Source organism: Chenopodium quinoa, unplaced genomic scaffold, assembly GCF_001683475.1.
Source record: "Chenopodium quinoa cultivar QQ74 unplaced genomic scaffold, ASM168347v1, whole genome shotgun sequence".
NCBI classification, from domain to species: Eukaryota; Viridiplantae; Streptophyta; class Magnoliopsida; order Caryophyllales; family Amaranthaceae; genus Chenopodium; species Chenopodium quinoa.
In genome coordinates this window covers 3126684-3197743 of record NW_018744080.1, presented here as the reverse complement: position 1 = coordinate 3197743, position 71060 = coordinate 3126684, and the positions used below count along the sequence as shown (strand labels likewise).

At 35.8% G+C, this 71060-nt stretch overlaps 8 protein-coding genes and 1 long non-coding RNA gene across 11 annotated transcripts in view; 5 read left to right on the top strand and 4 right to left on the bottom strand.

Annotated features, from left to right (window-relative positions):
* LOC110691509 (villin-3-like) overlaps positions 1–137 on the bottom strand; it is a 20522-nt gene extending 20385 nt beyond the window's left edge. The window contains exon 1 of the mRNA XM_021868447.1: positions 1–137. This exon is cut by the window's left edge and continues 93 nt beyond it. The gene's annotated coding sequence lies outside the window, so the exon portion shown is untranslated.
* A 3199-nt stretch (positions 138–3336) lies between these two features.
* LOC110691508 (protein N-terminal glutamine amidohydrolase-like) lies at positions 3337–7553 on the bottom strand. Its single transcript, XM_021868446.1, has 6 exons — positions 7390–7553; positions 5608–5713; positions 5021–5098; positions 4709–4836; positions 4499–4623; positions 3337–4027 (listed from the first exon to the last, which is right to left on the bottom strand). The coding sequence occupies exons 1-6, from the start codon at positions 7443–7445 to the stop codon at positions 3870–3872; spliced, it is 651 nt and encodes a 216-aa protein (XP_021724138.1). The 5' UTR covers positions 7446–7553; the 3' UTR covers positions 3337–3869.
* A 3057-nt stretch (positions 7554–10610) lies between these two features.
* Positions 10611–14686, top strand: LOC110691507 (DTW domain-containing protein 2-like). Its single transcript, XM_021868445.1, has 3 exons — positions 10611–11033; positions 11964–12400; positions 14065–14686. The coding sequence occupies exons 1-2, from the start codon at positions 10679–10681 to the stop codon at positions 12359–12361; spliced, it is 753 nt and encodes a 250-aa protein (XP_021724137.1). The 5' UTR covers positions 10611–10678; the 3' UTR covers positions 12362–12400; positions 14065–14686.
* Positions 14687–14842: 156 nt separating this feature from the next.
* Positions 14843–18926, bottom strand: LOC110691506 (cytoplasmic tRNA 2-thiolation protein 2-like). The gene is made up of 7 exons (XM_021868444.1): positions 18495–18926; positions 17309–17657; positions 17145–17231; positions 16917–17038; positions 16695–16773; positions 16210–16610; positions 14843–15445 (listed from the first exon to the last, which is right to left on the bottom strand). Exons 1-7 carry the CDS (start codon positions 18806–18808, stop codon positions 15397–15399), a joined length of 1401 nt encoding a protein of 466 aa, XP_021724136.1. The 5' UTR covers positions 18809–18926; the 3' UTR covers positions 14843–15396.
* Positions 18927–20081: 1155 nt separating this feature from the next.
* LOC110691505 lies at positions 20082–23788 on the top strand. 2 transcript variants are annotated; one of them, XM_021868443.1, is made up of 5 exons: positions 20082–20271; positions 20377–20434; positions 20537–20609; positions 20693–20775; positions 21639–23788. In XM_021868443.1, exons 1-5 carry the CDS (start codon positions 20189–20191, stop codon positions 23625–23627), a joined length of 2286 nt encoding a protein of 761 aa, XP_021724135.1. In that variant the 5' UTR covers positions 20082–20188; the 3' UTR covers positions 23628–23788. The 2 variants fall into 2 exon arrangements, with proteins under 2 accessions (XP_021724135.1, XP_021724134.1); XM_021868442.1 differs by having other exon boundaries at positions 20690–20775.
* A 4177-nt stretch (positions 23789–27965) lies between these two features.
* On the top strand, positions 27966–29721 carry LOC110691373 (glutathione S-transferase T3-like). The gene is made up of 2 exons (XM_021868291.1): positions 27966–28039; positions 28740–29721. Exons 1-2 carry the CDS (start codon positions 27966–27968, stop codon positions 29719–29721), a joined length of 1056 nt encoding a protein of 351 aa, XP_021723983.1.
* Positions 29722–30672: 951 nt separating this feature from the next.
* Positions 30673–31475, top strand: LOC110691372. Its single transcript, XM_021868290.1, has 2 exons — positions 30673–30878; positions 30935–31475. Exons 1-2 carry the CDS (start codon positions 30673–30675, stop codon positions 31473–31475), a joined length of 747 nt encoding a protein of 248 aa, XP_021723982.1.
* Positions 31476–34655: 3180 nt separating this feature from the next.
* LOC110691504 lies at positions 34656–36240 on the top strand. 2 transcript variants are annotated; one of them, XR_002505309.1, is made up of 3 exons: positions 34656–35156; positions 35367–35451; positions 35714–36240. It is a non-coding gene; the product is annotated as an uncharacterized LOC110691504 (long non-coding RNA). The 2 variants fall into 2 exon arrangements; XR_002505308.1 differs by lacking the exon at positions 34656–35156 and having other exon boundaries at positions 35163–35451.
* Positions 36241–53889: 17649 nt separating this feature from the next.
* On the bottom strand, positions 53890–55743 carry LOC110691371 (peptidyl-prolyl cis-trans isomerase FKBP62-like). Its single transcript, XM_021868289.1, has 2 exons — positions 55669–55743; positions 53890–54402 (listed from the first exon to the last, which is right to left on the bottom strand). Exons 1-2 carry the CDS (start codon positions 55741–55743, stop codon positions 53890–53892), a joined length of 588 nt encoding a protein of 195 aa, XP_021723981.1.
* Between the last annotated feature and the right edge of the window lie 15317 nt (positions 55744–71060).

Below are 71060 nucleotides of genomic sequence, written 5' to 3'. Positions count from 1 at the left end.
GAAAAAGGGAGAAGAGGAGAGAGAAAATGTCCTTTGGAGCTGGCAATTTTTATGGAAAAATAGGTGGGGTTTGGGATATACCAAAAAAAAAAAGAAAAAAAAAAGGAGATTTGAATAATTGCTCCCTTTTTTTCTTTTTACTATTTTATTAAAAATAATTTTGATGGTTTTAAATTTAGAACTTTTGATGTTGAGATTTAATTTGCAGAGAGAGAAAGAAGAAGATTGATGATGAAAATGGAAAGAAAGAAAGATGGAGGGGTAATTTGGTAATAAAGTGGGAAAATGGGGGGTTAGTTGTTAAGACAGGCTGGTTGTCATAAAATTAAATGAGGGAAGACGAGGGGTGACTGTGACGGTGGGCCGGTGGTACCGGTTTTGTCGGGTTAGGCAATATTGGTGCCGGAATTTTGTATTCTTTGCTTTTCTTTGGAGGTTTGACTACTTTGGACTTGACTTGTAGGCGCAACAAAGGTTATACGGCCAAGACGGGTAGCACGAGTACTTGTTAATTGTTATTTTACGATTGTCATTTTGCCGCTGATTTGTCATGAGAGTCTATTATGTACACCCGGATATACATATATTTATAGTCATTTATTCATTCAATCAACAAGTGAGTAAAAATATTATTTGCTCATTTGTTGATTAAATGAGCAAATGACCCCGGATGTACGATACACTCGGGTGTGTTTAACAAATTCTAATTTTTCATGTGTTTCTTAATTAATTTCAAATGATGAAAGATAATACGAAGTAAATGTTAATTCTTAGCCCTAATGACAATATATATTATTATCCTATAATTATTTACTTGCGTATTTTCCTTTATACAATACCTACTTTTCAAATTCCAACTAGTGTTAGGCGCAGGCGATGCCCCAAGTTATTACATTATTTCCATGCCGCTATTACGTTGGAATTTAAATTTGAGGTTGTGGGTTTAAATCTTGCAAGAACCATATTTGTAGGCATGGAGTGAAAATCGAAATAAATGAGGAGAGCGTCACGTGACACCTAAATTTTTTAAGAACGCCTTTTAATATATAGTATAGATAGATATGCAATTATTCTTATTTCCCAAAATATTATATTCTCCCTAAACAACTAATCCGTATGAATGAGAAGGTTCGAACACTTGACCTTTTTAAAGAAAGGTTATTGTTCAACCATCTACACTAATTGTCAATTATGCTTTAACCTTGCACAATAAATAATATTATACTATAAAGTATTGAATACACATACTACATACACACTATTAGATGCTCTAAAAATTAGCAATTGCACAACTATAAAAGTAGTAATCCGGGACAACGCCCGGGATACTCACTAGTTAGGTTATTAATTGTAATTATATTTGTCCATATGACTTAATATACATAGGAAGGAAGGCAAAATTTAGTCAAATCAAACCATCAACTACTCCCTCTGTCCACAATTGTTTGCCCCAAACTATAAATCTACTTTATTAAAGCTTTGGGCAAAAAATGGTACACATGGGTTGACACAAATATCAATGAGGAGAGAGATAGAGAGAGTGCAAGTGGGAAAATATGTCAAAAGTAGTATGGGGCAATCTTCTGGGGACACCTTAAAAAAGAAAGTGGGGCAAATAATTAGGAACAGAGGGAGTACATAAAAAATACGAGTAAGTTTATATCATATTAAATGAAAATAAGGTGAACTAAATAATTACATCAATTACATTATTAATGCAAATTTAACTCTTACATAATGTTTTAATTACATTAATCACAAGGGAAGGTGGTCATAAATGATGTTTTATACTCAATATTTTACCCTTATTTTTGTTAATTGTAACTTTAACTCTTACATCAATTACATTAATGTAAATTTTTAAGCAATAACAGGTTTGATATTTTTACGTTACACATCAATAAAAAACAATTACTTCCTTCGTTTCTGAATAATTGCAACACTTACAAATTTAATAAGTTTATATCATGAATACTTACATTACTTTGGTCCTTAATATGCACTATTTTAGTACGAGATTTGTAACCATTATTTCGATATGAATAGAGAGCATTATTATTTGCTTCAAAAAAAAAAATAGAGAGCGTTATTATTATTATTCAAACAATTTTTAACAAAGAAAAATGCACGGTTGAAATGCGGCGAATCCGGCGAACTTACACCACAGGATCAGAAAGGGGAAAATAGAGAACATTCTGTTGAACCATTTAGCTGGACTTTCTAAAAGTAGGACTATTAAGAGGACCCAAAGCACCAACTTATACTTTGCTTGCCTGGACTGACCCCACCATTCCACCCAATCATCAACTTCCCTTTTGCTTCCCCCTTTGTTCAAGAGCTTTGCTACTCTAGTTATTAACCTCGTACATTATTAGGGATTTTACCATATTTTCACCCTTTGAATATTTCTGGTTGTTTTTATCCTCTAAACAAAATTTCAATTTATATACTTTTATTGTTATGAGTTAGATGCTAACTAATTTAATTGGCTAAAATTTTCGGGTAGGTATTGAAAATCTAGGATTGAATCTCATTAACATCATTGCTCTTGTGGCTCTCTATACACCATAGAGAACTTTGACGATAAACTTAATTGATAAACTACTAGTAATAATATTATTTAGCAGATTAATACTGCTAAAGAACCAAAATAAAGAAATAAGATAATACAAGTAGTCACATTCTTGACATTATTCCTTACATAATCAAAGTTTTATCATTACATATTTTTTTAAAACTTTCAATTCTACTATGACTAGTTTCATACTGGCATTACTCACTTGACCTATTTGCATTCTCCCAAAAATGATGAAATTCACATCAAAAATAATATAGCAAGCTTTCTCAAAATAATAATAATATAGCAAGTCACATTGAAAGAAACCCTTGCATCATTCAGGATAAACTAGTTGAATTTCAAACATATCAACTTCTTTTTTTAGTGAAGAAATAGTCATACATCCAACCTTAATTTTTTACAAATTATTCAATTTTTTAAAATAAGCACGCAATCAAACTGTGATAGGAAAAAAATCATTTTCATTCAAAAACTTGACAAGTAAGGCAATCAATTAACTAACACACCCCATGTCCTACTCCCTCATCTGATGATGTCCAAACAAACTATGATAAGAACATGTCAACATGTGATTACGCCAAAATTGTACACACAAAGCAACACAAAAGGGTACTCAACGAAAGCGCCTATGTACGAATATTCATCTTCATATTTATGTTCATCTGGAAGATGCCTTCTAATTTCTCACAGAACAGTAGGATAACCTCAGCACGATTTACGCACAGGCTTCGAACATAAATGAGAGGATACATGTAATATGTCCATGTGGAATTTCTCAAGTATCAACATCACAATAAATTTTTCGATTGCAAAAATACCCAACACATGCGCTACAAAGTGAAACATAGAGTTGATTAAACACATTACACAGTAAACTTTCAGTCACCTACAAGGTCAGAACTCAGAAATGGTTCTGTTCAGGCAAACTGATTCATCCCAGGATTTGTAACTACACTCCTCTTTGTGTACGTCACTCATCCGATGCTCCTCTTACAAAGATGAGTGCAAGTATAAATCTTGGGAGTCCCAAAAAGACACCAAATAATTCCACAACCAGTCCTCTCCTTTTCCCAAAAATGTAGCACTGTTAACACACTGTACTTCCAGAATTAATTGTCGGGTGTAGTTTGAACTAGCACGCGACAAGTCTGACAACTAAATCCGGACGGATGTAGGAATTAACAAGTCTAAATGTGAATGTTTCAAAGACTAGAAGTCTATCACGACAGACACGTACATCATAATAAATACCAAACAAGCTTCAGAAGGGAATGGGACATCATGTAATTGCTCATGTAGGAAGAGAAAAAAATTCTTCAATCTGTTTTTCATTTACCACCACGCCAAGCCGTTCGTTTTTAACAGCATTTACCAAATCAGCTTCTATATTAGGTACAGCATCAGCACTGCGAATTTCCACGTACTCATTCAGGTTATGCACTGTTCCATCTACAGGAATAGGACAAGAAAAATTGCATTATGGTCCAGTTAGTCATAAACCTAAGAATAAATGAACAAGTATTAAGAACTTTCAGGAGAACTTATGATTGCTTACTGCCTGATATACCATAGGGAGAACACCACCACACCAATCCTAAACGTACTTACCATAATCTCAGACAAACACTTAATAAGATAGAACATGCTGGGCTGTTCTGATGATTAATCATAAAACATTGGGTTAATTCATGCGTAGTACAGGGCAAGATAGAAGCCTCATGAGAGGCATTGGTTGATTGTAACATGATCTCTCTCAGCAATATATGAAGTTATAATTTCAGGAGGAAAGATTTGTGTTCACTTCAAATCCCATTTAAGCCAACAGACAATTGTAGCATTCTTAAACACTGAATACTGAAGTTTCAAGAACATATGGCAATGGCTCAATAATAAAAGTTAATCTGATGTGATTTATTGTACCTTCAGCAACTATTGGATCATATGGAGGCGGTTGGGAATTCCAATTCCCATCAGAATCCTTCATGTGTCTTCTATCAGAAGCAAAACATCGGAAAAACATGGGAGCATGTACAATTCGATAAAATCTGAAAAATGAGCATGTACAATCATTTAAATATAGAAATAAGTGGGAACAACTGAACAAGTCTTTTTAAGTGGAAATTGGCACACCTTCGAAACTCAGAAAAGAGCGGAAATGATGGACGAAAAGTTTCTGCAACATATGATGCTAGAGGAGAAGGAAATGGAAGAGTAGAATCCAGATCCCATACTAGCGGAGACTTTTCAGTTTCTTTTTTCTGCAATATGAGGTAAATATATTAGTTCAAAGTTAATCCTCAACATAGGGAGGTGAAGCAGTACACCTACATACAAAAATAAGAAATAAATATACAAAATTGTATATACTTCGTATAAAATAAATAAATAAATAACACTTCTCAAGCAGTAAATTTTAGAATCACCGTGAAAGAGAAATATCACCTGTATGCAGATTACATGGTAGTCCCAGAGGATAACCCCATCAGCCCTATGGCTGGCCTTCTGATGCCAAAGTGGAATCTACAGCGAACATCCAAATCAACACCTATCATTATAAACACTTCAAATATCCATTCATCTTCAGTAGGGTAGTACCTAATGATAACATGTTGAAACAGATACAACCTATGATGATACTTTGACTCAGATGAGAGTGTCACATGTAGGTGTGTTTGTGTGTGTAAGAGAGAGAGGGAGAGAGAGAGAGAGAGAGGCTCATTTTCAGCCAATATTGAAGTGTCTATAACTCCATACTCATTCAGAGTGTGAAGTATCTGACAAGGATAGTTGAACTGAGTCTAAAGTCTAAACATCAGGTTTCAGCAATAGTCTGATACTTAATAAATGATAATCTCAAAATCTATAAGCAACTAGAACAACTTATTAAGACAACTAAAATAAAAGTACTCAATAGCATGTCCATTATCCACATTACACAGAACGAGGAGATTATGTACTAAATAAAGACCAGTGCTAGTTTCAGAAACTGAAAAGGAGGGTGATGAACTAAGTAAAAATGTTAAACATACTTGTTTCTTATCATTAGATATAAAAACAACAAAAAGATCAGAAGCCTCTGTGTCTGCAACCCCAGTTGAACATAATTTCTTGCAAATCCTGTACACATTCTCCTCGCTACCAAAAACAAAATAAAGGATAAATAAATAATATGAGAGATAGAGAAAGATAAAGAGAGAAGCTGCGGATAAATAAATAATATGAGAGAGATAGAGAAAGATAAAGAGAGAAGCTGCTATATATTCTGATGATTCCAAGAAGTTCCATGCCAAATAAAAATTTGAGATCAATACTTCTATATAAATGTCATAAAGTTTATAAACTCTGTGTAACAAGAACAAAATATGACAATAAATTTTTTTGATATTCTTTACAGCCCATTTAACAGTGGTTATATGGTAATGGGAATGGAATTGTACGTGAATTTGTAAGAAAAATCATAGTTTATTCCCATGGCAATGCTAGTTCACCTCAAATTATATCTTTTTACCACACATGACCATTAGTGGGTGGCATTGGCTGGTGATGGACATTTATGAAGAAAAACACGCATTCAGGAATGAGATTTCATTACTATGGACGTTTTATGTTAGAATGTAATTTACACTTAAATTATTTATACAATCCCCATTAGCAGTTGGCAGTTCCCATTCAAGGTGGATTAAAAAAAGGAAAATAAGGCATATATAGGCATTTCATATTTACAATATATGAATTAACCTATACTTCCAACAGTTAAACTGAATAGAACAAGCATCTCAGTTGAGGTGGGAAATCCTATCTCCCCCCCCCCCTCTTTTTTTCAGGTTAGATGCAAGTTATTTTAAACAGATCTTCATTTTTCAAGTGAAATGCATGCTATTTGTAGTTCAGTGATTTAAAAAAAAAAAAAAGAGAGAGTTACTTGTATGTATTGTATAGTTCAGGAATTCAAGTCATTAGTGATTTTCATCAATTCCTCGTAAAATCTTACAAACAATTTTTCTAACTCGACATAGAATTGAATACATCTTGACTCTTGAGCACTTCTAATCAATGTTCGTGAGCTTGACTGTAAAATGATCATGCAATTTTATTAAATTTTACTTATAATAGAACATTTACATTTAAATTTGTCCTCTCTATGAAATTTCCTTTGTCAGCATTACATACATAATGTTCAAAACGATGTTTATGATATTTTAACAAATTTGTCCCTCCACCATTCAACCAAATAAAAATCCAAGTACAACATATTTAAAAAATATTTAGAACTCGAGAACATGCCCGATTTTGCTTAATATTACATAAACAAAGACAGTAGGAGCTCTAATTGACCTCAACTATGTTCAAGCCCGATAAAAATTGAAAAAAAAAAACGAACATAATTACATAAAAAGCCCAGAACTTACTTCTATAAGCACATTTACATCCCTAAATCCCTAATTCTGAGCATTCTACCAATTTCTTCACTAAATTGTCAAATTAACCGGGGAAAAAAACACACACACACACACACTATTGTGCATATATGAATAACATGATAGAGAACAACCATCAGACCAATAACAATGATACGTAACATAACAAATGCAAATAATCAAAGCAAAAATCAAATAAAGGGTCTTATTCTCAATATAATGAATCAATTAAGAAACTCATAAACCTAAAAAAAATCAATTAATATACTATTACATTTCAGAAAATTAGAAGAAATAAAGTACGTAAAATCAAGGTCAGATGATCAAATTATGCAATTAATTGACAGGGAACCGGATAGTTTGCAGAAATTGAAAAAGATAGAGATGAAATACCAGTAAAGCGGAGTGTGATCAAACTGGGGTGTCACTGTCTCCTGCTGCGAAGCCATTGAAATCTGGACTGAGTTCAACCAGGAATGTTCGGAAACTACAGCAGTTTTGTACTTTTGATTTCCGCAATTTACCTGTTCCGACCCAAACGTTTCGATATACGATTGGCCAATTCTATTCGGGAATTTAAAAGACATGTTTTGTGAAATTGGGCCTTGCTGAACTAGGTAAACGGGTCATTCGGGTCGGGTCATATTGGGTTGGGTTCGATTTATGTCGAGTCAGGTCAATACGACTTATGGGTATGTTTGGGATGGGTATTGCCTGAGTTCGCATCGGGTATGTTCAAATCAGGTCAATTTGGGGTCAAGTAGGTTCGGATTGGGTTATGTTCGAGTTGTTCATTTTTTGTCGATATTCATGTTCAAATCAATAATTTTATTCGATTTGTGAGTTCAATTACAGTTGGGATGAAACAATTTGAGTCATTCATGGCACCAGACATTTTTAGTTCAGGTGTTAGGTATTTATAGTTTGGGGCATTCAAGTATCAGGTTTGTTCAGGTTAAAATCAAACCGTGTTAACTTCGGGGCGACTCATTCAGTATCAGATTAAATTTGGGTTGATTCAAGATCAAGTTAGCTACACTTTTGGGTCAGGTGGGGTAGATTCGGGTTTTGGATTAGTTTTACGTCATTATTTTTCAGGTCAAGCTTCGGGTCACGAGTCCGGTCGTTCAGGTCAAATCAAAATTGCCACTTTGCTAGTTTTAGTTGAGAGTACAAACACTTACAATGAGAATAGTTGTTTTGTGGTAAATGGTGATATTTATTCCGTACTTTAGAAGTCGGTAAACATTTTGTAGATATATTGGTAAGTAGGAAGAACTGTGTTTGAAGTAGGTAAGTGTAAGGGTAAGTATGTAAAAGATGTTGGATTTAAATGTGAGAGGAGTATGAGATAGTACAAATGAGGTGACACTTTAAGAGAGGAGTATTTCAAAGTGGGTAATGAGAGTAGAACAACCCAAATACTCCATTTCACGAAGTGTTACCTCATTTGCCACATCATATCACATACTTGGTAACATGCCAATTAAGTGAGAAAAAATGAAAAATTATTTTTAATCAAAATCAAGTCGGTAAGAAATTGATAGAGAATGTCCATATAATATTCTCATCTTAGGTTTAGGATATATTTTGTATAAGATTATCTTTGATATCTATACATATCTTATGTTACCTAATATGATTAGGTTTCTCATTGTAACCCTATAAATATTGATCAATGAAAATCACTTTTGATATCTATAAAAAATATATCCTAAACCTAAGATGAGAATATTCTATGGATATTCTTATTCTATGGATATTCTCTATCAGAAATATTTCAAAAAAGTTCAATAAAGATAATAAAGAAAAATGTTACATTATTTTCCTTCGCAAATTGATTTAGCTAATGCATTGGCACTGATGCAATATTAGGGTTGAAGTTTGTTATGGTATTAAGCATAGTGTTTGTTGTAGTGTTGGGTTCCTTCGCCATTGCTAACAAAAAGGGAAGAAGGAAGGTTGAAGAAGACAAAAAAAGACGGAGCTAGCTCTTTATAGACGAAAGGAAGAAGGTGAGTTTGTTAGCAGCAAAAGAGCAGTAAAATATTGATAATTTTTTTAGTACCAGGGCGGCTAACGCGTGTGATGCGCGTTATAGCTAGTCATTTTTGGGGAGCTTTTAATTCGGTTTGACCTTATGTCACAAATTTAGTTATTGGCAACATTATCGATGAGGAAAAATATGTAAATAAATGTTTTAGGGTATAAATGCCCGTCGACTATTCTTAAGAGTTTAAAAAAAGAGGCAATTAACATTAATGAGGGAAAATTAGTAAATAAACAATTTAAAGGATATAATTGTCAAAATAATACTCCGTATTTGTAAAAGTTATTCTATACTTTTTATAAGGTATTATTTACCATTTTTGTGAATGAAACAAATTCAATTAGAGAAACTGAAACTCACTCCTATAAAAGAATGCATATAAATCTATCATCAAATTTCATTTGCATCATTTTAAAAATATCTGGAAAATAGTTTTAAAAATAAAAATTAGAATTTTTTGTAAATAAACACCCCAAAATATACCCTGTGTTAAACTGACCGGACTAAGTCGGAAAACTGGTTGAATTTGGAAAGGAGTGGTGAAATTTATTTGTTTTGACATTAATGGCTCATGACTCATGGATGATATTTTTTTGTTTTGTAAAAAGAGTGGTTAGTTCAATATAGGGTACATTTTCACTACAAGAAAAATCACTTTTCGTAGCGATTGTTCATTCGCTACAATATGCAAGTATGTTTGTGAAATAATTAAGGATGTCGTATCATTTTTACAATCGCCATGGTTTTCCCATATAAAATCGATATGGAAAGCATAATAATACATATCCACACTATTTTTACAAATTTATATAATTTTTGAGAAATCGTATCATTTATAATCGCCACTAAATCCTAAAAATCGATACGAAAAACCTTTTCAATACAAAATATGTCATAGCTTATTGGTGAAACATTTAATATAAGAGTTTAAGGTTGCATGTTCGAATCTTATAAAGATCATACACATGTTTTTTTTTTTTGAAGAAAATGAGTTGAACATTTATAGCGATACGGGAGATATTGTATCGAATGACCATTCGTTGGGAAAGCTTTTTGTTACAATACAATCAATACTAAAGGTTAAAATAATCGCCACGAAAAAGTTATTTTCTTGTAGTGCTTGAGGCTCTTATTCACCTAAGACAAACTTTTAAAAAAATCGGATGTACAATAAAATATTGAGTAACCCTAAAATGAGTTAAAGTTACCCATGAAATGAATAAAAGTTACCCCAATACAAATAAAAATTATCTATGTTTTATTAGTAAAAAATCACATTTTAAATGAATAAAAATCAATTATTAGTGATTGAATGTAATTAAATTGCCTTTATAAAACTTTTCTTGTTAGCTATTTATATAAAAAATGTATTATGTTTAAAGTTACACAAAAAAAGGCAAAAATTTCCCCTAAAATTAGCTAAAAGTTACTCTTATACTACTCGATGTACACTAATATTAGTGTAAACCGGGTGCATACAAAGGTTTTTCTTCACCTAAAATCCTAAAAATAAAGTGACATTTTTTTTAATAACAAAAACATTAAATGACATATGAGCACAGAACTTGGCCCAAAATTTGATTTCAAAACAAATGGGCTTATGAGTTATGACGACTCGACTCAACTCAACAGATGGAAGAAGAACAACTCCCATTCACAGCAACACCAACACCCACCGACGCCGGCGAAACACGCCGGAAAATATGCTCCGGTGGCTGCGAGCGTCCAGTGAACGTCTGCCTGTGCGATAAAATACCACAAAACCCAATTTCAACCAACACCCAAATAGTAATCCTACAACATCCTCACGAACAACGCCAAAGATTAGCAACAGTTCCCGTTCTCACAAAATGCCTCCAAAATTGCGAAATCATTGTTGGTCGGAAACTTCGGGAAGGTTCCTCAAAAACCCTTGATTCTCTCTACCATGGAATCAATGATTTAGCTCAATTTGACCCTATTCGTCGCGCAGTCTTTCTCTTTCCAGGTATAGATTTTTGCTTAATTTTTGAGTTAATATTTGGTGAGATAATGTATATTGTATAGTATGAAATTTGTGAATTTTGTAATTTGGAGTGTTTGGTACAATAATTTTTAATTTATTTGCACTATTACAATGTTTATAATTTTTTTTTTTAGAACTTTACCATGTTTATATAGTTATATGGCATTGAACTAGATAATTTAGTGCCCTAGTCTTACCAAACACGATTTTGTCTTGTATTAATTATTCAAAATAGGATCTTGCTAACGAATGCCCCGTAGATGCCCCATGCGTTATATAAGCATTTAAAATATCACCTAAAGTGGTAATAATTTGGGGAAGCAGGATAAAATCACGCGTCGATCGGTGTAATTAATGTTAATTTTTTATTTAATCTTGTGTACTTTTAGCTAGCTTATCCAACGCCCCCGGACGTTCGTTAGCATTTGCCTCCAAAATATAAGTTGTTTTAGTATTTTCCCTCGTTACGACATTGGTTTAATTGGGTTACATTTTCGTAATTTGAGGGAATGCCTCAATACTCAAACATGTTTATCAGAAGAATATATTATGCAAACAAAAGAACATGATGTAAGATATTGTTGTTAAATCGAAGCATGTCTTGTTTAATTGCATTAAACCAATATACCGATCAAAGTAAAGGAACATCAGTTTCAAATAAAAAGAGTGTACAAAGTATATACTTTTATGTTTTTTGTGCTTAGTTTTTGAGTTGATTTTTGTGACGAATGTATAATAGTATGGTTTATGCAAAGGTTTCAACAAATTTGTACATGGAGAGATATATCTATGAACCTATGATTATCGGCATTGCTATATCTTGGATCGAGTGGAGTGACTAAAGCTGTGGACTGCAATTTTTATTTACATAATCTTCAGTGTCAATTTATATTTTAAGTTTTGTTAATGTAGGCACGGATTTGATGCCTTCGATAGAAATAAATGAGTGGAGATCATCATGGAATAGTGTGTGCACAAATGGGATTGTTCTAATTGTTTTTGACGGTACTTGGAAACATGCTAAAGAGATGATGTTTGCGAGTCTCCCATTTATATCGAAATTTGCTACTCGTGTATGTTTTGATTGTGATTTTGAGGTTGGTGGTGGGACCATATATGATTCAGATCTCATTCTGAAGAAGGAACCTTTTAAAGGGTGTATGAGTACCATGGAAGCTGTTGCTCGAGCTTTGAGAGTTCTTGAGCCATCTGGGGTAGAAATAGAAGCAAACCTGGTTGAGGTTTTGAAGTCGATGGTTAGTCTACAGGCTTGCTACTTAAAGCCTGTGAAACCACGGCAAAAGTGTTAGAGAAGGGTGTGGTGCAGAAAAACAATATAGAAGCAACAGGTCAGTAAATATCAGTTATTGAATTTTTGTTCTTTGATAAATTACATTAAAATTAGGATATGTAAAAATCTACTCCAGTTACTAGTTTTTTTAGATTGCATCAGATCTGAATGTGAAGAATCTGTTCCTGTTTTAAGCAATTTTCAATATATGTATTTGCCTTGCCTCTCCTTTCTCGAAAATCAAGGGTAAGGAAATTTTGGGAGACGTCCATATTCTATCAACGTTTGTTTTTATAGAATATTTCTGTAAACCAGTAATTTTCAAGAAGTCTAGTTTCCTTTTGGTAAGAGAGAGGAGTGAGGATGTTGTAACATAAGATGTTAAGGAGATAACCATTAGTTAAGGGTTCGTTTGGCATTGTTGTGGTTTTCTGTTTTTTGGTTTTTTATTTTTTAAAAGTATATGATATATGCCCCATAATAAATAAAAAATTATTTAAACTTATTAAAATTATGATAATTTTGAAAACAAACAACAGAAAAGTGGAAACACCTTTTTCTTGTTTCCTGTTTTAGGTTTTTGGTTTTAAAAAAAACAGGAAACTGAAAACCAAAAATGATGCCAAACAAGCCCTAAGTTTTTTGAGTACCTCAGATTCAATTTTACAAAGAAATATAAATACTGATCAGGATTTGATTCATAGGATTAAGTGTGGCAGTTATTATGCGACCATAGCATGCCAATTGGTTAAAATTAAAGGAGAAAGTCTAAAGGATTACAAATTAACAATCAAACTGGTGGGCATTTAAAAAGATGAGTGTAACAACAATGCTTATAGTGAGACAGATGTGTGTGAACACCCTGAGGAATTGAATATTTAAGAATCTAGATATTCAAAAGAATGTTGGGAGTAATCGAGCTTAAGGTAAGGTGGAAGTTTGGGATTATGAAGATTTCGAAAGAGTTGAGGCTGACTAAAGCTGACTTGAATGCATGAAGTTAAAAATGTTGTTTCATGATTGCACTAGAACAAATGTTGCCTTTAGTTTTGGATTAAACATTATACTTTTAATCTTTCATCGTAGGCACCGTTAGTGGTAATAATTAACCTTGCATGCTACAACATGATACTTTTAACCTTCCATTGTAGGCACTTTTAGAGGTAATAATGAACCTAGCATGTTCCTTCATATAAAAAAAAAAAAAAAAGAAGAAAAACCTAGCATGCTTGCAAGCTACTCGAGCTTGCCTTGGTCAAAGCCTGGCAAAGGTAAGCTTGGCTCGTGACTTAATTGAGCTAAGCAGTTGTGAGCATATACACTTTTATGGAGTTAGTATAATATATGAGTAAATTTTACAAATGAGCAGAATACTTGATAACACTGCTAAATATTAGCTACAAGTTATTAGTAATTTGAAAGATTATTTTCTAAGTTGCAACCCGTGATGCAGGCTTGAGCTTAAGTTAAGCCTGAAATTTCCAAGCTCAAGTTTGAGCTGATTGGACTGGGATACCCCAGTCTTGACTCGTATCAGTTTATCACATCACATCACGCATCGCAATTTCTGTTTAAACCGCATTATATGTAAGCTACTTGTCAGCTTTACTTATTTGCCTATCTGCAGCTAATGAAATATGCTTTGTTCAAGTAACATATAGCTAGTTTAATGTCAGTAATATATGGTTTTATTAATTGACGCTTTTTGAACAATGTTTACAGATTGAAGCATGGTGAGAGGTTAGATAACAAAGAGGTTCTTAAGTGCGAGTGGCAAAACCTTGTGTCTCGGTCATTGCAGGAAATGTGTTTCATTTACTTGAAGGACAACCCTGAAAGATATCATTGTCGCAATTCAGAATAGTAATACTGATTAGAGATCCAATTTTTTCTCACGTGGAATGCAAGTCACATAGTCTTCAGAACGTAGAGAAGCTAGAAATTGTTGATACAACTACCATAGCACCTTTCTTTTCGTGCTAAATCACTTAAATTGACTTTCAGTAGCTGAATAGTGAAGGCACTACTTCATACTTGTACGCAGTTCACATGAGTGAATGGAGTAGAAAATGGCTGCACTCTTCCGCTCCGCTTTTTTCAGAGGTTAGGAAAGATGACAATATAAACTTGGATTGCTAAGGAATCTATGGAAAAAAAATTGAAGGAAAGAGTTGCTTGTTGTTGCAACATAAGATCTGGGAAGTGAGCTTTGATGCTGATTTATTATTATCTTGCACATCATAATATTTCTGGGCTATCATACTATTTGTACTCTGTCACAATAGTACTATATACTGATGATTTTTTTTTTCATTCTTTCAATATATTTTGCCACTTGTTTCTTCCTCTCCATAATTTCCTTCTACATTTTAATCAACACATTATTCCACTGATAAGAAGTGAAATAATTACGTAACTAATATTCTAGTTCAATACAGAATTATATTGAAGAAACAGAAACTTCAAGGAGAGTAATATGCTGAACAACTGAATGACGTTATTCTCACCTCAAAATACTTTCAAATAGGCTCATTTAAACTTCAAAAAATAGTCAGAAAAATTACAATTAATGCATCGACATTACCCATCTTGGAAGATTGATCTATTATACAAGAGTATCAAAATTGAGCAATAATCTAGAAAACTTCTAGTTTCCGCTAAACCATAGTCTAGAGAACAGAAATGAATCACAAAAGGATTGCAAATTTGAAATAAGTAAAATACAAGCTGCAGCAGAAACACCTACTTTTGGATACTGCAATGCTATTTTTGCTTCAAAACTGTCACTGTACTTTGAAGGTCTACCCTCTCCTCAGTGCTAGAGTTGAATCAACTCCATAACATTGAGCATAAAATTTTGATGCTGCCAAGCCAAGCAATATAGGGAGCTTGTCATTAGTAGCCATCACCTTGTTAGCCTTTGCACATCCTCCAGACTCCAGTCAACTAAACAGCAAGTTATAAGACGTGAGACCTGATCATACATCTAAATCGCATCACCAAAGGCTTTTACAAACAGTGCAGAGACAATTCATCCATCTCATTTGTCAAGCTTTAGCTTCCATCTTCACTATCTGAAAGTAGAAAATCCTGGATTTGCTCCCTGTATACAGATCATTGAGATCATCAACATTTAACATCAACAGGATAAATAGAAGAAGAGCTAAGTGTGCCTCTCCCCAAGGAACAATACTCAAAACAAGAGGCACTATTGAATTGTTCTCTAAACCTCTCCACTCATCCCCCTATCCCCAACATGGCACCACAGCATCCCCCGGAGCTAAAAAAAAACACAAAAAAAAAAAAAAAAAAAAAAAAAAACAACAACAACAAAAGAACCTGACAACTATGAATAAGATGGCAGGAACTTAGCTACAAGCAGAGATTCCCATATTATATTATTAAGTACTAACTACCATATTATTCTCATTTTGAAGGCATTTTCTATGTGGATCTCTCAGAATTATTTTCATGTGATTAAGGGAACACAGGTCTGAATCTTCTCAGACCTAAACAAAGAATCAATATGTTTTAATACTCATAAATTCGAACAGAGAGGAGTGTTCAATTTATACACTCGGAAAAACCCACTGGCCTGTCATCCATTGACCATTAGTTAAATAAGACGCATCCAACCCATGCCTATCGAAAAGGATTATAGTTCCTAAGATGAATGACTTTCCAGAAGAAGAAAAAAAGTCGATAAAGAAACCAAACAACATAACTAACTAATCCAACCAGCAATCACACTTCAGAACACAAAAAATGCACACAGTAGCTCATATGGCAAAGTATTAACCACTACTTCAATGGATTATTAGACTATGCAAGATTTAATGCACAAAAATGCAATTAGATGTTACTTGCCTTAGCAATGCATGGTTACTGGAGGCGTCACTTATTGCTGCTCTGGACATTATTGGCTGGGGTAAGAGTGCATAGAACTGGTCCATAGACAATGAGTCGTCAGGAAGTATTTGGTATCTGCAACTTGAGCAGCAAGTTGCTCCGAATGTCTCGGCACTCTGCTGCTCACCAGAAATAATGCCTAAGCTTGAGGAGTCAGAAGCATGAAGTGGGCTGTTGCACAGAGGACAGAACGATTCTGGTGGAGTATGCTCATCTGACTTGATATTAAATTTCTTTTGACGCCTTTGAGATGCTAGACGTGCCTTAGGGTCATCAACATCGGGTAGTCTATTAAAACTGAAAGGTGTAAGCTTTCCAGCAGTCCTCACAATTGTGCATTCCCGAGAAGGATTTTCTTCCTGAATGGGCAGAATATCTGTTAAAAAACTGATAGGATTCATGCTAATTGCACATGAAGTACTACAGATACCTAACTTTCTAACCTGTAAAAGTGAGACAAATGATGAAACCAATGCATTGATTCCAGATTGAGGACCATTTACTGTTGCTAGTGTCTTTAATCTGCCCTGTCAAAAATGGAACAGGAGAGTCATAAGCGTGAAAGAGAATGATATGGACCTAAGACATACAGGAGCTTCTACAAAATAACCACATAGAGGTCCTTAAGCAAAAGTAAGCACACTGAAGGAATATAGTTAACAAACCCATCAAGCTGACAAAGAGTATTGAGCTCTTGTGCAAGACAATCACGAAGTGGAAGCAACACAGGCACATGCCATCTTGCATCAACATACTGCATATCTGCTGGTAAGGAGTAGCCCTGGCCCTGCACCAAACAAAATAAATGTAGAAAAGAATAAAAAAAAATCCCATAAAATTAAGCTAAGATCCAAAAATGTGTTAGAGCTCTGATAAAAAAAACAAAGACCAACCTTAACAGTTGCCGAAAGTACATGACGAGCAATAGTCGATGTGCAAGACCCAAGTACCAACTGAGTGTACCCGTTGTCCAGAGCAACCTGCACAAGAGCCATCACGTAGCTTTAAAAAATTGCCATGATAAATCTTGCTGCAATGATAGCAAACAGCGTCTAACCTTTTGTAGACATAGCATACGAAGATGCGTCAAAAAATCTTCTTTACCAGTATTATCACTCATAGTTTCTAAAAGCATTCTCAGCCTCTCTCTACCATCAGCAGGATTCAAGTCATATATGCTTTCAAGAGGAGCAATGTGCAACGTTTTTTCTGGCGCGGCAAGATCACTGACAACAGCCTTGATATGTTGAATTGCTGCATCAGCTTCAGCAGTTGGGACACGCCGAGCTGAGCTTTCATCAATATAAACAACCCCCACCCCAAACACAGGAAGAGACCTATCCCTACTCTTTTCAAAGTTCTTTTGAGCTTTATCTTGCATCTCATGGACAAACTGTAAAGCCACCCTGGTACATAAGAATTCCTTCTTCAGAACAGGAAATAACACTAGCGATTATCTTCTATTACTACTTCCTTGACATATGCAAGGGGTTTAATAAATTGGCTAACCCATTCAGTCAGATGTTACTTTTCGCATTTAGTATCAACAAATAGGGTAAACAGATACAAAATCCTTATGACACTCAATTTAAAATCAGCACCAGAGCATTCGCTTAAAAGATACCTCCAAGGGTTCAACTACCACCCTGTTTTAAAAGCAAACTTATAACTCTAGTAGTCTAATTAATGATCCAGGACTTAACATGCTAAAAAACTAATATAATCAAAATCTTGAAGAGTTCAATGCATCTCTATTCATCATACTCGGTACATATCATGAGAGATACCTCCTATTCTCCTAACCACCAAACTAACAACGATTTAGAAGTTCAGGCTTATGTTAGACGGGCACGAATTACACGAGAATGACTAGATTTACATGCCAACATTTATACCCTAAGTCAGAGTCCAAGTACTCTAATTTGAGACAGAATGAAATTCCTGATTTCAATCATTCTATAGTGCATGATAAAATTAATTTCCCTAAAAAATTGCAAAGCAATATGTTCATTAGCAGCTTAAACTCGAATCAGCGAAATTGAACTTTAGATCACTATTAATCCACAACCAAATCCACACTTACATGATTTCAGTCTCAAATATAAAATCACAATACTTGCTACTCAACTCACCAACAATATCAAGCTTCTGTGATGCTAGCAAAAACACACAAACAATAGAATTCTACTAAAAAGTATAAACTGAGATTAAGCAATGAAAAAACAACTACAAGAGAAAATTACCGAGAACAAGTGCCGGCGGAAAAAGCGACGAGAACCTTATCAGAGGGAGAAATCATGCCAGTAGAAGTCACGGAAAACCTGAACTTTCCGAAGAGAGAACCACGGAAGCAGTCGGCGCAAAACCGGCCGTCATCTCCGCCGCCGGAACCACCGGCGACAGCGTCGTTGAGCTTACACTTGACGCATGTGTTAGGGTTTAAGGGGGGTTGGCGGCGGCCATTGGTAGTGACTGGAGGCTTGGTGGGAGAGAGAGGTTGTTCGTCGTCGTAGCTACTGCAGCCTCCTGATTGGCAGGTTGGCTTGCCGCAGGACATTGTGGTGTGCTCCCTTAGAGTCAATAGGGTAGAATTGGGAAGAGAGGCACAAAGGGTGATTTTAAGCCGATCTTAGTTTGTGAACGAATCCAGTTCTGTTTGACTGTAGTGTTTGGGACTGAAATGGTAAAGTCGGATAAAACTGCACTTTTTTCGCTAATTTAAGTAAGTAGCGATTATAACTGTAATTTTACAAATTTAACCCTTTAAAAAACAAATTTTGTTCCTCTTTTGGGAAACTAGTGCGACCTTCTTTTGGGAATTGGGATACATTGAGTGGAACAATGTCCCACTATTTTACGTCTAGATCATATTTTTTTAAAGGAAAAAGAGCCAACAATTATACGAAGTATTAAATTAAATCCAATTCCACCAAAGTTGTGACACTTTGAGGGAAAGGATCCAAACTTACATACTCCGAGTTTCCCTCGTATCTCGTCGTGCTATATGGTGAGCAACAGTGTTACAAGCTCTTTTTAACATGAGCGCACGAACAATAATCAAGCAAAGCCATATGAAATCTAACATCATCATAAATAACATTAATGGGAGACAATCCATATTCCTTCGCATTGATTGCCATGACGACATTGACGACATTCGATTCAACCCACAACCAGACGCACCAACATTCTTTGTTGCAGCCAAAATAAATGCACCATGAGAGTTCCTAAAGACCCCGCCAACACTAGCCATCTCCTCATCTGGGAGTCTAGATCATTTTATGTTGTTAGTTCAACTCTTGGCAACTCTACTTAGCATCTACCGAACATGATCCATAATAAATAATAATAATAATAATAATAATAATAATAAATAAATAAATAAAAATATTCACCCAATTTGACTAGATATATCCTAATTCGAAGTTGACTTGATTCAAGATTTAACCTACATAGGTGGGTTATGCACGATTGAATAAGTAACTAAACCCGATCCAACTAAACTTGACTCGATGACTTGAATCAACACATTTTCTAATTTTCTTAGTGTTTATAATTAGAGATTTAGAGGTGTCAAAACTACACCCGACCCAATTCGAAACCAACCCGAAAAATATCCGATTCAAATTTTGACTTGCTTAGACACAATAAAAATTGACATGACCTAAACCGACCTTACCAAACCCGATCCAAACATCCGAATTGACACCTTTACGTATAATAATCAAAATAATTGTGAGCCGGATTAGTCCTTTGTAGACATAGAGGCCCTTTTTGGTAATGAATTGCCAAAATCAAATTACATTTCAATCCAACCCGCTTAACATTATCAAATAGGCAAATAGAGAGGGAAAATTCAATTTCCTGAAAACCAATTGAAAAAAACATTAGTCAAATTACATAAACCCTAAAACCTCGAAAACTAGAAGAAGCAACCATGAATGCTTCAGAGTTTGATCTCGATTCACCTGCAATCAAAGCTTTAGGTTCTCTCTTCAAGCTTACCGAAGTATTCTTACTGTAATTTTCACTCTCTTTCTCCTCTGCTTCTCCAATTTGTTGTTGTTGTTGTTGGGTTTTTTTTTTTTTTAATCAGAATTTGACTGGGAATTTATGCTTATATAGGGATGATGGTTTTCCAATTGATGATAATCGACAAGTTTCCTCATGTCCCAAACACATCGTAAGATTTTCATTTCCAATTTTGTATTCAAAATTTGAGATTTTGTATGAGCAATTATTGAATTTTAATTTTTGCTTAATTGTTATGATTGTTGTTGAATAGAGATTCAAATATGATGATGATGATGATGATCATGGTGGGAAAATTAGCTCGAAATCGAGCATCGAAACATTGGGTTAGTGATTTCATTCTTTCAAGTGCATAAATTATGGTTAGTGAGTTGATTATTGATGATATGGTTTGTTTTGTGATCAGAAGAAAGTGTTGTAATGGAGGATGTTGATATCTCCTTAGAAATGAGTGCACTTGGGCTTCCACTCACTTTCCAAACTAGCAAACAAGTAAGTTTGAAACTTTATTTTTTCTTTTTTTTGGTACAAAGTTTAGAACTTTATTTGATTTGTGTATACTTTGCTGAATTTCTAGTCCACTGTTTATTTTCATGTTTGTATATTTGGCTAACCTTAGTTCCATTCAAAAGATATCCTTTACTGTTATTTGAAAATAGACTGTTCTTCCAGTACATTGAAATTGGAGTATAAGGAGTTGTATTTAAGTAGAAAGTTGGGACCATTTGCCTGTGCAGTGAACGAGAGGTTTGGTGGATGAAAAAAAAAAATCTACTGTATATCATATGGGTATATTCCTGGCAAGATTAAAACCAGGCAACGTAGGATAATCGTGAATATTAAATACCAGGTGACAAAATTTTGTGATGATATTACTATTATAGTTCGATTTTTATTCAGCTGTAAACACTTTCCATTGAAAACATGATCTTGGGCATAGCTGTAGCTCATGTAAGAGGTCATATTAAAATTAGGAATTTAGGAGATAGATTATATGGGATTGAGACATTGAAGGTTTGTACTAGCTGCACAGTGGAATGTAAAATATTTGACGAGAATTATCTTGTTGGTTTCATCGGGATTTGGAAGGGGGGAGGGGGGATTGGATCTGGGAGCTAATTGGAGTTAATAAGTGGTAGTTGCAGTATTTTTTGGTACCACTTGCTTTACTTATAAAGTACTTTCCTGTGAGGCTCAATCAATTATCTTATGCTATTTCATTAGGGGAACTTTTGTGATTCAATTTGTATTGTTTCTTTATCTTGTTCATGGAAATTGCTGTCACCACTGTATCAAAGATTATCTTTGTAATGTAAATAGTTATAACACATTCTGAAAATTTTTAATTTTTCCAGCCAAGCAGTGTGCAATCTAAGGGAAAACATAAATTAGCGCAACGTAAGGATCAAGATAGTCAGAATAGGCTCAAGGATCGAATTCTACTATCTTCCAATCCGAATGCAGAGAGCCAAACTTATGCAGAGTTTCAAGATACATCAAGCAATTCATCTTCCTTATCTATGCCAGATCAGGCTGAACTCTCTTGTTCTGGCATTGATGTCTGTGATGACACTGTTAGATTGTCTAATTCTAGTGATGGGGAACAGCCTGCTAATGTGGCTGATGTACCTAGAAATATGTCTTGTGAAGCTCTCATTGAAGACCTGTTGGAGACTGATCTCCAGATGGAAAACAAGATTTCTATAGCTGCTACATCAAATTTGTTGGAGAGGAACACAAGTTGTGGACGCAATATATTTGATGATTGTATTGTAGAGCATCCAAAAGAAATAGATAGAAAGGGGGATCAGTTGGGTAATGCTATGCAATTGGATGACTTTGGCTCCAGTATGTGTATTGAACAGACTAAGGTTGCTGGCATGACTTTAGACTCTGATATGGTTCTTGAAAATGATGCTAATAGCAACTTCAGTTCCAGTACAGTTTATGGTGAATGGAGTGCCTTCTGGGATTCTTTTTACATGAGATATTATTTTTATAACAGCAAAACCGAAGAGTCCACATGGTATCCACCCCCTGGGATGGAAAGCTTTGTTTATAGTGATGTCTCTAATATATGTGATGAATCAAATACAGAAGTGATTGGTGCTGTTGTTGATCACGCTGTTTCTCAAAATGAAGAACAGTTAGATATACATGAATTGGATTATATAACACTTTTTGATCAACGGACTGAAGACAAAGTGTTTGGTGTTCAAGCTTTCACCACTCAGGATTTATCATCTGGTTCTGTAAAGCTTTCTGATAAATCTTGTGCGGTAAAATTATATGATCACCGTGTGCTCGATGGAAATTATCAGACTGCGATTACACCTAGTTCTTCACTTTCTACCATCAATCCTTCTCAGAATCCAGAAAACGAAAGAGAGCTAGAGGGTTCTGGTGGCGTGTCCACTAGCATGTCTTGGTCAAATAACTATGACTCTGTTGACAGTCCTTGTGAGAATGCTAATGGAGACTGTAGTGGCAATCTAATAGCTCAATCGTCAAAGTCAAGCAGTTTGAGCAGCACGGATGAAGCAGCAGCATGTGATGATGATCTCATCAATCATGCACCAATAGGAAAGCTAGAGAAAGAGGCCAATGGATTCCACTTGCAAGATACACCCGCTTCTACAAAAAAAAAGACAAAAAGAAGAAATCGAAGAAGGAAGAAGTCGTTCAACAACAATGATGATCATGAATTTCAACCTGTTGAAGAATATTATGTAGATATAACCAAATATTGGTGTCAAAGGTATCTTTTATTTTCCAAATTTGATGTTGGTATACAAATGGATGAAGAAGGGTGGTTTTCTGTCACTCCTGAAGCAATAGCCAGACATCATGCTTCCCGTTCTGGTGGTGGCGTTGTAATTGATTGCTTTACCGGTGTTGGTGGGAATGCCATACAATTTGCAAAGACGAGTAAACATGTGATTGCTATTGATATTGATCCGAAGAAAATTGATTATGCCCATCATAATGCAGCCATCTATGGGGTTGAAGACAGAATTGATTTTATCAATGGAGATAGTTTTTCTGTGGCACCAACATTAAAGGCTGATACGGTATTTCTGTCACCTCCTTGGGGAGGGCCTGATTATCTCAAAGTGAAGTCTTATGACATAACCATGCTTCAGCCACATGATGGGCAATTTCTTTTTAACACTTTCAAGGCAACTGCCTCATTGATTATCATGTTCTTGCCTAGAAATGTTGATTTTCTCCAACTAGCAGAACTTTCTTTATCTTCTGATACTCCATGGTCACTCGAAGTGGAAAAAAATTACTTGAATGGTAAATTAAAGGCAGTTACAGCTTACTTCAGGAAGAGCAGTTGAGAATCAGGTGAATAGCGAATCATGAACAATGTTTATTCAACACCAGGTCTTGGATTGTTTATAAATTCTTTTATTTGTTGTTTCAAGCCTTCAATCTGATGTAAATTTTGTATTTGTAATGGCAATATTATGTGTAATTATAGTAAAAGCATTGCCTTCCTTACTACGTCGTATGTGGGTTAAGATGTTGCTGGTGGCTTAATTTTGGTCAATTTAGTTTCCATATGGTTGACTGCTGGAATGCTGGTAACAAACCTCCAGATTACTGATTCCTTTGGATTCAGAAATTTGCAACTCCTTTCTAGAGTAGTAGAGTCTTAACAGGTTAAGTCTCGGTGATCAATATAGTTTGAGTTGTTTGATTTCATCTGATAAGACACAGCAGTGACTCCGTACTGCATTTCAAGTGGATGATTCTTTCAGATGTCCTCTCCTGATGAAAGAATTGATTTAATTTTAGCCTATGAAAATCCGATTCCTGGATGCTATCAATGGAGGAGCTATAGCATGTAATGAAACTTCAGCTTTCTGAGCTTATGACAATATATGAGTTATATAATTTAATCATTTAAAAGTAGATCTGACGTACATAACGCCTTCATCTTTATCATTAATATAGGTTTTTTTTTTTTTTTTTTAAAAAAAAAAAATTTAATTATTTTTGCGTATCAAATCTGATTTGAATTTATTTTCTGTTATACTCCCTCCGTTTTTAAATACTTGCTCCACTTTCCTTTTTCGGCCGTTTTTAAATACTTGCTCCATTTCTTTATTTGGAAAGTTTATACAATATTTTATTCATTTATCTCACCTAGTGGACCCAACAAATATCATATTTTATTAATTTTATATTCTCTCTCCTCCAATTTCTCCACTACTTTTGCTTTTTACCATTTTTTATTCTTCCACCAATCCCACTATCTACATATTTTTTATTTTCTCTAATTTCTCCTAAAACTCCGCGCATGCAAAAATGGAGCAAGTATTTAAAAACGGAGGGAGTATGATCTAATTATTGTCTGATTTGACTAAATTTTGACCATTTATGTACGTTAATATATAAGGAGAAATGCATAAAATGGAGTCTTATTAGATTCGTAATAATGTGTATTATATTAATACATAATTTTTCATTATAATATTAAAGATATTATATATATATATATATATATATATATATATATATTAGGCAAAAAAACACATCATAATATAATAAAAATGTTTTTGTTTATTACAAAAGTAATATTTTTAGTGTAATTTATAACTAGATTAAAACCCATGCGATGCACGGTTTATATAAAACCTATTTTTAATTTGTACATTTTAAAAATAAATCACTATTGTACATGAATATAAATAAGAATTATGTACATTTTGTAATTTTAATTTTTTTTATTTTCATCAAAATTATGATATAGTGAATTAGTGATCAACGTTGTCTAATTCATAGTTCAATGTAGGAGATCATATATTAGTGTGCTATTCAAAATTGTTTAAATTTCCAACAATAAACCGATAGGTTTTAGTTGTAATGTAGAAGCTTTTAATATTTAAATTTCAAAAATGTAAAATATGATAGCAAAAGAAAAAAAAAAGAAAAAAAAAGAGATGATATCACCATTGCATTTAGGCGGGAGTTTTTTTATTGAGAGAGCGACACGTGTGCAATGATGACGTTAGCAACTTATGTTTTAGTTTAGGCGGGAGTTTTTTTATTGAGAGAGCGACACGTGTGCAATGATGACGTTAGCAACTTATGTTTTAGTAATAGTTAATAGATGCAACTTTGACATTTTTCGAGAGCATTTGGCGCGCCACATAAGCATTGATATTATTTCGACCAATTTAAAATTAGATTAGTATTTTATTTTAGAATTAAAAAACTCACACGTCATCTAAGCAAAAGTGGCGAATGAGATTTAATAATTTTGTCGCGTAGATAAAAACAATATTTTAGAATCTTAATTATTTAAAAAACTAAAGATTTTCTTTGTTTAAGATGTAAAGATTATCTTTAGATATTCAAATTTGAATATCAAAATTTACAAAAAAAAATGTATATGATAATTTTTTTAAAAAAAAATAATAAAAAATCGTATGATTATATGGGAAAGATTTTTATCGTGTAATTATAATTTAAAACATGGTAATTTTGAAAAAAACTTATATCATAATTTATAAAAAAAAATGTAATATAATATGATTATATCATAAATAATAGTATTATATTTAAATGATAAACTACCATTAAAGATAAATTTGATAATATTTATGATAAAAACTAAAAATTATTCATTAATCATAATTAAATTAAACTTTGTCATACCCATCATTATAAATTGACGCATCATATGACACCAACAAAAATTCGTATTAATACAAAACCACATAAAGAGAATTTTGTATAAGTAATTTTGTGTCGTTTTAGGTAATTCTTATTTTAATTTTAAAAATCCGTTTAAATTTACGTTTGTAATCACTACTTAAATTTTATTTTTGTTGGGATACTTAATGCTTATGTGCTTATGTTTTGATTACTGAATTTTGTTTTACATGCTGATGTAAGCAAAAATAATTGGAAAAATCAAAGTACGACGAATTTCTTGCCTGTTTGACATACTAAACTTCAGCCAAAAAAAAAAGTAGCTTAATAAGTTTGGATATAGTGCTACTGGACAAGGAGGTACTTTTATAGATGGTTCACATTTATTATAAAATTTTATAAGCCTCTTTATTTTTTAATTAATTTAATTTTTTTGGTTAAATTATAGTAGTGGTTGAGAATTTAAATCATTAACTAATCTTATGAATATATTAAAACAGAATTTTATAAAATATTATTAAAAAAATTTATCCTAAAGAAAATTAAAAAAATAATCTGAATCATGAATACAAATTTAAATTGAAAAAATAAAGATAAATTTAAAAGAAAATCACAATAAAAAAAGTATATATCTAAAGTACGTAAAGTTACAATTAGAAAAACATACTTCGTAATCTTATAGATTATTTATTTATTTTTTTTAAAGAAAATGAGATTAGATTATAAAAGAATGATAAATTTAGTTTAAAAAGATATGATTTTTTTTTAAAATAATTTAGTTTAAAAAGATATGATTTTTTAAAAAAATAATTTTCTAATTAAAGGTAGCTATTTATAAGATATATAGTAAAGTAAAATTAAAAAAAAAAAATAGAAATATACAAAAATATTAGATAAAAACCCGTGCATCGCACGGACTAACATCTAGTATAAGAATATAGAAGTATATTTTTTTAAGAATATTGATTCTTATCTTATAATCTTAGTTTTGTATAAATACTCTACCTATTTGTTATTTGTTGAATATAATCAAGTCATTCTATTTACTCTTTACCCTAATCAAATATAAATGCAAATGTGATTTAGGCCGTTAAGTGAAAATATTTTTACTTAACTAAATTATTTAGCCCCATTCAAAGAAAATCCCGAATCATAGGTGTCAGAGTTACCCCATAAGGCGGTGGGGGCAGAGTGCACCTATTTATTAGGCAAGCATATAGGAGGGCAATTTGTGGTTTATATTATACAAACATTTTTTGTGTAAAATTATGCATGTTTAATATACCATTAAAGTATAAATTGTCTTAACAATAATAATACTTTTTGCCTATTACTCCCTTCGTTTTTAAATACTTGCTCCACTTTCCTTTTCCGGCCGTTTTTAAATACTTGCTCCATTTCCTTATTTGGAAAGCTTTTACAATATTTAATTAATTTCTCCCAACAAGTGGACCCAACAATATTAATTCCATATTCTCTATCTTTTAATTTTCTCCACTACTTTTGGTTTTTTTAACAATTTTTTATTCTTCCACCAACGTCACTACCTCCATATTTTATTACTTTCTCCAATTTCTCCTAAAACTCCGTGCATGGAGAAATGGAGTAGTATTTAAAAACCGTGGGAGTATATATGTAGTGATACTTTTTGTCATCCTATAGATTGAATATTTCCCCCAAAATACCTATCATGTATCACCTATTATGTATGCAGTGATACCTTTTTCCATTCTATTTATTTGCTAACAAATAGCTGCTATGCGCTAAGGGTTAATCGAGGGTGCATGAAATAAGAAAACACATAAGATTCAAGGGTTGATACTATAAAATTAATACAATGTATCAATTTCTTTGAGCTGATTATTTATAGAATTCAACTCAATCTCATACTCCTTACGTTTTTAAATACTTGATCCACTTTCCTTTTCCGACTGTTTAAAAATTCTTGATTCATTGAAAGCTTTTCCAATGTTTAATTAAATTCTCTCACCTAGTGGACCCAACTATATTAGAGCATGGGCATTGGTGAGTCACAAGCCTACTCACAACACTATCTCTCTTCTTCTGAGCTACCTTACCATTGCATACGGTGACTCGTTACATACTCACAAAGAGGGGAAGCAACGTTTGCTGATGCTCTGATGAGTAACTGACATATGCATGGGCTTTGCTGACTCTTTTATAAAGGAATCTCATATTTATTTGTTGGTCCAATTACCACATGACAACTCATCCAAATTGCTGAACATTTGCATGAGATGTTGTTTTAGTCCAACAGCTCTCCAACGGCTCTATTATTTGGAGCACTTTCGTGTTGATATTATTACTCTAACGGTAATTTTTCACTTCATTTAAACATATTTCCAAAAAATAATTTCACCAACGGTATAATTATAATTTTTCACCCTTAAAATTTCACTCTTCTTTTTTTCATTATAAAAATATTTTGTGATTATGGATCTTAATAATCCTAATTACGGAAGTGGTTCCTCTCAAAATAATCCAAATAACCAATCTTCCAATTCTCCAAATTTTCAAAGTAATTTTCATTTTGATCCAAATAACCCTAATAATCCAAATGCTAAAAGGATGTTATTTTAAAAAATTCCTAACCAACCAACGCATCCAAACCAACAATTTGTACAACAATTCCCAAAGCAAAATTACACCCAACAATTCTCAAACCAATTTTTAAACCAAAATTTGCAACAAATTCCCCAAAATTATCCTTCTAGTTTTATGTTCCCAATGTCGTAACATTATGGTGTGAACCAAATAATTCAAAACAGTCCAGCAACTCCCGAGGGAGAAAGAAGTAGTAACTTAACCCCACCCGATGATCCAAGGGTTCCACAACAAGCCAATGATGATGCTGATGGTGTTGGTGATGATGATGTTGTTCAAGGTCCCCACGAGAGCAACACTAATGTTAGGGAAGAAAAATCGGGTGCAAAAGAAGATGATGCCCTAGTTTCGGCTTGGGTAGAATGTGCAGTTGAAGATCCAGAGACGGCAACTGATCAAAGTTTGGCCGTAATGTGGAGGAACATAAAATCCCTTTATGATCAAGCCAGAGAAGAAAATCCATCCACCATGCGCCCTAGAACTTTAAGATCTATTAAAAGTCGGTGGGAAAGAATAAATAAAGATGTGAGTATATGGGTTGGTTGCTATAGTGAAGCGAAAAAAAGGTATAGGAGTGGTACCAACACTCATGATGAAATGACTGAAACTCATGAAATATATAGAGGTACGTGTAATGGTTCACGCTTTGGTTTAATTGGTTGTTGGGAGATGTTGAGAGAGTTAGACAAATGGAAGCCAATGGACCTGGATTTACCTTCTAGTGATGGTGGCAATTCGAAAAGATCAGAACCAGATACTCCAACTGATGAAGGTCCAAAAACTCATACTCGTCGCCGTCGTCCTGACGGGGTGAAAGCATCTAAAAGAAAAGGTAAATCTGTTGTCAATTCTGGAATTCAAATTGGGGGTAGTTCTGAAATTAAAAATTTAGAGTCGTTTACTCAAGCCCTATCAGAGATGAATGTAATGAAAGGTCAACACAAAGATGTTGATGAAAGGCAAATTGATGTAGCAGAACGTATGCTAGAGTATCAGAAGGAGCGAGATGCCATCAAAGCTCGCAAGAAACAAGAAGAAAAAAGGTTCAAGCTATTTAGTGTCCTTCTTGCAAAACCAATTCTATCTGAAGAAGAAAAAGAAATATATCTAAAATTAAAGCAAGAATTTGCACATCTTCTAGGCTAGTTTAAATATCAATAATAATATAAAATTAGCTCATTAATGAGAAATGTTGTAAAATATGACCGACATGCAATGCTACATTGAAATGTCACATGTTGACAAGAAATCTGTAAGCAATAATATCAGAGGATCTCATCTTTTACTGTTTTTTGTACCCATACATTGAATTGTCATACAAAAGAAATCTACAAACCTTATCAGAAATGTAATCTTTTTGAGTTGTTTATCCATTCAATGAATTACCAATGTAAAAAATCTGTAAACCTTATCGAAAATCATATCTCATATACTTGTGTGCCCATATCATAATTGTTTCGGGGTTTTCTGATGTCCTGCGGGAGAGTTACAATTCTGAGACTGGAACCGGACGCCTGTACCTGCAAAACAAACGGATGCTCCGGACGATTGGAGATCCGCCTCCGACGGTCAAGTTAGTACTTGATTAAGGAGTAATTAATGCGGAAATAAAAGTAATTGGGTCTCTCTAGGTGAGAGTGTTAAATGTGCGTAATCTCCCTTAATGAGGATTAATGGGCATATTTATATCCTTGGGATGCGTGCCAGTACTAGGTTTAGGTTAAACCTAAGGCTGACTGGGCCTCCCACAATGATTGGGCCTTGTTGGCCGGTTTTCCCATTTGGCATGGGTGGACACGTGTCACATTTCAATTGGTCCAAGGAGGACGAATCTCTTGATGACACGTGGCAGGCTCCTATTGGCCTACATGAAGGACACGTGGCGAAACCTGGCTGGCCCACGTGTCGGATGCTGATTGGTGGATAAAAATCCCCTAATCAATAATAATTACCATCCATTTTTTTGAATAATTTTAGAAGTTATAAATAAGGGGGATACACTTCATATTTCAATACATAAATATAAGTATTATTTCTACAAAAAAAAAAAAAAAAAAAAAAAACTCTCTCTTCCTCTCTACCAAAAAATATTACAAAATGAACTCTGATTCAAATTCTTCTAGTTCATCTAGTTCTGGGTTATTTGATTACATGGTGAACGACTATGTAGAGTGGCATGAATCAATTACCCAAAGGCGAAAAGAAGATGAATTGATCGAGGAAGCGATCAATACAACTGTTGTTCCCTTTGTAACATCAACTTATCAGACCCCTTTCACTCTTGAACCTACGTACCAAAGGTGGTATGTACCAAGAGATCGAGAATATGCTGATATTAGTTATATAACGATTACTTTAGTCCCCAACCATTGTACCCTGCTAATATGTTTCGTCGACGGTTTCGCATGCGTAAGAATGTGTTCACACGCATTGTTAATCAACTAAGCGAAAGTGATGTTTACTTTCAACAAAGGCCGGATGCCACCGGAAGACTAGGTGCATCCCCCCTCCAAAAATGCACTGCAGCAATTCGAATGTTAGCATACGGTACATCTGCCGATGCAGTTGACGAGTATCTTAAAATCGCGTCAAGTACTGCAAGAGAAGGTTTGGCTCACTTTGTTGAAGGGGTCGTAGCTCAATTTGGACCAGAGTACTTGAGGAGGGCAAATACTATGGATACTGAACGGCTCCTCCGTGAAAGTTATGCTCGTGGATTTCCTGGTATGATGGGCAGCATTGATTGCATGCATTGGGAGTGGAAAAACTGTCCGCGTGCATGGAAAGGAATGTATCAAGGTAGAAGTAAAACAACAACGGTGATCTTGGAGGCTGTTGCTTCGCAAGACTTGTGGATATGGCACGCTTTTTTGGAACCTCGGGTTCTTGTAATGATATAAATTCCTCCAACGGTCTCCGGTGTTCTCTGATATATGTGAGGGAAAAGCTCCAGAGGTTACCTTCAATGTTAACGGAAATACATACAATATGGGTTATTATCTTACAGACGGTATCTATCCGAAATGGGTAACATTTATCCCAGCAATCAAACATTCACAAACTGGTAAGCACAAATTATTTACCAAGAAGCAAAAGAGTTATCGAAAGGACGTTGAACATGCCTTTGGAGTGTTACAAGCTCGATTTGCAATAATACGTCAACCAAGTCTAGCATGGTCGACCAAAATTTTATGGAAAATTGTAATGGCTTGTATTATCATGCAAAATATGATTGTTGAAGATGAGCGAGATGGATATTTGCATTATGATGCAACTGAATTTATCAATGATCAACCGCAAAATGTAGCTGAATCATCAACTAGTAACAACAACCAACCATTTACTGTGAGAAGTGGACGATTGGATAGGCTCAATCTAAATGGTTATATGGAAAATAGAAATAATGTTCGTGATAGGGAGACCCATATTTCACTAAAGAATGACTTGGTTGAACATATATGGGGACGTTTCGGCAACGAATGAAGAGATGACAAAAGTCGCTGTTAATGAATATTGTATTTTAAATTTTAATGGATGTTTTTGTTAAATAAACTATGTTATTAATATATTGTATTATTTTTGTACTTTTCATTTCAAAAATTAGAATTTTTTTTTATTAATATTGTACTATTTATAATGCTCTAATTAAAAAGAAAAAAAATTAAAAATGTCTAACTTTTTTTAATTAATTATGTAAGTTCAAAAATTACAAATAAATAATAGAGATTAATACATATTTTTAAAAATATAAAATAAAACAAGAGTGAGAAAGAGAAAATGATGGGGTAGTTAGGAGAGAGAATGGTGAGTAACCTCACCATTGTAGATAAATAAATAAGGTGACTCACACTAGTAGCTTAAGATAGTGGAAGGTGAGGTGGAAGATAATTTGGAAAAAAAATAAATAAAAAAGATAGTTGAAAGTGAGGTGGAGAATGGTGAGTAACCTCACCAATGCCCATGCTCTTAATTCCATATTCTATCTCCTTCAATTTTTCCCCCTACTTTTGGTTTTTTTTACAATATTTTATTTTTCCACCAACCCCACTACCTCCATATTTTATTACTTTCACCAATTTCTCCTAATATGCGCATGGAGAAATACAGCAAGTATTTAAAAACGAAGGGAGTAAAACTATGCCGAGTAAAGTGGTGCACACTTTAAAAAAAAATTGAGGGTTATTTTTCTTGCTTTAAATGTAGTTAAAATTAAATATGATAATTGTAGTTAAATAAAGATATCTTAATGAAAGTTATTTTTTTTACTACCTCCGGTCCAAATTACTCGCAACTTTGAAATATTTTACATCTCACAAATAATACCTTAAAGTTGCGAGTAATTTGGACCGGAGGTAGTATATAGTAATAATTCATACATAGTATTAAAGTTATCAAAATTGAGATTCCACTTTGAATTGTAAGGGAATTTGATATATATATGTGTTACAGATAATAGTAGTCATTATATTCAAACGTTTTTATTTCTCACATAAGAAGGTTTTTTCTTTTGTAAGCTTAGAATATTTTGATTATCCAATTTTATTTTAACAACAATTATTTTTACAATCTATATAGGAGAATTCGAGTGAAATGATTTTTAGTGATTGTGAGTTGTGACTATTCACCATAATTTTATTTGGTATATATGTAAACATATACAAAGTATGAATTTTCAATACTCGCATAATATCATATTAGGTATTTTACAGAAAAATTCACTTTATTATTCCCAGTTATTACTCACCTTATTATTTTAATCTCAATTATTAAATAATTGAAAATAATCCCAAGATTCCCAACTATAAGACTAGTCTTCTCAAAATAGTCTTAATTAGCTTTATATTTACAAGTTTAATAGGTAATTTGAGTGGCGTGTCAACTTCAAATTTATAAATTTTCTTTTTAATTTTGTGATCATCCTCCATCTTCCCAAATATTTCTAACTAACTCAGTAGCAACCATGTTTTTTTGCAACCATCACTTTTCACCATATTCACCTGCCAGCCAAGCTGCCACTAACTATGGCTGCCAAAGTCCACATACTCCCCAAAACAACCACCTTTCTTCACATCATCCTATTCTTCATGCCTTCTACCATTTTATATATCACAAAATTACAAGCGCTACAATAGTTTAGACACTAAACTATCCAAGACTCCGTTAAAAAAAAAAAAAGAACATCCAAGACCTTTTCCAATATCAAAATCAAATTAACCAAAGGAAAATTTGTTAGTTACTACCTTAAAAAGGGGCCTTTTGTGAATTACTATCCTAAAAAAATTGTTAATTACTACCCCTGAAATAGAGTAATTCAAGTAACTACTACCTTTTTTCTTAATGAAACTACTCTTTTTTTTTTTTTTTTTTTTTTTTTTTTTTTTTTTTTTTTTTTTTTTTTAAAAACCGCCGAACATTTAATTAATCAAGGGATAAAACATTCGATAGTACATAAGGATCAATCTCCATAGGGCAATGATTAATCTAAGTTTGTTCAACACCAAACGGGATTAATTTGCAAGATGATGCGCAACAAAGTTGCCCTCTCTCTTTACATGAGACCAAGCTAAACAATTCAAACTACTACTCAAAGAAAGGACATCATCTAGTACTCTATCAATATCTGAGAAGTAAACTGCAGCAGCGGACAATCTGTTGATGATGAGGGTCTGACAATCCGACTCCAAGATCACATCTTGGCAGCCATATATATTTCCTAGCAAGCCTTATCGCCATTAACATAGCCTTCCCTTCAGCAATCTCTGGTGGCCACCACGCACTAACTCTTCTCGTTGCAGCAAACAACACCGCTCCTTTGTCATCACGAGCAACAACCCCAAGTCCCACCCACCCTTCACTTGCTAAACTTGCATCAACATTAATTGTGACTATTCCTGCCTTCCTGGTGGTGGGGCAGACCACTTTGAGGGGTTCTTTTTAGCTCTAACAGGGCCTACTTGATAAATCACACTACTACAAAAATGAGGAAAGGGATCTATAACAAAAGACCCGTTAATTAATACAACGGGTCTCTTTAATATAAAAGATATGACACATAGTGATAACGAGTCTCTTATATATCATATGGCCCACCATTAATTTTGAAAAGATGGAGGGAAAAAATAAGAGACCCATGGTTTGACTTAACGAGTCTCTTATATATGTAAGGGCCCACCACTTTAGCAACTTTTTTTTTTCTTTGGGTTAACAGCAAAACCCTATCTCTTGTCATTTTCCATCACCACATCCCATATTCCCATTCACGCCGCTCTCTCCTCTTCTCTCCTCTCCTATCATCTTCTATTTCTCCTGGAGCAAAAACACGTTATTGCCATCTCCTTTTGAGCGTCGGTGTCGCTTCCTCCTCCTCCACAATGCCCGCGTCGTTTCCTCCTCCTCCTCGATGTCGGCGTTGCCTCCTCTTTCTACTTAACACCGCCGTCGTTGCTGCGCCTTATTTTATTTCATCACTGTCAATAAAGCCTAATTTAAGGCTTTCAAGATCAATTTTTACCATGAAATTTCAAATCTGGAGTTTTCTTGGTTAATTTGGCTAAATAACCAAAATTGAAGTGTTTAAAAAGGTAAAATTTCATTTCTATTTCATTTTAATAATTTTACAGGTTTTTTGCTGGGTGATTGAGTTTTATCTTAGTGATTTTGGGTTAAGGTTGAGTAGTTTTAAGATTTTTCCGTGGGTGGCTGGGTTCATTTACGGGTGGTGTTGGTGAATTTATATTTGAGATCTTTATACTTAGCTGAATTTGTTTATGTTTTTATTTTGAAATTTTTAGTTGTAGAATTTGACGAGATGTGGTGGAGCTTTGATTGAGTTGCCTCAATTTCATACTCCCAATGACTCCAAGCAGATGCTTTCAGGTTTTTTTTTTTTTTTTTATTATTTTCTTCTGATTTTTTTTTTACTTTCTTCAGAATTTTTTCATGTAAAAAAAATATAAATTCATTTTTTCATTAATTTCTGAGGGATTTTGGAGTTTTTGTGGTTTTTTTCACGAGTATTTAAGATGCGGCGATGAATTTAGTTTGAATTAATATAAAATTAAACTTATTGTATTGTTTATTAATTTGTATTTTTTTTATTTTAATTTTTTTTAGCTACTCGTATTTTTTTTTTTTGAAGGAAGGAAATTCATTTTGAGCTCTTATGAAGGATTAAATTTGGTCTTTTTCCTTAAAAAAAGGTAAGTTTCTTATGATGAATTTGGGTGAATTGTAGATGCAGTGTCGAGGTAAGAGGAAGCTTTGGAGATTAATCCTAAAAAATTGACACAGCGTGGTGTTTGGAAAATGCTCATACAACACATGCTTTTATGGTTCTTGACATTGATGAGGCTCGACCTTACTTTGAGAAGGCTGCTGACTTCTTTCAACAAGTTGTTGGTCTACTTGCAAAACACAAAACTCCCAAATACAGAGGTAGCAAATGGAGTACTGAAGTCGTCTTGAATTAATTGTAAATATGAATTTTAATAAATTCAACCAATTATTTGTTGGGATTTTATGTTCTAAGCTATGCCCCCAAGTTATTGAAAATCTAAGCTGTACCCATGTTTTTTCAAAGTTATAAGTTGTGCCCTCCACTTCACGGTATTTTATCAATAATACCCTTTGACAACCATATATGTTAACGAAAGCTAAGTTATTTTATGGACAATGGTGTCATGACGTTATTTATTTGACATGTGTTCTATTCTAATTGGTTTAACACTTTAAAAAAATTAAAAAATCAGAAAATAAAATAATAAAAAAGGTTATTGTTAACGTCAAAGGTTATTGTTAATAAAATTAATGAGGTTGTTTGAGATTCTTACTTGGGTTTCTTTCTCTTCTAAATTATCATGACACCATTGTCCATAAAACAACGGGTTGGGGTATGTTTGTGCTCCATTAATAATTTAGAAGAGAAAGAAACCCGTTGTTTGAGATATGGGGTATGTTTGTGCTCCATATACTCTTCCAAGAGTAGCTTATATTGTACCCCAAGTAAGAATCTAGAAAAGAACACTTAGGATAACATTTGACTTTCATCACCCTGCCAAGTAGTGAGTCCTCTCTATGCACTAATCTCCAAGATTGCTTCCCGAGGAGCGCATCATTGAAAACCTCCAAGTCACGAAAACCCATTCCCCCAAGGCACTTAGGTGTACACATGGTGTTCCAAGATTTCTAGTGTACCTTCTTTTTCGTTCTTTGTCACCCAACAAAAAAGAGCCATAGAGGACCCCATGAAATTTGTCACCGAGTGTGGGAACTTGTACACCCCTATTAAATAAGTCGGAATTGCTTGAATGACTAATTTAAGAAGAATCTCTTTCCCGGCTTGGGACAACAATCTTTCTTTCCAACCCTGCAATTTCTTCCATATTCTATCCATTATAGCACCAAAGACAACTTTTTTCGATCTCTCTGAATAGTAGGAATTCCTAAACACTTCTCACGTCTATCCACTTGACGCATGTTCAAAACACCCATCAGTTCGCTCCTTTGTCCGACACTCACTCCTTTACTAACGAAACCTTCGATTTTTAATAATTATTTTTTGACCAGATGCTACTTCATATTTGTTGAGTAAATCAACTATCACTTCGGTTCACCCTAGCAAAAAGAAAGCTATCATCTGCAAACAACATATGCGAAACTATAGGTGTAACACCCTCAAATCTCCCTCTACGGAAATACTAGTATAATACGTATAATTATACCGTAGAGATAGACTTAGGTGTATTACCGCCGCGTGATTACGCAAGGCTACTCAACTTACTAAAAATAACAATACTTTGCAGCGGAAATTTCAATAATCTTCTTTATTAATAATAACCATAATAGTAACCAATGTTATGAGTACTCAAAATAAATACAAGACCAAATTCCTATTTAGTGAAAACCAAATCCCGGGACTCCAATGCATCACTTTATTCACTTCACCTGAAACAACACTGCTTACCATTACGGTAAACAGGGCAAACCAAAACAAATAAGAAGCACGGGTTAGCAAATTAAAATATGCTAAGTACGGTAAGCGCAATATAATTAAACTCAATTTATTTGCAAACTTGCTTTTAAACCAATTTCCGAAAAAATTCCAAACTCATGGTTTAAAACCAATTCTCAATATTCCAATAACCAATAAAACCAATGCCAATTATTTAAAACCATTTCCTCATATTAAAACCAATTTCTCATAATAAACCAATAAAACCAGTAAAACCAATTCCTCTCCTAAGTGTGCACCCCCAAGCTATTCTCCTCATTTTACAAGGCTATTCTTAAGAAAAGACCCGGTCATGCAAAGTCCAAGGCCTTATCAATAAACCAAATCCGCATAGTGGGATTACTAACATGCTTATAAAGCATAATAATAAATCAATGATTTAATAAATCCTCTTTTAAATCCAATAATTCAACCTTTAATGAAAACAATCCAAACTCCTTTTCAATAAATCCAACTTGCTTTCAAAATCAATCCTTTTTAAACATGAATAATAAATTAATTAATCAAAACATGTTATAAAAATCAATACTCCAATTTAATTATTAAAACTAATCCTTTAAACATACTTTTAATTCATAAACCATAATTCAATTCAATCATAAAATCATTCAAACATGTTATTCAAATCGATCACTTTCAAGGTATCTAGCCACCTAACGTACCTTGATCTTCACTTAGCCAACAACACTTCAAAAGAACTCTCAAGTAGCTTGATCAAAAACACCCTACAAATAAATATAACCTTAATCAATATAAGGTTAACAAATAATCACAAATAATTAAATTAAACCCTCCCAACTATATGTACATGAACCTCTTAAATTAATTCAACATGAACATTATTAAAATCTGATTTTATATAATTAAAACTACTCATAATAATTTCATATTAATCTCCCATAATAATAATAATAATAATAATAATAATAATAATAATAATAATAATTGAATAAAAAAAAAGAGAAGAAAAGAATTGGATTTGCGTAGGAAATAATAGGCAGAACTTTCAGAGGCTATAACTCCTTTGATATAGCTCCGAATTGGGTGATTCTTGAGCCTAACCTCAATAATTTTTCAAGAGGAACAACTTTCTGTGAAATGTCACTACCCAAAAAACTAACCAGAAGTTCCCGAAAATTGGCTTCAAAGATGAACGGGATGATTTGTGTAAAATTGAGGAGAAGAAAAGAAGAGAATTGGTGTGAAGAATGTGAGAGGTATGAAGGGGTATTTATAGGCTAGTATGAGCATGAATTATGGTAGGAAAATGTAGGAAGAATTATGGTAATTAGGGTTTAAGAAATTACTTGGAGAAGTGAGTAAAGATGTAAGGAAAATTTTGATATTTGAAGGGATTGCGTATAATTGAATATGGAAGGTATGTATGTCATGAAAAATATTAAGGAAATTGAGATTGCTTGGGGAATAATTAAGAAGAATGAATGCCAAGAAAATATAATAATTGGATATAAAAAAGATGGAGAATTAGAATTATGGAAAGTAGGAGATTTTAGGGAGATAATTAAAAATATAAATTACCAAAATATTTTCCCAAAATCTTCATGGGATGGACGAAATTTTTGAGCTTTCCTAAGCTTATATTTTTGGCCCTCCTATTTAGTATTTAGGAATATATTTTGCTAGTTTTAAGGAATTAAAAATAATTGTGTAAATAATATTTATTGTAATAAATAATTAAATAATAAATACCAAATATTCACCAAATAATTTAACTAAATAAAAATCAGTTTTTCATAGGAAAATCCGAAATTATTAGCTAATTAATTGCGATTTTCGGACCTATTAAATAATAATAAAATATAACTTTTGCCTTAATTAAAATATTTGAAATATAAATAATCCGGTTTTTTAAATAGGATAAATGGATAATAAATTTTATCCAAAATAATGATTAGTTTTCAAAATACTTTTGGCGCCAAAATTCAAATATCATTTTGGCTCCAAGATTTAAATAGTAAGTTGAATTACTAAAATACCCTTTTTAGAAAATAATAATTAATTAGGAAAATACGTATGAAAATACGGGGTATTACAATAGGCCCACTCCTACTCGCCTTAGCTCCATGAATCTCTTTTCTCCTCGCTTTATTATGTTTCATGTTAGAGAAAGCATCCGCTACCAGAATAAACAAGTACGGGGATAAAGGGTCCCCCTGACGAAGCCCCCGTGAGGGGTTCACCGCACCACACACTCTCCCATTCACAATGAAGGAGTATGAGACAGTCGACACACATTCCATAATCAAATTCACCCAACGACCATCAAATCCCACAGTCAACAAAAGTTTTTGCAAAAAACCCCATTCCACCCGATCGTACGCTTTACTCATATCAAGCTTCAAGGGTATTGTTCCTTTTCTTCCTCGATTTCTCTTTTCAACGTATGAAAAATCTCAAGAGTAATAAGAGAATTATCAGTAATAAGTCATCCTGGTACAAAAGCACTTTGATTTTTCGTAACAACCCTAGGCAGAATATTTTTAAGTCTGATGATGATAGTCTTTGAAACCAATTTATATAATACATTACATAAGAGCAATGTTCGTCATGTTTACCCTGTTTGGAGACAAAGTACCATGAAGAATGTTACATACATAATTAGCAATATCGTCCCCAATGATGTGCCAAAATCTTTGATAAAATTTCGCATACATTCCATCCAGGCTCGGGGCCTTACATGGGTGCATTTGTTGGAGAGCTTGAAACACTTCGTCCTTTGAATATGACTCAAAAGTTCTGCATTATCTTTGTCAGAAATGCTCACACTAACATGTTCAAGATTCTCGTTCATACTCGAATGTTGATTATTAGAGGAAGTAAACATTGACGCATAGTAAACACTAACAATTTCGTCCAACTTTTCTTCATCCTCCTGCCATATCTAATTTTCATCAAAATCCCCTTTATTCTATTCTTCTTCTTCCTTTGTGATGCTTTATGGTGAAAGTAACTTGTATTTTGATCGCCGTCGCACACCTCTAAAACTCGAGATCTGAGATACCAATATGCTTCATGCTTATTGTGTAGGTCATCAAGGATTTTCTCCAACTCAGTACACTTGTCATAGCTTACTTGGGTAATCAATTTTAGATGCTCGATGCTCCTCCCTTAAGGCTAGCTCTGCCTTCTCAATTTGCTGCCCCAGATCATCAAATTTCTCTTTGCTCCAAGTCATCAACCTATTACCCATATATGATAGCTTCCCCACCACATCCAATCCTCCTGACATAGATCACGCATTTTTCACTTCGGCCTTACAATTCTCATCCAATAACCATGATGTCTCAAATTTAAAGCTCTTCCATTTTTTCTTTTTCTTCTTTGCTCTTTTAGTTGTTCGAACCACAATGGGGGTGTGATCCAAATTACATCTCAATAAATGCTCCACATGAGCCTTCGGGAATAAGTCACACAAGTCATAGAAGCAACAAATCGGTCTAACCTTTCCCTTACACACGAATTTACATCCTTCCCTTTCTCCTAAGTCTGCCATTGCCCTTCAAACCCCAAGTCCCGCAAAGCACAAGTGTCAAGCACTTCTCTGAAATTTGCAATTTCCCTTCTCTCTCTATCCACTCCCCCTGCCTTCTCTTCGTGTGATAATAATTCATTGAAATCACCCCAAAGATTATAGGAAGTGTTGTATCTTCACACAGGTGGTTTATAAGTGTCCAAGTTTTTTGCTTATTCTCGGACTCTGGCCACCCATAAATCCCCACGAATGTCCACTCCACGTCTCCGTTTGTCACATCCCCGCATATGTGGTTTTACAAGAACGAAACAGTTCCAACGTAGGAGACTCATTGGAGCTGACGGGGTTGGGTGTTCCCAACCTCCGTCAAATCATGCAAGTCATTGTTTTTTCTCCTCTTCTTCCTTTCATTATCCCCTTCCCCAAAGGATCACCTGCCATCCCCAATCTCCTCTTAGTCACATCCATCATCAAAGCCTCCCCTGCCTTCTTTCCCTCATTCCTTTCAACCCTCTTCCACCCTTAGCTTTCTTCCCACCCTTCTACCTTGTTGCACCAAAAAAGAAGATATTATTAGCTTGATTTAGGTTCTGACTCGAGTCATCCTTCCTCACCACCATTGACTTCTTCCCCTCTAATCTCTGCTGCTCTGTCTCTTTAATAACAGAGGATGTCACATCAGATACATTCTCTGCAATTAAAGAGTGTTGTTACTCCCATAGGCTGCAGCTTATTCACCAATTCTCCTCTTTGCATACTACTCTCAATACGAGGTTGACTCTCAGATAAATTATCCAAGGAGTCCTGCTGTTTTGTCACAAAAACCAAGCACTTTTGAGCAGAAATTACAGCTAGTTCCTCTGTATATCTTTATTCAAACCCTTCCTTGAAGATGCCCTCAAATACATACCCCATCCCACCTTTTTCAATTTCTCTTCTTCCGACTTTGCCATGCAATATTTTTCAGAATGGCCAATGATTCCGCAAGCAAAGCAAAAGAATGGAAGTCTTTCATAATTGAATTCTATTTTCACTTCGTTTCCTCCTTTTGTCTCAGATCCATTGATGCCTACGAATGGGGTTCTTGATGTTCATCATCGCGCGAACACGTCTGTATTCATCCAAGCCTAGGACATCCTCTTCAATTTCTATGAATTTGCCAAGTCCAGATGTTAGGGCTTTAATACTTTCATTGGATCTGCAATTAAAAGGGAGTTTACACACCCTAATCTTGAACAGAGAGTGGTCAAGCACAACCTGTTCTGGTTGTTCATCTCCCTTGATTTCCTTAAGCACGAGCAATAGGATCTCCCAATACCACGACCAATGAAAGAATTGGAAAGCAAACAGATTAGGGCCAATTGCTTTAATCACCAATTTGTGTGCCATCTTCCTAACCTTCATCATTGTTCTTTTAAAGGCCTCAACATTATACAAGCGTTCGGTGTTTAATTTCCCTACCTATAGCAATTCTAGGTTATTGTTTCTCTTAGGTTCCTTTATGCATCCAAGGTAAACTAAGTCTCCCTCATCGTCCTCTACATGAAGAGCAGAGCATTTTGAAGCAAGTTCTTCGGCCATATTGCCGGAGATCAGGCGTCCAAGGCGGTGAACGGAGAGCGACTTTTCTTGCGAAGGAGGGAAACCCTTTCTTTCAAGGGAGGTCTTAATGAGACTATGTACTTAAGCTTTTAATGAAATCATTATTCGTCTAAATTGTAATTAATGAATTTTAAACCTTAATTAATTAGACAAATCCTTACACCACATACCCACCACCTCCGGTAGCCCCCATTTACCACCTTCGGCAGCTCTCGCACCACGAAATCCACCCCCTCTTGGTCATCCACCACAAAACTCACCCCCACCGTGACACCCACAAAAATTACCACCTCACCCGACCCTTTGCCTTAACCCTTAAAACCCATCCCCTCCCATTTCCCCAACCCCAATTACCGCCCCTCCCCTTCTTCTAGCCTTCGAAAACTTCCTAGACACGTGATGGGGCTATGTTTCGTTGTAGGGAATGGGAGGGGGACGGGTTTTGTGGTGAGGGAAGAGGATGGGGTGGGAGTTGTGTCGGGGAAGCGGGAAGGAGGTGGGAATCGTGGTGGGGAACAAGAGGGGGTGGATATTGTGGTGGGGAAACGGGAGGGATGGATTTCGTGATTGGGGATCGAGCAGGGGGAGTGGGAAAGGAGCTGTAGGAGGTGGTAATTTAAGGGGCCAAAGAGGGGCCGCCAAAGGTGGTGCAATGGTGGTGGGGAAGTGGTACAAGGGTTTATTAATTTAATTATTTCAGGTTTAAGAGTTACTAAATCAAATTTAGACGAATAATGATATCATTAAGAGCTTAAGTAGGCTGATTAGTGAAAAGACAGTATTTTCTAGAATTAATCTGTTTTAGGTGTGTTAATTAACAATTTTTTTTAAGAGGTAATAGTTCACAAATACCCCTTTTTGAGGTAATAATTAACAAAATTTCCTTAACCAAAAAATAATAATTGATTGTCAATTTCAGTTCATTCTTCATCTCCAAAATAACAAACCCCTGTCAGAAATTTGAAACTCTTCGGATTGGAGTGTATTTCATTAATTCCAATATATAGGGTCCTGAATATGAGTCCTAATCACGTTAGTAAATCTCAAAAGATGATTATATGATATATACAAACTATATCCTTCTATAACATAATATTTAGAATATTAATCATATATTCTATCAATCCCATTACCCTTCAAATCATATTCGAATAGCTCAAGGTAAACTAAAATTGGGTAAGAGATACAGCAAATCAAGTACGGTGTATTTCACCAAACCAAGAAATTTAAGCTTAATTTTTTTTTATTAAGTGAATGACCCACATTAAAAAAATCATAATCCAACACATAATTGATAATTAGGGTATGAACTCACTCTTGCATTCGAAATTTTGATTAAAATTAAACCCAAAATTCGTTTGTTTTTTTTTTAAAATCATGCTTAATTTTAAATGCAAGCCAATTAAACCAAACCAAAAGATGGAATCAATCTTATTTAGAAAATTGTGAGAAAACAAATGAAAGAAGAAGGAAACATCTTAGGAAAAATTGTCTAAAATAAAACAAACTTTGAACGATCCGCCAAAAACAAGACAATCTTTTGATTATTTCTAAACTAGTTCTTTGCCCGAGCAACGCTCGGATATTCACAAGGAAAAAAAATTATATTTACCCTGTTTTAATAAGTGTTACACTTACTGTAGACAACCAAATGTGTCTCCCCAAAACCAAACCCAGTGATGAATACCTTTCACGTCATTTGATTATCGAACAAAGTGAAAGTGTGAAAGGTCTAGTGATGTGGATGTTTTTATTAAAATATTTCTCTTTCTATTTTCAAAATTATCTCTTTTCTTACTCTATTTATGAAAAATAGCCAGTCCAATTTGGTTTGGTCCATGATTAGGGTCCAATAATAGTGTAGTTGGATTGGGCTCAAAAAGGGCTTTCCAATGATATATTATAAGCTCAATTCCGATGAATTATGAGGAAGTTATGGATCGAATTAAGGAAAATTGCTCCCATTAATCTGAACTTTGTCTCGTCCGCCCAAATTAATCCCAACTTTCGTTTATTATCTATCACTCTCAACTTTAGGGGGTATTAATTTCTATTGCACCCAACAGGTCATCCAACCTGATGTAGCAGGTTACTTAGACACGTGTTAACACGTGATAGGTCCAAAAATAATTAAAAAAAATAAATAAAAAAAACTATAAAACCCAGCCACCACCCCCCATTCCCGGAAAACACTCTATCACCACCCCCACCCCGCCGGAAATTCGCGCCCACCCGCGAAAACCCCTTCCCCGCTGCCGGAAACAACCACCCATTCCCTTCCCCCACCCGCGAAAACCCCTCCCCAAGAGCCCAACCACCCTCGAAAACCCCTCCTCCCCCTCGAAAACCCCTCCTCCCCTCGAAAACCCCTCCCAAGCAACCCAACCACCCTCAAAAACCCGTCCCTAACAACCCAGCCACGAAATCGGCCACAAAATCGGCCTCAATCGGCGAAGTTCAGCCACGAAATCAGTGACAATAGCCACGAAATCGGCCACAAACGGTCGAAATCGGCCGGATTAGGGTATTCAGCCCCAACATCGGCCATTTTCAGCCATTTTCGGCCATCGGTGGTGCTATGGTGTGCGTCGGTGGTGTTCGTATGGTGGGGCAGCTGCTGATTTGTTTTAAGTTTTTTTTTTTTTTTTTACATTTTTTTTTTTCTTTTTTTTTTATTTTCTCTATTTTTCTCAACCAATTACAGGTTGACACGTGTGCAAAAAAAAAAAAAAAATCACAAATGCTTACCTGATTTACCGGTTGCAAGTCATTTGGGTGCAATAAAAATTAATACCCCCTAAAGTTGGGAGTGATAGATAATAAACGAAAGTTGAAATTAATTTGGGCGGACGAGGCAAAGTTCAGATTAATGGGAGCAATTTTTCCTTGAATTAAATTAGGCCAAATGATTTCAAAGGTGGCCCAATGATCTAGAGGAGGACCAATTAATTATTATTCCTAAAGTAATTAGGATTGATTTTAGTCTTCTAGGAATATCTAGAAGGTTCTCTTTAATTCTGAATAAATTAGGATTGATAATTATATTTTTAAAAGATGTTTTATTTTGAATAAAATATATCAAATCTTATTTTAAATCTGTTTGGACGCATAATTACTTGTAACTGGTTTTAAAGGTAATTACGCGTGTAAAAGCGCGTTGTACTTTTGAACCAGCGCGAGACGACAGAGTCATCGCTAGGCACTAATTTTCGTCGCCTGGTGTTGGCCTTCGTCGTCTGATGACGAGCTTGTCGTCTAGTGTTGACTCCTGTCGTTTGCGACATGAGGTATTTTATTCCGAATATGTTTTTTTTATCCCGTGCTATTTTTTCTATAAATAGGGGTCGTATCTCTCTGTTTTCAAATCATCGACATCTACAATCTACATCTACGATCAACACCCAGAATTGCCTCTCTCTCTAAAAGCTAGAAGCTCTATCTCTCTCTTCTCTTTCTAAACCTTCCCTCTTACAAAATTCCTCACTCATTAGTTTTAGACACACCTAGTCAAGTTCGAAGTTGCCTTCGCCCTAGACGTGAAAGGTTTGATATTTCTGAGGGTTTGGTCCCAAATCTCTATTTCAGTTATTTAGTTTAATTGTTTGATTTATTACTTTTCCTTGAAGTTACTAACGTATGTGTTTTGTTATTAGAAAGAGGTACGAGGCATCGAAGTAAGTACTTTAATTGTTTTTATTGATGTTTTGATATAGATATCATGCTTAGATTATTTTGTTGATTCCTAGTATCATGTTAGGATGTTTTATTGCTTCCTAGTATCATGTTTAGGATTAACTAAGATTTCTAATATCATGTATGATTATTATAATGCTTCCTATTTCTTTCCTAATACCATTTTAGTGTCATGTTAAGTTAAAGATTTGATCTTTATTATTTAGTGACATGCTAGGGTTTGTTATTAATCTTGTTAGTATCATGCCTAGGATTTTGCTAATAATATTATGCTTTAATATGATTATGATAATTATGATTATTATGATGGTTATTATTATGATGATGATTGTTATCATGTTGCTTGATGTATATTTATTGTTATTGCTTGATCACGCCTTTTATGCATGTTTAAAGGGAATTTGTACTTGTAATCACGCTTAATAAGGTAATATATTAAATATCTTTTTTAGGGTTAATATGATGTAATTCAAGTGATCGCCAATAATAAATTTATTTGTGCATTAATATTCAACCAACATAGATTAAACAGGTTTAGGGTAAACCTATTGATTGTATGTTAGTCAGAAAGCACACATGAATATGAGAAGAATAAAGTAGAGGCCTATTTTTAGGGCAAGTTTAATCTCTTTTAGGTTGGATTTGTACATTCATCTTCAAATTTCCAGTCATGGTTCCAGACCTATTGGAGTTTACGATCTCCTGGATCGTTAAGGGGTGTAACCTTCACCCTGCGAACGGTTTACAAGTTCCTAAAACTTGTAAGAGACTCTTTTACTCTAGCTTCCTCCCTTTTGGACGCCACCATGCTTAAGTGCATGATCACAGTGGGGCTCAAGTGTGAGATGTTTGAAATATTCCATACACTTACCAAATCCGGCCGTATTTTATAAGTGTTACATTTCTTTTTTTAGACAAAGAACTACATTTAAATATTATATCTCTCTCCTCTTATGGTCCCCACCCAAACCACTACTAGTTTTTCATTATATTTTTCCTCTTACATCCATTACTTTTCAATAAACTACTAACCCCACTATCTTTCTTTAATAAGTTTTAATGCTTCAATTACCCCACTTACCTCTTATTTTATTTGAGTCAATTAAATTGTCTTACACTTATTAAAACACGGAGGGAGTATATATTATTATAAGTTTGTATTTGTTTATAGATTGTGTATATTTTTAATATTTTATTATTTAAATTTGTTGTTATTGTTCTATTATTTAGACTGTATATTTTTTTTTTAAAAAAATAAGGCTGTATATTCATCAATTATCCTTTTATATTCTAAGAAATAATAAAAAAGAAATAAAAAGCTTTTGCGGGAATTTGTTTAATGTAAACGTGACACGTGTAATTCTAGAATATTCCTGGTGATTACTTAGTATATAGTATTGATAATGCAAAATTTAGGGAGTATTCGCTTTAAATGAGATATTTTACCTATTACCTGAATAATCCGTAAACATTTTTTTTATTATTCATTTAATAATTTTATTAACTCCTTATTAAAGCTTAAGTACTTTAAATTTAAGCAAAAAAAACAAAAAAAGATTCTGAACATAATTTTTAATGTCCTACGTTTTAATAAATTCATTTGGTTAATAAATGATACCAATGCAATTTGTTAGTGAAATCAAATATATACAAAAATATATGCATATTAACAAATGCATATTTTTAAAATCATGTCTTGCCAATGGGTAGTAACTAATTATCACCTTTTATATACACCCGGGTGCACATAGAGGTATGTGTAGGCAAAAGTAGTTTTAAAGAAAATATACTGGCTAACAGGCTCTTTCACAAATTAAGCATAATATTTTAAACAAATTTTTATTTTATAACTAAATGTAGTGTTCATATGAAACAATTATTAAAAATAACTATGCATGACACGGGACCTAACCTAGTCTTTTGAAATATTGGAGCCAATAAGAGATTCTTCAAAAAATTACCCAAAACTTTATAATCATTGGAAGTAAGTTTACAAAGTCAACTTGATTTCAGAATACACAATATTCCTTTATCACGTCAAATCACCACCCGATATACCGAATCGTCGTCCAGCCTACCGTGACCTCCTTTGTGGAGGAGAAACCGTATACTACTCAAAATTTCATTCAAATTTATGTTTGAGTTGCTTTATAGATAAAATTTCATTCCCACTAACAATTTCTATCTCAAATGGTTCAAATTACTCGTATATAAAACATAATTTATCTTCGAATTTGAATGAAAATCTGGGTTCAACTACTACCGAAATAACATTTTAACGAAATTAAAAAAAATTGATATGTCAAACGATTCAATTTCTTCCGTGTTAGATTTTAAATAAATTTTCATAGTAACTTTCCATAATTAATTATATTACAGTTGTGATATGAATATGATTTAGAGCTAAAAATCATAAAATGCTCTTTTCAAAAGAAAATGCATTATCAACCAAATAGATTTATAGAGTTCTTTAGTCGTGAGAGAACGATATGACATTTTTGTAGAAATTATAATAAGAAGATTATGATTATAAGATTATTTAATGAATTTTATTTATCAACTTGTTTACAAGTATGATAAAAAGTGATAATTTAAGATTTTATTAACACCATGAAACATGATTATTATTTATTACTCACTCATATCTATTAATGGATGAGGTCATGTCAAAAAATAATGAATGAAGTAATTAACAAATTACATTAAATTAATTTATGATTTAACAAATTATGTATAATTATAAAAACAAATAATATACTTAACAAAAATATTATCCATGAGAGTGGACAATAAATTTGATGCAACATGGGGTAAGATATATTCATTTATTAATAATCAATAAATTTGTTAATTATTTTTATTACTAATTTAATCTTAATTTTAATTTAATTGTGAAGGAGGTTTTTAAGCCGAAGATTTGATAAAGAAGATTGTCTAGCATGAACATAGTAGGATATTCAATTTCATAGTAATATATCTTATTGCAGAACAATAGGATCATATGTTAGGCAATAACGATAGGAACACATGTACACATCCTCATGAGCTTAGGGTTTATGACAAACGCACTTCAAGGCTGAAGAATTTGTTTGAAATGAAGGCTGCAGAAATTCACAAGAACCCTAGGTGCCTCAAGTTGATGCATCAAATAGGAACCTACCAGACGGCAAAACAATTTCAGAAGCTCGTAACAAGAATTTCGACTATGTCATTGCGTTTCCAGAAAATTGAATTGTTTAGGGTGCCTAAATATTTTGTTAAAGTGAAGTAGTTTAAGTAGTATTAGGATATTGTGTGTCTTGGTTGTTTCTTTTGGTTGGCCCAATCTCTTGTAGGGGTCCTATGTAGTACGGTAGTAATGACAATCTGGTATAGATGCCTTAATTTGGCCTTTTGGGTCCTTTTGTTGGCTAAGGCCCAGTAATTAGAATGAGTGTCTCGTTTTACAGCTGTATTATTGGCACAGTTTAATATTAGGTAACTAGTGTGTATGGGCATTTGGATGTGTTAGCCCAGTTTAGCATGCAACCTTGATTTGCCCACCTTTATGACCCAGGTTTAATATGTTTACTTTTGTGATGCTTAATTATCAGCTAGTATGTAATCAAATAGTTAATTTGATTTGAATTGGTGGACTTTGATTTCTAATGATGGAATGATGGGCCTAATTCAATCAATATTTAACCAACATGGAATGACTACATTAATTATATTAATTAAACGTTACTTGGTGTCTAAAAAAATAAAAAAAATTGTTAATTTTAGAAATAAACCAAAAAGATGTACTTAAGTATGGTAATTGTATTTATATACTTTTTTTTTCCTTTTTTTTTTAAATTGAACAAATAAGACATTAAAAATGTTATTTCATATTTGAACCAGGGCCCACTTGCAATAGAGGCCCAATTGCTTCAGTTCATAAATCCAGTTGAGTTGTGCATGTCTTCATTGTTACTCAAGCACTACCAGCAGTGAGGAAAAAAACCCTCACGAGTAAAAATAAGGGTGTAAAAAAAAAAAAACCGAGCACCACGGCAGTGAGGGAAAAAACCCTCAACCGTGAGGGAAAAAAAAAACCCTCAAGAGTTGAGGGTTTTTCTAAATGAACAGTGCACGCGTGGGGCCCACAAGCAATACATTTTCTTTTTTTTTCTGGTAGCAATGAACAGTACACGAAGCAAAAAAAAAAAAATTAAATGGCTGGCACTGACGCGCGTCAGCCCAGCCAATGGGAGGGTGACACGTGTCAGTGCTTCAGCCAATCAGAATTTTTGTACCTTTTTTACAATGGTTATATTTTGTAAATATTTAAAAAAAAAAAATACACCAACGGTCATAAAATTTTTTTCTCTATAAATAGACATGCATTTTGATATATTTTGATATAATTTAAAAAAATCTCATAAATTAGAGAAATTAACATATTCTCTCAATTTCTTCTTCTTATTATTATTATAATTATTTCTTACAAAAAAAATTATTTTTACATATTTTTATTAAAATATTTTTAAACGTAATTAAAAAATAAATTATTTTTACATATTTTAATTGTATTGGAAAATTAATTATGTAGTATAAACAATATTTCAAAATAAAGATAAAATAAAAAGATGATGTGTATTATGGTGGGGTATAGTGGAGGAGTGAGAAAGTGGGTAGAGAGAGATTGAGGAGTTTTTTTTTTCCTCATTGGTGTGGTGAAAAAATCATTTGATGAGGGAAATTGGGTTGGAGGAGTGAGAAAGTGGGTAGAGAGAGATCGAGGAGTTTTTTTTTCCCTCACTGCTGATAGTGGTCTCAGGCATATGTGTTCGTCACCGTACTTTGTGGGGCCAAGAGGTTTGATGACTGTGACATATTTCCTATTCTTTTACAAATGAAGCTTATCTTGGCCAAGTGGTTTTGATTATAAGGTTTAATTTCCTGGAAAAATATAAGGATAAAAGAAATTTTTGTGACTTAAATAACCAAGTATGTAAGTCTGACACATTGGTAAGGGAGTGACTAATATAGTAGTGAGGCTCTTTTTAGATCATGGGTTCGAGACTAGCCACCCTTATTTTTTGTTAGGTCAATAATTTTAGGAGTAGTATGTTGGTCATTTTGTTAAGTTAGAGAGTCAAATAAACTTAGAAGTTAATGAGTTTATTTAGTGTGTTTATCATGGCATTATAATTTCTGTTTTTTACAAACTTTTTATTTGTTGTTTGTTAACCTATATAAATGGCTCTTGTATTTGGTGAAGTAAGCACTCAGAAATAATATTGAGTTCCATATTTTACTTGCTTCATACTTATCTACAATTATTATTGTTTTTATCCTTTCGGCGTACGTATTAGTTTCAACCATCCTCTTATTCCTCTACTCCTCTTAATTCTTAAATCCTTATTTGTTTGCAAATTATTGATAATTAGATTAATTATTTCATTGTTTAATTAGTATTTGAGCATCTTTTGTTTTTTTCAGATTCCGAACCCACAATCCGGAATTCCTGGATACAGAACTGAAATAAACTGAACTTAATTTCAACGTATGAGAACTAGACTACGGTGTGTTTGAAAATAGGCGTATTTGAGCCAAATAAGCTTATTTTACCAACATTAGTTTATTGACTATTAAATAAGCAAACATAAAGTGATTAGTAAAAAGTTTATTTATAAAGCTTATTCTGCTAAATAAGCTCTTTTATAAAAAGTTCCGAAAATGATCTTTTTCAAATAGCTTATTCCTAATTTACTTTAAAATCCTTTATGACCTTCTACCTCTTAATTAGCTTATTGGTCATTTCAATTAATCAATTAGCTTTAAATTATCAGCTATTTACCAAACAATTTTATACAATCAGCTATTAAATTCTAAGTTAGTCAATTCATGTTTATACTATCAGCTAGTTAAAATCAGCTAGGTTAGTTGGCTAGGGAAGTTAGCCAAAATAAACGGCAAGCTGCCAACTAGCTGCCACCAATAGGCAGCGCTAGCTGGGCTGGCAATGCGCCTCGCTAGCAGCACACGCCTAGCTAATAGCGCCGTAATTGGCAGCGTCTTGGCTAGCTGACAGCATGCTGCGCCCAACTATGCGGCTCGTGGACCTAGGCTGACGGGTCACGGACGCAGGTTGATGGGTGGCGGCCCAATTGAACCCATATCGGGGCTTAAGGTTAGGTGCTACATGGCTAGATCACATTGGATATGAGTTGCCTTGGGGAGAAAGTGGGGAAGTGGTCCTCACCTAACCACTTAATCAACATGTGACACTTGTTACTTAGCGATTCCTTGGTTAATTTAATTAGGAATTAAATTCAACATTCCTTCCATGTGGGATCTTTTTTAGAAAAGTCCCACATTGAAAGATGAGAGGATTTCACAAGGAACCACTCTTTATAAATACCCAAGGCATACCTTGGAAATTCCTTGCAAGACAAAGAGCTCTATAAAAGGCATTTGATATTGAGAAAATCTTATAAGGAGATCCTCTTGCTTAGTAGTGTTAGAATTATCCTAGCCGGTAATTCCGACCAAGTTTGGGCGAACGGGTGGACTTCATTGGAGGAGTCACATTTGGGGCTCTTTCCATTCTTGTTTGTGTTTGTCAAGTAAGAGCTCGGGTGAGCGAATCACGCTACAAAGGTATACTCCCTCCGTTTTTTTTTTATTTACATCACTTGCATTTACACGGAGTTTTAGGAAAGTTATTTGTTTCAATATTATATTGTGCAAGTGGGGCAAGTGGATGATTAATTTATTTTGATAAAAGTACAATGTGGGTCATGAAATAGATAGTATGTGAGAGAGAATGATTTATTTAATAATATAAGTGGGGACCATGAAAGAGAGTGAAATGATAAAATATTTTGAGTGGGGTATTTGAGAAGAGAGAGAGATAATAAAATGTAGTATAAAGTTACCAAATATAGAAGTGATGCATATATAAAAAAAAACACCCCTAATAGAAAGTGATGCATATAAAAAAAAACGGAGGGAGTAATTGGTTTATCTCTCTTTTATTTGTATTATTAATTATGCATGTATTAGTTACCTTAATTATGAGCGGGTCTTGGGGATGAGTTTTACTTTCGCGGGATGTCGGACATCTCGGAACCCAACAGCGGTATCGGAGCCACGCTCATTTAATTTTTGTAACTAATATTTTCAAGGTTTTAAATGGCTTTAATTTCTGGTTGTGCTTGCTAATTAGATTAGAATCTCGTTTTGATTATTTTAATATCGTTTTTATTAGAATTTTGGCTCCATAACCCAGATTTCGACCCAAGATTAGTGAATTTTTGGGTAGAACCGATGTTCTGGAAAAGATTTGACCCTTTTAGACTCATCCAGAAGCAAATTCTGCGCAGAAATGCTATTTTCGAGGGATTTTTTGTTTAAAATAAAATTTTTAAATCTTTAAACCTTGAATCTATATGGCATATTATTTATTGATTATGTGTTGGGTTATTATAATTAACCTACTACATTTACAAGCCTATTTTGAGCATGATTATTAAGTAATAATTGGTGCTTAAATGGTTGACACTTTTATGCATAAATTGGAGACCAACACAATAAAGACGTCACCTCCTTGAGTTTTTGTTGAAACTCTCGATCTGTTATTGGGATCAATTCTAATCGCTTGTACAAGATCCATAAAAGCTAAATCGAGTTTATTGAGCTCTAAAGCTGCCACCGCCCTTCTAAAGTAAGCTTTCACATTTGAAGTATCATAACACAAAACTTCAGAACACAACTGACCCATCTTGTCAAAGTTTTTCTCTTTGACGTAATAAGCACCCAAGTTTATATTAAGAGACACAACAAGGCTTGAAAAAACTGATTTATCTTCATCATTAAAAACCATAACAAAAGATAAAATCTTGAGTGTAAGAGAGTATTTTGCCAGTGCTAATCCCATATTACTATTTTTGTAGAAGGTGTTACCTTCATATTTCAAGCCCCTAACAAATTTTCCAACTAACAACTCTAGTTTATGAGAAGAGATATCATCTTCATCAACATGAGCAAAACACAAATCCCCCTAAGTTATTCAAAGTTATCTATAAAAACTTAAAACAAAGACAAACTTAAAAAACCCAACAACTAAAAACTAAGGATCAAACTGATAAACATAGAGCAAACAAAACTTCTCCATAACTCAAACAAGACATACCAGAAAAGTCATCACGAAGAACACTCTGGCATATAAATGATAAAGACCCGACAGATGCGCCTTTACACCTACACCACTTGGAATCTAGTAGATTACAACCGAATGGCAGATCCTTGCTTCGAACGGTAATTGGGCTACGAGTATAAGACCCAAAAATTCACCAAAAGCCGAAATTCAAACCATAACCCTAACTTTTATTCAGTGAATTTAGAGTGTTTAGGGTAGCTAGGAGAAGCCGCGCCTAATTAATTAGACTCGAGGCCGTCAAGAGATGCTCGCTGACGACCGTAGTTGAGCGGCAATGCTTTGGCCGCCGGTGACAGGGAAGGCTTGAGGAAAAACTCTATTTTATTTTAGAGAGAAGGGATAGTGTTTTCTCTTTGTTAACGTAACAATTAGTGATACTAGTATTCTATTGATCTTATTGTAATTCCTTTTTTAGCAACTTATGTATTCTAATGGTTGATTGAGTAATAGTTTCATATCAAGCAATCAAATGTGTCCGATATATGATTGTAATTCTTCATTATTTTTTATTTTATGATTGAAAAAATGTGATCTTGATTTCAAATAGAAAAAAGATACTACGTATTAAATTACAACAACAAAAATAAGAAAATATTTGATATTTATACAATATGGTACAAAAAAAAGCTCATGAATAGAGGAAAAAAACTCTTATATCCATATCCTATTCTGTAAAAAATCATCAAAGGAGTTATAATGTGTGTTAAATTGAAGTAATTTTAATGTATTTATTTCTAACTCATCCAAAATTTAAGTCCATCTCCTCTACGGTAGAGTAATACACTCTTTGTATATATATATAGGGTCAAATGAGAAGGGTGTTATAATGAGAAGGATTTTATATGCAATTTTTTTGTATTAAATGTGCATTTTTTTAATAAAACGGGCAAAATAAAAATCTGATTCAAACTCCTCTGCCTTTTCTTTCTCCGACACTCATCTCCTCAAGCTCCTTCACTCTCCTCCTTATCTGCATCGCCCAATAAAAAAAAATCCTCATCATCACCGTCATTACCACTGCCATTTCCACCTTCTCTTCCACCATTTCCATTCACTTCATTGCAAAAATATTTTACAGTACGTGTTCGACTTCTTCGAGAAGCTTACCATCCCAACATATGAAACACACCCTATAATCGAAACTCCCATCTCTTCGGCAAGCCTAAACTCAAACGATGTCATACGCGAGTAATCACATCTTTTTCTGGTGATCGGAAAGTACATTCGCCGACAACGTCAATTCTATCCGTAAAATATGGTTTCTAATCTAATGTCATCATCAGCATACTCGCCAAATCAAATATCTAAATTATTTTCTCAACTCTAAATCTAAACTTATTCAATGTCTAACTTTTAATTTAGAAAAAAATAGACATTGAATAAATTTAATGGAAGAGAAAGAAAGATACAACATAGAGGGAAATGTACATAATTATTTAATTAAATGTGCATAATTTTTTGTCTAAATGTGCATTTTGTTGCAGCATGAAATGTGAATCGTTGGATGTGGTTGTATGGTCAAGATTCCTTCTCATTCTTCTCATTTTAAGATCCTTCTTATTGGATCCCAACCCATATATATATGAGATCCAATGAGAAGGATCTTATAATGAGAAGGAATCTTGATCATATATTTTAATCCAACAATAAAATTTCATCTTAGTAAAATTATGCACATTTAGTTTTTTTTTTTTAAAAAAAAAAATACACTTTAATAATCCCAACTATAGTCGATTTACTTTTAGTAATCCCAACTAAGGTTTATTATCTAATAACCCTAACTATTGGGTATGTTTGCCAACAATAGTCCCAACCGGTCAACACAAAGTCAACGACATGTTATAACAGGTTACCATGACACGTGTTAACATGTGATTGGTCTGAAATAAAAAAAATAAAAAATAAAAACATAAAATAAAAAAAAAAACCAAAAAAATCCCAAGCCACCTTTCCCACCATGAAACACTAACCCCCACCCCCTAACCTCGTCGGACTGATTGGCTACCCCCTTTTAGCCACTAAAAACAACCGGTTGGCCAACCCTTACTGCCAACACCAACTTTAAGGTAGTAAGGGCAGCCGCACAAACCACCAGCCACCAACAACAAATTGCAACAATACTCCTCGCAGCCGCACAAACCACCAACTTCCATCACAACACCTCACAACCCCTGGCCGCCGCATCAACCTATGCAACCCCTCAACATCCCAACTACGACACCCACACAACAACCACCTACTCCTGGCAGCCGCACTAACCCACGCAACCCCTCAACATCACCAACTGCAACAACCCACGCAGCTGCTGCAACTGGTGGTCGAAATTGATGTGATTTGTGGCGAATTATGATCATTGGAGGTTAAATTGTAGTTTTGTGGTGGTTGAATTGTTGGCTAGAGGTAAAATTGTTGGGCAATTAGAGGTCGACTTTGTGGTGGTTGAATTGTTGGAGTGGCTGATGTGGGCGCCGCTGGCAGTGCGGGAAGAGTAATTGGTGGTTGTTGTTGCTATTGTTGCGGTGTAGACGATGGTTTGGGGGTTTGGGAGGGTCGGTCGAGCTTTTTTTTGGGGGGGCTGGGTTAGGGAGGTGGCTGGCCGGTTCCGGTGGGCTGTAGTGGGAGTTTAGCCTTGGGTTTTACGGTGAGGGAGTGGTGGTTATAGGATTTAGGTTTTTTGTTATTTTGTTTTTTTTTAAATTTAATTTTGTTTAATTTTAGGTCAATCATGTACTGACACGTGAAATAATGGGGCATTCAGAGAGGGAATGTTTAAATGTAACTGAAGAAGAGAAACAAGAATCCTTGGGGTGGGGTATTATCCTCAAAGCCACTCCAAGGAAGGGGAGAGCAAAGGAGGTGGAAGAGATGGAGCAGTTTAAGGCTGCGAAGAGACTTGATTTTGTTACAAAACCAGTGCTAGAGCCTCAAAATTTGGAGACTGAGGAGAGTCCATCCAAGCCAACTCTTAAGCTTGATAATGCTGCAGTGCCTTTGGGAACCCCTGAAGCCCCCCTGATGCTGTCACAAGTTGACACCAATGAGAATTCGGTGCAAGTGCCTGTGCAGGCAGAAATGGTGTCGTCTGAAATCTCCGATCCTTCTGTAGGGGAAGGGGGTAAGCAGAAGCGAGGGTGGAGGAGAATAGGCAACCATGAGCCCCGGGATAAAGGTGAGGGTTAATAATCTGTTATCTCGAAGAGGGGAATTGGAGACCGAGACACTAGTGACTTGGAAGTTGATCAAGTCTGGAAAAAATGGAAAGACGAGGAAACTAGCGTGGAGTGTGAAATAGCAGTGGAGGTTGGGTCACACCAACCCCGCCTCCCTCAATGAGTGTTCTAGTTCGGAACTGTCGGGGATTGGGCAACCCCTCGACAGTTCGACAACTCCGAAGGTGGAGTAATAGGTTGGCCCCCGATATGATTTTTGTATCGGAGACAATGATAAAAAAGAATATTGTAGAGAATTTGAAAGAGAGTTTGGGTTTTTCTGTTGGGGTTTGGTGAGTCCGACTCACCGCGGAAACAAACCCCGATCCAAGGAACCACTCGCAATAATTAAAATCATAAAGCATAAATAAATAATCACTAAGAAAAGATAACGAATCTTACCCTCGAAGCGAGCTTCGCGTAAAAACCGGGGCTCTTACTTGAAAGCTACGAGCACGTCAAACGCCGCGCCTCCAACGGTATCCACCCACAAAAAGGCGAACACAACTTTAAGGTCTACTACCTGGGGGTTAGCGAGGTCCGACCAAAACCCGAGTGTTATATGAGTTTAAGAGTTTTCCCAATATTATGGAATGCTCTTTTTAACTCCCACTCAAGCAAAGAATTCTCAAGTCATTCCATGACTATTTATAAGGAAGTATGCCTTGTGAATTTCACTCATCTTTCAATGTGGGACTTTTCACAAAAAGATCCCACATGGAAAGATTGGTGAATTCAACCCTTAGTTAAATAAACAAAGGAACAAGTGACAAGTGTCACATGGTTAGGTGTGGACCACTTTATCACTTGGTCCCCAAGGCATTTCACATGCAATGTGAACTAACCATGTGTCACCCAACCTTGAGCCCCAAGTTGGGTTCGGTTGGCCCATTTTATTTTGGCCCGTGTCCATGACCCATCAACCCGGGTCCACGGCCATAGCCACATGTGTCGCCACCGTGGCGCGCCGCCACCATGGCGCTGCCACGTGGCGTTTTTCCATGTGTGCTGCCACGTGGCATGCTCCTATTGGGCATGTATTCTTAGCCTTTTGCGTGGCTAGGATTTTACTTGTTACTTGATGCATTTTCTCGTCTCGCCAAATCCTAAATTTTGGCTCGACATTTGAGATTCTCCGACGCTCGGTTTCGACGCTCCAAGCTCGAAATTCCGACGTCTAAATGTTTAACACTCGGGCGACGAATTAATTTCTTCCGAATTAATTCGTCGAGTTGGTTCGTATATTTTGCTTGGGTGTGACCCGAAGGGTTCAGTCAAGATTAAGCTGTAATATTAATTATATTAATATTACTGATCGGAAGCGGCCTCCACCCAGGCATTCTGATCACTTGACCTTACTGAATATATTAGCTTTCTAATAATTCTGAACCCGCTATCAGAATAATACACTTGTTCGAAGGACACTATTCCTTTCAATCTCCCACTTGTCCTTCTGGACAAGTGTGCATTTAGTGTATAACCCTTATCCTATGTCTCTTCATGAACTACAGAGTAAGATTACTAGTCATCTTTGTTACGTCTAGAAGTGTTTCTCGAAATCCGAGTTTGACTGTTAATAAGCAGATGATTTCTAAAATCCATCTAAGCACGACCATGCATTTTTCACAGTCTCGCTCTTCGAGAGGCCTTGTAAACAACAAGACATGTTCCCTATTGTTAGTAGGGGGACATTTCCAGTCTTGTAATGTAGCTTCTCTTACTAAGAGGACTCACCCGCCCAATATTTGTCTTTATAATCCCCACTTACGGCAAACGTTTGGCGGATACCAAAGCGGACCAATACTCAAACAAGAGATCTCCCACTACTCATGGTCAAAGGAAAAGAGTTCTGATAGTAATAATGAGAAAATACTTATGACGATTTTTAAATCTCTTAAAGTATCCTCATAGGTCGATCCAGTATGGTTCTAAACCAATACCTGTGCAAATGATTTATATCCTCATAGCACAAGAAACGGTGCTATAAATAATACTACACACTAATCTCTGATGGTCAACAATCGTCCACAAAATATGACCTTGATTAGGGATAATTTTCGATTAAAATATTCAATGTTCACTTAATAGGTGTTTCTTTATCCAAGCCATTGACTTGATACCCTATTTTGAGTATTTATTAAAATCGAATGGACTCATTATTTAATTCTAAACCACAATTAAATAGTTTTGTGGAATATTTAGAAATATTTTATTCCACTATGAAACTTCACAATGTTTCATCTTATGATAAATGGTTTTTCCCAAATGTTTAAAGAGTAATACTCTTCATAAAACATTCATAGAAATCACACCCATATTTGATATGCTTGATTTCTTTCATGCAATTATGAATGTTGTCGTTCATTTATTGCAAAGGTTTAGTTATAATTACTTTGCAAACCTTAGCATCTTCATTATCCACCATTTCTATAATAAGATGATAAAATTTTGAGAGTGTTAATGGATTACATGTGATTCAGGATTTATTGTCCAAGCAATGGCTCCCACTCATTTTCATGATTTGAGACCTTCTACTTGACAACCTACAATCATCAACGTTCAACAACGAACTTTTCCATTTAACATCTTTCCTTATTATTGCCTTTAAGGCAACAATATTCTCAACATATATTTTAGTAGACTCCCTGATGATGCCTTGCTTGGGTTTCACTCCAAGCGACTCACAACGATTTGGGATACCCTAATCACTTGTGATCATGGAAATTTTCCTTAAATTCCCGCACATTATACATGGATGCACATCCATGTTACCATTCTCAAGCCACGACACTTCTTGCCTCGTGCTTATAAATGGCTTCCTTGCTAAGGATCTAATCCTTGTTAAGGTTTGTGCTTGCAACATCAAAACTCAAATTATATTTGTTTCCATGCGTCAAGAACTCATCCAACTACTTATCTAAGTTCTTTGGATGTTCTTGACTATAATCTAATGATCTAATACTTAGATTAATGTCGATTGGTATTATATACGTACTTCACATGCTCTAAGCATTTAAGTCATCTGACGATTCCATATCATAGCTTTACATGATGGATTTAATTCTAGAATTATTCTCAATTTTATTCCATCCATGTAACATTTAGCTCATACAGTTACACCGAGTCTTGCCAAATTGTTCGCTATATGATGTGGTTGAAAGTCTCCTACTAGAGTCCTTTCGTTTGACTTAGTACTTAACCTAGCTTATACATAGGTCAAACATTTACTTAGCTTCATACATATGGGTCGAAAGCCTTTCAAAGTCTTTCATGTTTAACATGGTAATTTCTTTTACTCATTTAAACATTTAATTAAGTCTATACCATAGAACTTAATTCCCAACATGTACTAAGTATCGTCTTTAGCTCGGTCCATTGTCGAAAATACTTTCAAATCTAAACATTTAGCATTTGATGGTTGTTTCACAATAGAGTTCGTAAACTTCTTGTTGGACCATTACTTTTGCTCCCACTAAACTTCTTGTTCATCAGAATTTCTATGTTTCTCCATAAGTCAATCCTCTTATTAACTTTATGAGAAATCACGTTCCAATTCCTTCATGCAATGCTTCCTTTAATCCTATGACGGATTCCATGTGCTTGCTTTCAAATCTGGCATTATTTAGATTTTCAAAACCCTTAGACTATTCCATAGTCACTTCCAAAATCCTATTTTGGGTAGGCAGTTTTTGTATCTATTTTTTCATATTTCATATGCGCAATTTTGCTAGATCAATCACGAAAAGACTTGAGCATTCCGATTGGTGAATGGGATTTTACTAAAATCAACTCCTTGAAATTAATTATATCCTTTAAAACCAATCTAGCTATGTATGCATATACATTTCCACATTTGTTAGTTTTCTCCTTGAAAACTTATTTGCAATCGATGGGTCTTTCACCTTTCATGCAAATTAATCAAGTTTCAAACATGATTTTCAAACATGGAGTCTATTTCGGATTTTCATGGCTTTTAACCATTATTCGGAATTTGGATTTGTCGTAGCTATCTTACAAGACATTATTCCTTTACTATCTAATAGTAAATAGTATGCTTGTAAGTCTTAGGTTTGTTTCTAACTTAATAGAAAATTTATAGGATTCAATCCAAGCCTTTGGTGAATTCTATACCTATACGGGGCATCAAACACTGAGTTTTAAGGCGCTTTCAAAGCCCTTTTATTATGTTGATCTTACTCCAACATCTTTAATGTTTTGTAAGTAATGAATTCTCCTTTAAGGCACTTGTAAAGTCCTTTTGAGTATTCTTGATTAATCATTATCACGAAGTCCTTTAAGGTCTTCCGAGATTCTCAGTTCTAGTTTGTTGCTAAGATCGATAGTCATCGAGTTCATTTTTCTCCCACTTGTTGTTTTGGAAACGTGTTACTTTCCAGAAAGACACTACTTAGAGCAACAAACAATTTTTGTTCTCAATTAGGATGTGGAGGTAATACCCGTAGTCTCACTTGAATGCTTACAAAGAGACATGTATATTGTCTTTGGGTAAAAGTTCATTGTGAAACAAACAGTTAGCTCCTACTTGAGCTATCTTAGTCTTTATTGAGCCATTCAGCTCCCACCGAGTCACCTAGCTCCCACTGAGCTAGTGAACTCCCACTGAGACTAAGAGCCTTAGACATATACTTGAAAAGACTTTTAGAAGTTATTTCTATCCATAACTGAATATGGAGTCCTTTCTTAGCTTCGACACATTGTTTAGTGTAACATTAGTCATTTGTGCAAATCTTTAAGAACTTTATAGGAAGGGTTGTGAACCATCATTGTTCGAGTCATTTTCAAATAACACTGAGGTCTCTATGATGACACACTATGTTCTTTGTTGAGTTATTTATGAAAATTTCCATTCATAACTTTGAGATAGTCACGCTTGGCTCAAGCAAACATCGCTCGATCTAATCTAGACGTTTTGATACCTTGCCAAGTCGATTCTGTACTTCACCGAACTCTTGAGCTACTCAAGTCAAGTTTGTTCACATTTGATGAATAAAGCCATATCCTTTCAAATTCTTTGTGAAACGTTGAAGTAATTGAATCCTATTTAGCCTTCGGAGTCAATTGTCTATACCAAGAACAATAGCTCTCTGCTTTGTCGATTTCAACAAGTAAGACTTTCTTGTCTTAGAACGATTCCAATTCAAGCAACTATCAAGAGCCTATTTAATAGAGCCTTGAGTACGTTCTTGTCGATGTGACATTGCTAAAGATGTTTGGAACGCAAATCAAGCCCATGACTTGAACTTAGTGAGTTTATCATGTTAGAGAAATGTTTGTTTATAATCAAGCATTCTTAACTAAACGCTTGGATAACCATCCCATTCAAATAAATCTCGCAACTATTGCTCATTACTTTGAATGTGAGTCTTTCCGTGTGTAAACAGATCAGTTGCTGATTATGGAACATAATAACCATTACTTGTTCCAGCCTTTGGCTTAAAAGGTCTTTAAACAAAACATACGACCTTACAACTGATGTAGCTCTTCTTGCTTCATTCTAAGCTTGTAAGTCGATAATGATTAGGGGATTTTTATCCACCAATCACCGTCTGACAAGTGGACCAACCAGGTTCCGCCACGTGTCCTTCACGTAGGCCAATAGGAGCCTGCCACGTGTCAATCACAGATACGTCCTCTACGGACCAATTGAGACACGCCACGTGTCCACCCATGCCAAATGGGAAAACCGGCCAACAAGGCCCAATCCTGTTTAGAGGCCCGGTCAGCCCTAGGTTTACCCTAAACCTAGAGAGTGGCACGCTTCTCAAGACTATAAATACTTAATTAATCCTCATTAAGTTGGAAGAAACAGAACAGAAACGTTACAGAACACACTAATAACCGGCTGATCTCGCTAACAAAGCAGATTACCAACATTAAACACTCTCACCTAGAGAGACCTTATTACTTTAATTTCCGCATTAATTACTCCTTAATCAGGTACTAACTTGACCGTTGGAGGCGGAGCTCTCAGGAGTCTCCGTTATTTTGCAGGTACAGGCGTCCGGTTCCAGTCTCGGAATTGTAACTCTCCCGCAGGACATCAGAAAACCCCGAAACATTTGGCGCCGTCTGTGGGGAGAGTACTTCAGAGATGGCATCCAAGTCTGTACCGACTCCTGAAGAGAGGCGTCCCCTAAACGACCCTCAAGTTCAGTCGGACCATGACACCGAAAGTGAATTTGAAGTTGAAACTCATACAGCTCCAGACGGGACCCTAAGGGCCCGACGTACCCGTCATACCGAAAGGAGGGAACGGGAGCATCTTCAAACAGGAAGCGAGCCAGCAGGCGCACCGCCTGCTCGGCAACAGCCGACTGATGGGTCTGCTCCCATCACAAGGAACGAACTCATGACCTTCATGAGGGACTTCAAGGGAGAGATTCAAGAGTTGATCAACAAGAAGTCGCCTGCTTCAGTCAAGGAGCAGTCGGCCAAGAAACCTTCCACTTCACTGAAGAGGAAGCCAGTTCAAGGGCGAGAGGCGACTCCTCATCCTAAATCTAGGAAGCGGGAGCCACCTGCCCTTGATTTCACAAAATTCCGTTATCCTACAGGAAATAGGAAACCGGTTCGTCATATTCAGGCGGACGGGTCAAAGAAAACATTCACAGATGCTCGGCTACTGCTAGAGCAGAAGAAGAGTGACCGATTGTCAGAGTCGGCTTCTACTTCAGACTTTCAAGACAGTTTGCGAAATGCCTCGATGAGGCGTACTCAGTCGTACCATGAGAGTCAGTCAGGCGGCACCTCCCGTCAGTCCGGCTTTCATAGTGCCCAGGCGGTACCAAACTTACCATTTGTGCCGCAACAACAGTATTTTATGCAGCCACCTCCATTTGGTGGACCTGCAGCAAAAAACGTCCAACCTATGGACTGGCAGCTACGGTTGCTTAGACTTGGTGAACAGCCGTCGGCCTTCTCCAAGGAAATTACTGAAGCCGCTCAGCCGGCCAAAGTGAAAAATGTACTAGTAGGCGCCTATGACGGCACTACTAACCCAGAAGACCATCTGATGGCATTCACCAACCTGATGTACCTTCAAGGGTTGGATGATCCCACTTGGTGCAAGTGTTTCCCAGCGACTCTCAAAGGAATCGCACAGCAATGGTACGGCAACCTGCCGACTGGTTGTGTAAATAGCTTCAGGACGCTTGCTTACTTATTTGCCTCCAACTTCGCCATGAACATCCCTGCGAAGAAAACTACCCTTGATTTGGGAACAATTCAGCAGGGCGAGAAGGAGGGGCTTCGTTCTTACATCAGGCGGTTCAACCTGATGAGAATACAGATTCAAGGGTTACCGGATGAGGTAGCTTATACCGACTTTTTTAGAGGTCTTAAAGACGGGTCTACCTTCAAATTTGATTTGGTTCGAAAAAGGGTGGCGACTCTTCAAGAGGCCTTGATTGAAGCAGAAGCCTATATACAGGCGACTGATCTGTGTACAATAAAACAGTCGGATGGGAAAAGGTTCGACAAAAGAGAAGGACGACAGAAACAGTCGTCAAACAAAGATGAGAAAAGAAAAGAGGTCTGGGCGGCTGATTCCTCTAAACAGCCGGCCCAGAAAAAGAAAAAAGAATTCAAACCATACTCCCCAAAGTATGTGTTTAACAAGGATAACCAGTTTATCCTAAAAGAAATAAAGGGACGGATCTCAATTGAGAAGCCGGTCCCCATGAAGGGTTCTGCAAACAACCGGAACCAAGATAAAATCTGTGCTTATCATGATGACGTTGGTCATCACACCAATGACTGCATCAGTCTCATGCGGTACCTAGACCGCCTGGCTGAGCAAGGTGATCTTGACACTTATGTCAAGAAAACTACGGGGAACACTTCCTAAAAAAAGCTGTCGGCCAAAAAGAATCAACAGGCCGACAGCTCCGATACAGATGATGCAGTCGTCTACACCATTGCAGGCGGCTTCTCAGGAGGCGGCCCCACTATTAGGGGCAACAAAGATAATATAAGGCGGTTAGATGTAAATTCCGTTCACCAAGGACGGCCGTCCAAATATACATTTCCTGAGATTGTCATCACTGAAGAGGATCTAGGAGGGGTAAGGGGGCCGCATGACGAACCTCTCGTTATTGAATGTAAAGTGGCCAACCAGAGAGTTGGCCGAATCCTCATAGATACCGGGAGCTCCTCAGATCTCATCAGCAGCAAATGTCTGTCGAAACTGAAATATCAGACTGACTGCATACATCCGGCCTCCCACCCTTTAATAGGGTTTGGAGGAGGAGGAGTCCACCCACTGGGACGAGTAGATTTACCCATTCGCCTGGGCGAAAAAGGGGAAGGACGACACATGGTAGTCCGGTTCCTAGTAGTAGAGGAACTCTCGGCCTACAACATGATTCTGGGTCGACCAACCCTGAATAATTCCAAGGCTGTTATAATCCCGTCTCTTATGTTGCTCAAGTTTGAGAGGGATAATGGAACAGTCGGCTCCCTAAGGGGAGATCAGAGGATGGCCCGAGAGTGCTATCTCTCGGATGTCAAGCCCACTGTTATGGCCACTGGGTCAAGTGGAGAAAAAACAGACCTTGACAATGTCAAGGAGAGTGCGCCTGTTCAAGAAGCAGGCGGCAAAAAGAGAAAGGCGTCCCAGACAGAGTCCGCAAGAAAAGCGAGAAAATAGCAATCATTGGCAGAGGAGCGGCCGGATGAGTTCCGCCCTCAGCTGGCTGGTGAGCATGCGGACCTGATCTTAGACGACTCACGTCCTAACCGAACAGTCAAAGTTGGGACGACTGCTCTGAGAAACCTTGGTGACGACTTTCACAACCTATTGAAAGAATACAAGGACATCTTTGCATTTGAAGTCCATGAAATGCCAGGCATTAGTCCTGATCTGGCGGTACATAAACTCGCTGTGGATCCGAAAAAGAAGCCGGTACGGCAAAAGAAGCGGAACCATGGCGAAGAAAGAAGTCAGGCGGCAGCCGCCGAAGTTAAAAAATTACTTGATGCAGGGTTCATTCGACAATGTTACTTCCCAGACTGGGTTGCAAATGTGGTGCTTGTTAAAAAGCCGAATGGCACCTGGCGAATGTGTGTAGACTACGCAGACTTAAACAAGGCGTGCCCCAAAGACAGTTACCCTCTGCCTAAAATTGATAACCTGGTCGACTCAACAGCCGGCCATGCCTTGATGAGTTTCATGGACGCCTATTCTGGTTTCCATCAAATTCCCTTATGGAAGAAAGATCAGGAGAAGACGGCCTTCGTCACTGATCAGGGGTTATATTGTTACACGGTCATGCCGTTTGGTCTTAAGAATGCCCCGGCTACCTTCCAACGAATGATAAACACAGTGTTCTTTGATCAGATTGGGAGAAACGTCGAGGCATATATTGATGATATGATTGTCAAGACTAAACTTCAGAAAGATCATCTGTCGGACCTCCGAGAAACTTTCGCCACACTCAGGCGGCACCATGTCATGCTCAATCCCAAGAAATGTGTATTTGGAGTTGAGTCTGGGAAATTTCTCGGATTCCTTATCAATCAGAGAGGAATAGAAGCGAACCCTGAGAAGGTGCAGGCGGTCATTGACATGCAGTCGCCTCGTACCATCCGAGAGGTTCAAAAGTTAACAGGTTGTCTGGCGGCCTTGGGAAGATTTCTAAGCCGATCAGGCGACAAATGCCTATACTTTTTCCAGGCAATTAAGAAAAAGGCAAGGTTTGAATGGGGGCCGGATGCTGAGGCCGCCTTCCAGAAATTAAAAGTTCACTTGCATTCCTTGCCGAGGCTGGTCAGCCCTTTTCCCAAAGAGGTTCTTTACATGTACATGGCCGTCTCTGATCATGCGTTAAGCGCTGTTCTCCTTGCTGAAAGGGACGGCTGTCAGCTCCCGATCTACTTTGTCAGTCACGTACTGAAAAATGCCGAGTTGAGGTATCCCCTAGTGGAGAAATTTGGTCTTGCACTCTTCATGGCTGTTAAAAAATTGAAGCCCTACTTTTTGGCACATACAGTCGTCGTGTATACAGACCAACCTATCAAGCGGCCGCTGACCATCATGGAGTCGTCAGGCCGAATGATCAAATGGGCCATAGAAATACAGAGCCTCGAAGTTACTTTCGAGCCTAGAAAAGCAGTGAAGGGGCAAGCCTTTACTGACTTTATTGTAGAGATGACTCGTCCTCTTGACTCTCAAGTTTCAGACCAGGTATGGAAGGTATATGTGGACGGAAGCTCTACTTCAAATGGTTGTGGAGCAGGCGTCATATGTCAGTCGCCAGAGGGCGACAGGTTCGAGTATGCTCTACGCTTCAGTTTTCAGGCTTCAAACAATGAGGCAGAATATGAAGCTTTACTAGCCGGGATCCGCATGTCCAAGGCGGCAGGGGCAAGAAAAATAGACGCCTGTTCCGATTCACAATTGATAGTGAGTCAGTACAATGGCGAATACGAAGCAACCCATCCGGCCATGATCAAGTATTTACAGGCGGTCCGACAAGCAGTCGGCTCCCTTGAGGATTTCCATCTGATCCAAGTGCCGAGATCAGAAAACAACCAGGCGGATGCACTGTCAAAATTAGCATCATCTGCCTCCTCTGATACTCCTCGAACTGTTTTTTGGGAAGTAATGGAGAAGAGAAGCATCGAGGAAAACCCTATTGGAATCCTAGACAGAAGCTCAACCTGGATGGATTCAATCAGGGCATATCTGACAAACAGTACACTGCCGGATGATCCTCAACAGGCGGCAGCACTGAAAAAACGAGCCACTTGTTTTGAAATGATTAAGGGAGAACTTCACAAGAGGGGGTACCTTCAACCCTTCTTAAAGTGTGTTACTCCAGAAAAGGGACGAGAGATACTAGATGATCTTCACTCTGGTTACTGTGCTTCGCATATAGGTGGTAGGATGCTTGCTCAAAGGGCAAGGCGGCAGGGCTACTTTTGGCCTACTTTGGAAGCAGATGCAATGGAGATGGTGAAAAAATGTGACAAGTGCCAAAGGTTTGGCAAACTAATTCACCGTCCGGCTACTGACCTCACTACCATTCACAGCCCACTACCGTTTGCTAAGTGGGGCATGGACATTCTGGGTCCATATACGCCTGCTACAGGTGGCAGAAGGTACATACTTGTTGCCGTTGACTACTTCACTAAATGGGTAGAGGCGGAGGCTGTAAAGGGAATCAAGACGAAAGATGTAATTTCATTCATTTGGAAAAATGTCATCACTCGGTTCGGGGTTCCCATGTCTATGGTTTTTGATAATGGTCCCCAATTTGAGACGCCTGTTCTCAAAAGCTGGTTGGGAGACCAAGGAATTGCAAACTACTTTGCATCTGTCGGCCGTCCACAAGCAAACGGCCAGGTAGAAGCCTTTAATAAAATCATCTCAGACGGTCTCAAGAAAAAGATTGAACGAGCAGGCGGCCTATGGGCGGATGAACTACCACATGTTCTCTGGGCCATTAGGACGACTGAAAAAGGGGCGACTGGAGAAACTCCATTCCTCCTAACTTACGGTGCGGAAGCTGTTCTTCCAATAGAACACTACGAGCCGACTCTTCGAGTAATGCTATATGACGAAGAGGCAAACTGGGAAGCCATGCGCCTGACATTAGACTCACTTCCTGAAAAGAGGGGCAATGCTGTTTTGCGCCATGAGATCTATCGCCTGAGAATGACTAGATCATACAACAAAAAAGTACACAGGCGTCCACTCAAAGTAGGGGACTTTGTACTTAGAAAAATGGAAGCAGTTGGTAGGGCTAATGAGTCTGGCAAACTAACTCCCAACTGGGAAGGACCCTACCGAATCTATGAGGAAGTCAGGGACGGTACCTACCGTCTGGAAACACCAGACGGAAAACCGTTGCCTCGAACTTGGAATGTAGATAATCTTAAAAAATATTTCTTTTGAATGATGTAAAGTAAAGAGCTACTCAATAAAAGTTTGCACTTACTATTCAATTTTGTATTACGAGGGGCATGCCGTCTGTACCTTTACAGTCGGCTACTCTCCATTGAGTTTTTCACTCTATCTTCAGAGGGGCATGCCGTCTGTACCTTTACAGTCGGCTACTCTCCATTGAGTATTTTACTCACAATACTTAGCTAAAAAGATTAGGGCCTGGCCGACCCTGTGCCTAACAGTCGGCTACCCATCTTTTACTTAGCACCTACGTTCACCAAGAACTTACCAAGGCCACAGGCTGAATGATCAGACCAGGCGCCAAGCCAACTGATCAAATCTACAAAACTAATACGACCTGTCCCAACATCATAGCAGGCGTCCGACGGCATCCCTCTGGATGAAATTCGTCGCAGAGAGCAGCTCCCTTTTGGGTGGAACATTGTTCTATAAACTAATTACACGGCACCTATACGACTGTCCCCAAGGGCAACCACGTAGCCGTTTTTGAGACAAGGATAACTCTATCACTAACCAAACCAGTGGTAGCAGTTGACATCTGAGTCAGATGACCGCCTGTATTACTTGGGATAAATACAGGGGGTACCTATTGAGTTAATAGCCAACAAACATTGGCGAATCAAGGGGTCTAGCCGGCCTTCGCCGCCTGGTACCTCTACTTCTCAAACAACAGTGACGACGACTGAGTAACTCCAACGTTAACTCATAGTCACTCCCTCAAATTTGGTATGGAACCTAAAAGGTTTGAGTCGTCCGCCTGTTTCTAACAAACAGGGGCACTCAAATCCCTATTCCTACTAGGTAACCTATTGAGTTAATAGCCAACAAACATTGGCAAATCAAGGGGATCAGCCGTCCTCAGCCGCCTGGTACCTCTACTACTCAATCTAGATTGTGACGAAGACTAAGTAACTCCTATGTTAACTTAATAGTCACTCAAACTTAGTATGGAGCCTAAAAGGTATGAGTCGTCCGCCTGTTTTTAATAAACAGGGGCTCTCAACCACTACTCTTGCTAGGTTAACAAATTATGAGTTAAAAGCAACAACATTGGCAATAAAGGGAAACAACCGGTACCCGCCGCTTGCTATCTTTACTAAATTCCTTGGCGACTAGGTAATACTCTATTTACTTGGTCAGACCACTTTCCTACTTGGTTAAAATTACAAAAAGACAGGCACGCCTGCCTAAAAAGGATCCAGACAAAATAGTTCGAATACCGATTGAATAAATGGCCGACTGATCGTCTATCCTGGAAACAAACAACCAGTCGTCCAGGGGCATAGGCGGCGTACTAACTATCCGTACCTGTCTGCAACGTTCGGCCATGTACAACAGTCGGTCTAGTAAACAATTGGATA

What these genes read in the sequence shown, in the direction of transcription:
- LOC110691371 (XM_021868289.1), bottom strand. Translation starts at nt 55,743, where the DNA reads ATGACATCGTTTGAGTTTAGGCTTGCCGAAGAGATGGGAGTTTCGATT. An exon ending in GTGTTTCATATGTTGGGATG is followed by an intron (nt 54,403 to 55,668) that starts GTAAGCTTCTCG and finishes TGAATAACTTAG; the next exon opens with GGGGATTTGTGTTTTGCTCA.
- LOC110691372 (XM_021868290.1), top strand. Translation starts at nt 30,673, where the DNA reads ATGAACTCTGATTCAAATTCTTCTAGTTCATCTAGTTCTGGGTTATTT. An exon ending in GAACCTACGTACCAAAGGTG is followed by an intron (nt 30,879 to 30,934) that starts GTATGTACCAAG and finishes CGATTACTTTAG; the next exon opens with TCCCCAACCATTGTACCCTG.
- LOC110691505 (XM_021868442.1), top strand. Translation starts at nt 20,189, where the DNA reads ATGAATGCTTCAGAGTTTGATCTCGATTCACCTGCAATCAAAGCTTTA. An exon ending in CCTCATGTCCCAAACACATC is followed by an intron (nt 20,435 to 20,536) that starts GTAAGATTTTCA and finishes GTTGTTGAATAG; the next exon opens with AGATTCAAATATGATGATGA. An exon ending in ATCGAGCATCGAAACATTGG is followed by an intron (nt 20,610 to 20,689) that starts GTTAGTGATTTC and finishes TTTTGTGATCAG; the next exon opens with AAGAAAGTGTTGTAATGGAG.
- LOC110691373 (XM_021868291.1), top strand. Translation starts at nt 27,966, where the DNA reads ATGGGCATTGGTGAGTCACAAGCCTACTCACAACACTATCTCTCTTCT. An exon ending in CTACCTTACCATTGCATACG is followed by an intron (nt 28,040 to 28,739) that starts GTGACTCGTTAC and finishes AATTCAAAACAG; the next exon opens with TCCAGCAACTCCCGAGGGAG.
- LOC110691508 (XM_021868446.1), bottom strand. Translation starts at nt 7,445, where the DNA reads ATGGCTTCGCAGCAGGAGACAGTGACACCCCAGTTTGATCACACTCCG. An exon ending in GATCACACTCCGCTTTACTG is followed by an intron (nt 5,714 to 7,389) that starts GTATTTCATCTC and finishes TGTTTTTGGTAG; the next exon opens with CGAGGAGAATGTGTACAGGA. An exon ending in TATCTAATGATAAGAAACAA is followed by an intron (nt 5,099 to 5,607) that starts GTATGTTTAACA and finishes TGTTCGCTGTAG; the next exon opens with ATTCCACTTTGGCATCAGAA.
- LOC110691506 (XM_021868444.1), bottom strand. Translation starts at nt 18,808, where the DNA reads ATGTCCTGCGGCAAGCCAACCTGCCAATCAGGAGGCTGCAGTAGCTAC. An exon ending in TCCGCCGGCACTTGTTCTCG is followed by an intron (nt 17,658 to 18,494) that starts GTAATTTTCTCT and finishes CTTATGTACCAG; the next exon opens with GGTGGCTTTACAGTTTGTCC. An exon ending in TACTTTCGGCAACTGTTAAG is followed by an intron (nt 17,039 to 17,144) that starts GTTGGTCTTTGT and finishes TGTTTGGTGCAG; the next exon opens with GGCCAGGGCTACTCCTTACC.
- LOC110691507 (XM_021868445.1), top strand. Translation starts at nt 10,679, where the DNA reads ATGGAAGAAGAACAACTCCCATTCACAGCAACACCAACACCCACCGAC. An exon ending in CGCAGTCTTTCTCTTTCCAG is followed by an intron (nt 11,034 to 11,963) that starts GTATAGATTTTT and finishes TTGTTAATGTAG; the next exon opens with GCACGGATTTGATGCCTTCG.